This window comes from Anopheles aquasalis, chromosome 2 (assembly GCF_943734665.1).
Source record: "Anopheles aquasalis chromosome 2, idAnoAquaMG_Q_19, whole genome shotgun sequence".
NCBI lineage: Eukaryota > Metazoa > Arthropoda > Insecta > Diptera > Culicidae > Anopheles > Anopheles aquasalis.
Genome location: NC_064877.1, coordinates 17,625,181 through 17,696,773, shown reverse-complemented (window position 1 = coordinate 17,696,773; position 71,593 = coordinate 17,625,181). Strand labels below are relative to the sequence as shown.

The window sequence follows — 71,593 nt, the reverse complement described above, 5'->3', positions numbered from 1 at the left end:
TGGCTGGCAAACGGATTAACGCTTTCGCTTCTGTGGCACAAAACCGGTGTGGTGCCGGTGGCGGTTGGCGTATGCTCCAGCTCCCGCTCCCGTCTCGTGCCGTCCCTGGTTCGGGGGTTGGGGGCCAGCAAGCTAGCAGCCAGCTAGCAGCCGTCGCAGCGACAAACAGTGGCGACAAGAAGCTATACTTCATTATTTATTGAAAACAAAATGAAAACCCCAGTCAAACAGTGGTACCAGGGAGAGAGAGAGAGGAAAGCGAGAGTAGTCCGGAGGAGGTTTCCGGAGTTTTCGAAACTTTGACCCACCAATCTCACTCCCACCATTCCTCTCCTGTGCCAGAAAATCGTTTGCCAAAACACCAATCCCCTCGAGGGGGGGGGGGGGTTGAGTGAAGGGAAGAGGATCCGCAACGATGGCCGGTTGGCCGGTCGGCCATTCCGGCAGTGCGCAAATGCACCGTCGACTGCGGGTGGTTTGCAGCAGCTGAACGATAAGTGCGACAGTTATTATGATGCTTTTCCACCTCCTCCTTCACCCCTTCTGACTCCTTCTGCTGACCCCTTTTGCTTGCTCTCGCTCTCTCTTTCTTTCTCTCTCTCTCTCTCTCTCTCTCTCTCTCTCTCTCTCATGGGATTGTTGGTGATACCAAGCAGAGACACCAGCGAGCTATATGCTCCTGCATATTTGCACCGACGATGCTGCTTCTGTGAACATTAGCGTTTGCACATCCACATCCTCATTCACTGGCCAGCCGGCGGAGTATATATGCTCCGATATTGCTCGCTGGCTGGCCGGCTGACGGTCGAATGATAATAATTTTATTGAGAAATGGTTTCACTCCTCCTCATCCGGCCGGCTGGCGCATTGTATTGGAATGCGCGGGGATTAATTGTTGAAATGCGATGCTCGGAATTATTTTGTTGAATTATTGAAAGCGCCTGCTTGCGAGGACAGGAACGGGCGTAGTGTTCCGGCGCTCACATGTGTCTGGACCGAACACCCGGGCGAGAAGTTGCCTTATTCAATTTCGGAAGAGCATCCAAAGAATTCCTTCGAAAGCATCCGGTGCGTGCGCTGATTGGTTGCAGCGGGTCCAAAAGGGCAATCGTTACATCCAGCTGTCTCCACCGACGGGGAGTTTTCCTGAACTGCTGACGAAGGTCAATGCTAGCTGCTGACCAGATGGCTCCGTCAATCTACGAAGTGAATGCCATCGACCACATCCAGACCGGAGAGAGAGAGAGAGCGCGAGAGGAAGAGTGCAGGCAAGTCCAGCATCTGATCGAACTCGGATGGAAGAAAGTTCATTACCGGGACCTAACGCAACTGCTGGCAACACATAGAGGCAGGGACGTGGCACCAGGTTCAGAGTACAAGCGACACACAACCTGATGAGTCCGGTCTCGGTGGACTCCCTTCCCTCCCCCTGAATTCCCTTCATTTCCGTGCGAGTCCCTTTGTCGGTGTCGGATCGGTGTCGGCGTTGAGTCCTGGTGTGCAGCTCACAGGATGCCTGACACGGGAATGCAACACACCGCACCGGGGGGAGGTGCGCCGTCTTGCAGGCAAATTGAAATAGTTTTACAAACAAGATTAAACCCTAGAGAGCCGTGCGTCGTCGTCATCGTCGTCGTCGGTCTGAATGGCATCGAAACCACCGAGGAATGCCCCTTGCTTCCAGCTCATTCGACGAGGGCCACTTGCTGCTGCTGTTGCTGCTGCAGTTGCCTCTTTACGGCCGCCACGTTTCGATTTGCACTTGTAGCATTCTTGTGGGCAGCTGTGCTTGTGATGCACTGGCATGCTCTGGCACCGAGGCAACAATAGGAGAAGGATTGCCGATGACATCAACGACGACGACGACAACGACGACGATGCACGTCGAAAGGTCTGTAAGTCAACCTTGGAATGAACGAACGACCGAGTATTCCGAGGCTAATGTGCTTCATCATTGGATCGGATTGACAGGCTCGACGGGTTTGTGGTGTTTCTTGTGGATCAAACGACTCCACCACCGCACGATATGCCATTACGTGGCGGGCGACAGGAGGAGGATGAATAGTAATTAGTTCCGATAACAGAGCGGCTGGGTTGCTGACGTTTTGAAGTGCAATTGCACCGTGATCGTGATCATCATCAGCTTGTTGGCTAAACTGCCAAAACCTCGTTGTCGAAAGCACTTCTCTTCAACTTACCATCAAATGCTCTCTGCAATCGACTCCGTCCATCATCGTCGTCGTCGTCATCTTCGTCGTCGTTGTTGTCGATCTTCTCCCTTGGTACAAAGTTGTAATTATTGAAATGGATGCGCTGTTGCTGCTGTTGGTGGTGCTGCAGGGACATCAATGTAATTACACACTCATCAGCAAGTAGGTAGGATGGCGGGACGCCGTTGTATGCCCCTTACACTACGCCTGGCGTAAGCATATATATTTGTGCGCTGCACCATGCTTGCAACGGGCTTCATTTTCTTAATGGTACCACCATGGTTGTATCTCCTCCCGCCCTTGGCAGGAGCTCGCTTCGTTGGGCACTCGCACCAGACCACCAGATCCCAGATCTTTAGTTGCTCGTTCCTTGGGGCAAATTCGCGCTCGCTCGCTCGCTCGCCCGCTTTAGACGTGCTGAGGATCCGCCGAAAACCTGGGCGCGCGTTCGTGGGCGCGTTCGCGAAATTTATTAAAATTTTATTAAAACTTTTGCCACCCCGTCTCCCGGCTGGTACAGCTGGCGTGCGGTGCGGTGCGGTGCGCACGTTTCAAGTGCGCCGGAAGAGTGCGCCAGCACTTCGTCGAGGGATGAGGAAACGAAACGGAAACCGGTCCCGGGTGCTGCTGCTGCTGCTGCATATGATTTTGATTTCTTTTCAGCACTTTTGCCTCGCAGTCGCTGTATTCCATCTCTTTCTATCATTATTTAAACCAGGAAGGAAGGAGTTAGATTGCAACTCTTGTCTGATAGGGCAGAGTGTGATGCGCACTCGTGCGACGTGCGCAACAACAGTTGCTGACATGTGAGCGTTGGTTTTCGGCATTTTTACAAGTTTAATTAAATTTCGACCTGCGTGCGAACGGAGGATCTGGTGTAAGTTCCTCTTGCCGTGTCTCGGATTTATCGAGAAAGTTATGCTCGCACATGTACCTGAGGTTTGGGTTGACATGCTGGAACCGAGGATTGACTTAACCATTTTGTGTGGCACATTTGTGCGCCTTGATATTTCATGCAGGCTTCAACGGAAGTTACATATTATCACCTAATTGGTGGAGCTTTTTGGTGAAGTGACAGTAAGTGGTGAATTGGAGGCACTTGCTCGGTGGTACTGATCTACTTAAGGGGGGACTTCGGTATTTTCGGGCCAAAAAAAGTGCCGTTTTTGACGATTTTTTGTGACGTTACCTTTCATCTTTTTTTTCAAGTAAATGGTATATCTATTTACAACTTTTGAAGAATATTTGATATTGTTTTGAGCAAGATTCATTGAAAAATTAATCCGTGGCATCAAATATTGGTATGTAAGTCATCGTAAAGGTACTTTTTATGGTGCCCATCGTAGCGGCATGACGGCTAATCAGAAATATACAAATCGATATTCGTTAGACAGATTATAAGTTTATCTAGAAAGCCCCGGAGAGATTTTGTTGATATTTCAATTTTTAGATTTTTGGCAGATTTTTGAAGTTGAAGAAGTGATGCTTTTTACGATTCTGCCATAAAAAACGATTTTGAAAGATTTGTTTAAAAAAAAGTATCAACAATTTACATGAAATCTTGACGGGATTACCTGGCAAAAAGTGTACAGATTATGTGTTAAAATTTTCAAATCGATCGGCCCAGTAGTTTTTACGGTACGATGGGCACCGATTTTGAAAACGTTGGTTTTGCATGGAGCCTTGTATGAAACGCGGATTTTAAAAAATCTATATCTTTGTCAGTTTTGCTTCTATTGGCCCAAAAATTTTATATAATACTCTTGAAAGGATCAGCATTCAGGGAAAAATGTTAAAAATATGTGTGACAAAAAAAAATTAAATACCGAAGTCCCCCCTTAATGTAGCTTCACCAAAAATGGAGTAACTGTAGCGACAAAAAAATACCTAAATAAAAATAAGTAGGATAAATTGAGAACAGCAAATATTGACCCTATTGATCAAATGAAATAAAAAATAAATATAACTGAATAAATGGCAGAATAAATAATGTAAAAAACACAAAAAAATAGCAGAACTAGACGGAGACGTTCCTCAAATATTGCTAACAATACCGAGAAGTTAAAAACTGACGAAAGGACAAAATGAGCGACGCCACTGTACGGTGACCAGCTAAATCATTTAACTTCGAGTCACTATTTAATTACGTTCGAGTCCCTGGCCATCGTTCCGCTTCCATTGCAGAGCTTCTATATTCCTTTGAAATAGTGCAAAAACCACGTATTCCGCTAACGAGGCGCGCATGAATGACAAAGCGCCCCCCTGAATGCTGCGGTTTCCGTTCGTCGACACTCCAGCGCGTCCAGTTGTAGTTGGCCTTGGTGGCAATAAAGTACAGAGCGTTACAATGAGCGTTAATCCACACAGAGCCTCAATCAACCATCAAATGTAATGATCGACCTACGTCAGGACATTCACGGCATCACCATTTGCTGTTACGGTCGTTCGAGGGTATTGGCACACTAGCTTGGCATACCGTGACATCTCGAGCGAACCCCATCGAGTGGAGGATTAGGCCAAGTCGACCGAGATAGTGCGGTGAGCGATGACTGCAGCGCGACGCGTTGCCATTGGCACAGGGACCGTCAATCATAGCAGGCAGCAGAACGGGTTTGAGAGCCCGATAAAACTCTGCATCCCTTTGCGAACCCCCCCCCCCCCCCCCCCCCTTGGCAGTGGCCCAGTATTTGATGTTCCCGTTCCCCGTTCACCGATGAACAGAATCAGATAAATACGGAATTTGTTTACGCAACGTTCGCCGTTCGGTGGCATTAAATTATTGCGAAACCCTTTCGGTCCGCGCCAGTTCGATCTAATTTATCGATTGGTCATCGTGTTTGTGGAATGAAATTGCCATTCCTGGCACTACGCAAGGCCGAGGATCGATACTTTCGGTCATTCCGCGCAGTGGCCGATGGGTCGAGATTGGCTCGGCACTACGGAGCTTCCAGGTTCCCGGGACGTAATCCCAGCGAAAACATCGCCCAGCATCGCCCAGAATCGGCTGTAAGTAACTCCAACCAGCCCAACCAGCCAGTCGACAATCAATGCAAATGATCTCCATCAATCTCTCGTGATGCGAATCTTTTCGGATTCGTCCGTGGATTGTCCGACGACCACCCTCCACACCAGCCCAGCAAAACAAGATGGGGTCGTTGGCGAAATTTCCGAATTTTCTCCAAGCTCTTCCGACTCTTCGAATGGACTAATAAATTCCACTGACACGGGCGATCCATAATGTTGGAGGGCGAGGGGACTGAGGCTAACGAAAACTCGCCATCCCTTTGGCCCACTGGCATCGGAATGTGTCTTAGAGGAGACTGTCTGTCCGTGGCGCTGCTGGGTAGCTTCCGGCAAATATTACAACGTTTTCGTGGCCTGTTTCGGCCGAATCGAATCCAAGCCAAACGATTGATGCTCTACGGGACTACGTTGAACGTGACCAATGGCCATTTTGTTGCTTCTCCCGTTTGGCGCTTATCTGTGAATCAGTCGCAGTTATGCAACTCGCCAACGGCCGTCTTTTAACCTCTCTTGTGATGTTCAATTTTACCATTTTCTAACCGACGGGACGCGACGCGAGTGAGTGTGAATTGTCACTCAACACAACATCACTCATAACTCGGTCGTCCTTTCGTAATTATATTGCTCGCACAACTCGTTATCGGTGCTTTTTGGGGCCCTCAAAATTGCATTCCCCGGTAATGTGAGGTTTAGACGTCAATCAGCCGCTCTGTACCTCATTTCCGGCCCCCTTTCCCCCCACAAAAAGGAATTTATGCCGCAAAACTCAATCGCGATCGCGCACCGCGTTAGGCGCAAGCGGAAACGATTGCAATTATCGCGGTAATTTGCACAGCCCTCTCGGGGAAGGAGGTTTTCCCGATTAATCACCGTCGATAATGTGTCGTCGTTGACGTCGTCGTCGTCGTCGTCGTCGATGCGCGATGTGTCGTCTCGTACGCTCATCAATTACTGGAGACCACCGGTACGACGGTGCCCGGAATGTCATCCCTTCTTAGGGCAGACAAACGCACACAACCATACAGAGTAGCGTACCGCAGAGAGAAAGAGAGCGAGGAAGAGGTTGTCACCAGCAATCACGGTATCACGGTTCGAACATGCTGGTCTGGTTCTAGGTTTCAAGCACGACACCGCCTCAGCCTCGTCGCCAGTCGGTACCATTAGGAGGCCACGACGACGTGTTGCTGGCATAAATCCTCCAACCATCGCTCCGGTTTGCTCTCGACGCAACGGAACCGGAAGAGTCGCAGTTCCAGCGCATGTACGTGGACTATCGGGGTCAGCTTGGATGCAGCTTGTTGAATATTTAATCAAACAGATCATTTTTCTCTGTCGTGGGCCTCGGGCAGCAACAATTCCAGCATCACCACCACCAGCACCAACCGAGGCCGGCCGGACGAGTAATTGTAATTCAACACGATGATGATGATGAAAGTGGAAAGTATTCTGTGAAATATGTTTTTTCCCCTTTGGGTCCTGTGGGCCTTGGACCCTTTTTGCGGTCTCCGAGGGTGGTGCTGGTGCTGGTGGTGATCTCGAACAATGGTGCGGAAGACAGCGGTGTGCCGAGATGTAAATTATTATTGCGTTACTTGCTGCTGGCTACAGACCATCCCTCCAAAGAGTGGGGGGTGGGGGGGGGGGGCATATATGTACGAAAAGGGCCCTAATGAGAACGAACACGAAAACATCCCTTCAGGCGGCTCAGGCCGCCCCCAGCAGTGGTAGGGGGATGAAAAGGGACCATTTCGAAAACACATCATCCCCAAAGACTCCACCTCCAAGGTTCGGTTTCTGCGCTTTTCAATCGAACCAAATGGGGGGGGGGTAAGGGATGTGATGTTGATTTTGCAACCCCCTACCCAGGAGGACCAACAACCCTTCATGGTGCGATGCAGTGTGCCTCGTGCTAGGGGATGCGATTAAAAATGAAATGCTCATTGGCTGCGTTACCATCGGTACCAAACCATCACCATCGCTGCGTACCAGAGGCGATGTTATCCCGGTTTTGGTATCTCTCTTAATTAATTTGGGAATACACCGTTACGCGGCGTCATTCGCCGTCATGGTGCGATGGCACCGCGGGCAAAAATCAAAGGATACATTCGCGCACCCTCGAGCTCGCGTGCAAATGGAATTGTTAGTGGTGCCGCCCGAAAGGTGCCGAAATAACAACGGCATAAAATGGCCATCGGATCGTGTGATACTCGTAAAACCGATGATGGTGTTGATGATGATCGTGATAGCGAGAGAGAGAGAGAGAGAGAGAGAGATAGTGAGAGTGAGAGCTTTTCGCTCGCCAGAAGTGTTGTGGTGGAACAAATTTTTATGCTGTTATTATTAATTAACATCCCCCCTTTTAGGGTCTGTTGATTGATGGCCGGCCGGATTTATGGACTGCCGATGCCGGGGCCGATTTATGTTTGGAGGCCATCTGTGTCCTCGAGAGCTCTTCGCTCGCTGGGCGGTCGGTGGTCACTCATTTTCCGCTGAGCGAGCGGATGCTGCGCTCGGTTAGGAAATTGCCGTGAGAATAAGGATTCGAGCAGTTGGGGACTCTGCCTCCCTTGTATTTTCTCCTAATTCTCGTTCTTATGCTCGCTCTCTTGCACATTTTCTCTCTCTCTCTCTCTCTCTCTCGCTCTCTGTCTCTGTTTTCTTTTCAAAAACTGCGCTCGCAGCAGTAGGACATCCAGAGTCCTCACTACAATGTGTCTAGCAACCATCGCTTCCGGCACTGGATTTTCCGGCCCACCATCATCACCACCCCCTTCTGGAGCGCCATCCGCTAGACCAGACCAACAACGGACGCAGACGGCTCACGTTCACGTGGGAACTCAGCATAACCATCCGCACCCAAATCCTACCGTCCCCCATCGCCCCATTGGAGTACATTTTGCTTTTGTTTTTCTTACTGCTATATGTTGTCGATGGTGCGGGCCACCAGCATGGGCCCCCGTGTGGCGTGTTTTGATAACCCGACCCTGGCGTGGGTTCGGCTTTTACCAAAGAATATTGAAAATGAATTCTCAGGTCGTTCGGTGCCGCGTAAGAGACAAGAAGAAGAGGTTCGACTTCTTGGGAGGGCGGCTTACATCGAAAACAAAAACCCGGAGCCGATGTCGATGGTCACAGGAGTGCAGCTAATGCTGCTGAGGGGGGTTGGTGTGTTTGTTTGTGTGCCTCGTCATATTTTCGATAAACAGCAGCAGCATCAGCAGCAGCAGCAGCAGCATAAGCATACGTCCGGTTTTGAGGTTATGGGTTGCCGGATGGGAAAAATAGGTCCAGAAACCAGCCAGCCAGTGAGCACTAGATTACACCGAGGCTATAAGATTGCCCTCTGATGGCTGCATCGTTAAATGCAGCAGCCTTTAACGTTTAATTCTCTTTTTCCGAGCGGACCGACGAAAAGAAAGAGGAGGAGGACAGCTCCGTACAATGTAATCAAACGATGGACAAATGAGTGACAAATTTTTCGATTTTCAAAAACCCAACCCACTCAATCAATTCCAACAGTTGTTCCCTTCACTAGCTACCGATCGAACACACACATGCACGCTCCGCAACTTTTATCGTTCTGACGTTGCTGTGCGCTGTACGGGGTTCGCTGGTGGGGTAAAGTTTTGTGTGGAGTTTGGCGAGGAAAAATATCCTTACACGAACACTCCTGCTCCTAAGTGGCTGTTGGCGAAACGTGCAGTGATTTGCCTCCATTCTTCACCGATCGGAACCTGCCTTCGCTTCCTTTCGCGTGCTCTTCACCAAACCAACCTGCTCCCGTCAATGGGCGACGTCGGAGAGGACGTCGCTGAGAAAAACCACGACGCAAAAGGACGCGCCCAGGTCGGGAATGGAAGAAAAAGCGCCCGGGAGCCCCATGATTACCGTGGTCTTTTCGTATCCTCTTGCTGTTTCTCCTAACAACGGAGATAGTTGAGTTCGAATGGCCGCTCAAAGTGTGGACAAGCGATAATGAAAAAGTCTCGATAAAGTTTGGGTCGGAAAAAACTTTCCCAGACGCAGAGTTTCCACTGTACCACCGGACGCGGTCTTTCGTTCGATGATATTGAACCGATCACCGGAGGAGCGATAGGATGCAGAAGAAAGCCAGGAGGAGGCCTCACACGGAACCAATCGTAATGAAAGCAATCAAATACCCGGTTCTAGGGAACAGTTTGGGCAGGTCATTGAGAGAAGTAGATACATAAAGTGACAGAGAGAAACCGAGGGATGGAAAACGAGAGAGAGAGAGAGAGAGAGAGGTTGTTTTCGTTTCTTTTTGTGTTTTTGTGTGCTTCGTTTTGTTATCAATTTCAGTGTATCGTGTTTCATTAAGCCATCTCGGCTCAAAGTTGAAACCGATACGCTACGCTGGTAATTAAAACTAGTTGCAGTGCAGTGACAATACGGAAACGGAAGTGGAGCCCGGGAATGACCCGGGAGTGGTGGAGTGGTGGGAAATAAATGATTTATTTTTTACCAGGCAATTATTGCTGTCTCTAGCATTGAACACGTGCGGGAATTTCTGCTTCCTGTTTGTGAGTGAGGTGAGGGAATTGGGAGAAGTTGAGTAGTTGCTTCTTAACTTTTTTTCTTTCTGTTCCGTGCAACAAACGACAATCGATAACTGAAGATGTACAACGTTAAAAGCAGATAGAAGCAAGATGGCAATGGATTGGGTTAACTTGATATTTTTTTAAATGAGTCATTGCAGATTTGTCTAAATTCAAAGGATTTTATAAAAGAATCAAAAGTGAAAAAATAAAAGTTAAAGAAAAAGAAAAACGAAAAAGAAACTGAAAAAAGGAACAAAACGGAATTGGCACTCGTGCAGGATCTCCGGCAAACGGTAATTAACACAAATTATGATCATTATTATGCTGGAACCTTTTTTCCCTACTTTCCTCAGAATCGAGTGCAAGAAAGTGCAATCCTTCCCGTGGAAACCCCCCGTGGTGACGTAAAAATGGATCAAAAGTTCGACGGGTACATCGCTTCGTGGTGAACGAAAGTTGTAAGCATGAAGCTTGTCCTTTGGCACAAGAAAGTTGCAGCGATTGAGCAACGGTAGAACAAAAGGACTCGTTCTCGTTCGATACATTCTTTCGAACTTGCCGGAATGGTGGATCAATTTCAATTTCCAAGATTGGATCGTCGGTCTCGCGTTGCACTGCAACTCAGATGCACATCCATCAATTGGCAGCTCGTTCGCAAGGGACTGCGAGTTTCAGTGATCCATCACCTAGTTTTGTGCATTCCAGGGGTGGCCCCCCATTGTATCTGGAATTCGGGTGCAGTGTAGAACGATGATTCATTGGTGGTTTCTGATGTGGCTAAAACATTTGATTCATCTTCACACGATGTTCCAACCTGTTTTTACTTAACTACAGCAATGAAGCATGTTTTTCACCATCCTCAAAAAACAATACTGGAGTGAACTTGGTCCAGGAGATGAAAAATTCATCCTCAGGCGATTCTCAGAGACGCTCATTTTGAGTCGTAGATTAAAAAACCATCCTCGCCAATTATCGCACACTTTCTCAGAACGTACTGCTGCTCCCCGAGTGCACCAGAAAACCGGAGAATCATTACGATTAATAAGACCGATAAGAAGCATACACCAATCTTCGCGTACCGGCCAACAATAAGCGAACTCGCAAATGCAATCACCACCACCGCAATGCCACGTATCTGGTGTCTACAATCAGCTCGAACTGCGGCATTTGGCCATTGGCACAATTATAGATCGATAAGATACGGTACCAGTAAACTAAAGCCGCGCCTTCTCCGCGTAATGTAATTTTACCCATTTCGCCATCAGAGCGAGAACAAAGTGCTAATACCTAGTATCAAGCCAACGATTTGGTGGGGCGATGATTGAGAAGTTTTTAATTTCTGCTCCAATTTGAAAGCAATTTGCGTTGGGTTCTAAACTTTCTCGTTTCGGTCGCAGCGCCACTTTTTCCACAGTGAAAACCTGTGAGCGAATGTCTATGACCTGTGCTCCTGCTCGGTATCCATTGCATGGTTCCACGATGGTCATGTGGATGCTATGCACGGTGTTGCACGGGTACTTTATTATTCATCATATTTGGCGGAACTCCTCCTTCTCCTGGACTACCAGCCATCATACGAGCCATCATGCAGTCTGTAATGGACTTACTTTTCCAACGGGAAAACATGAAGGAGTTGGTCGTCATGAGGTGCCGATTACAAATGCATGATTAGGTGCTTGCATTGTTTCGACCTCCAGCTTGTTTTTTGGTATGTTTTTTTTGTGGGTGCTAGTGAAGGAAATTTGTGAAACCCTTTAGCGGCAATCCATCTTGCATTACCCTGCACTGACCTACTACGATCGCAGGCTGGCTCGCTGTGGTTTTGATACCGCAACTGTCACAGCAGCAACCAGCGGCAACAAGCAATCCTAAAACTCTCTCTCTCTCTCTCTCCCTCCCAATGAGAGCATAAGCGAAAATAAATCCAATAAAATATTCAAAATTGCTCACCACTACCACCAGCACCACCACTAGTACCGCGGAGATCAGGTCGTTGGCGAGGTTGTTGGCAGGAGCGAGGACGAATGGTGGTGTGTCCGGCGCCTGTTCCGTGGCTGGCCGCTTCCGAGTAGATGAATTTATCGTTTCAGGACCCTGCGCACCTCAACCCCACCGTATGTGTGCGAGCACACAAACACATATGCTGTTGCGCCATCGCCATCACCATCCGAGTCTGCGAGCTCTTTGCTCTTTGTCTAGGCCACACGCGCGCGGCAGGGTTGCGGATTCGAGGTCCGGAGCTTTTTGCCGGTGGTTCGCGTACAGATTCGCGTGTTTATTTGCCGACCTGATCTACCTCCGCTTTCCCTCCGCCCCTTGTGGTTTAGTACACTTTGGGCCTTCCCCGGGTCCCTCCCCATCGCTCCACTTTATCTCATTTTCACGCTTCACGTCTGCAACGGTCGAGCGCTCGGTGACATTGCTGCTCCCTCAGGAGAGAATGTGGGGTTGAGGGCCTTTTCCTTTTTCTTTTATTTATTTTCTCCCGGTTTTCTCACCAAAAAGGGTTGAGCGGAGGCATGTGGATCAGTCTCGCCTCCCTCGTTCCCCCCCTCACCGTCTGTTCAAATATTGTGGCGAGCGGAAAGTAACTTTTAATGTACATTTTGCAGCTTTTGTCGTTTGCCATGCCGGGATGCAACGATGCAGGTTGGCCCCGGGACGTTCACCAGCAGAACTCACTCACATGAGAAGGGAGCGTTTGTTTGTGGATAGATGGCAGTGGGGGTGAGGGTGCGGTCTGTATGTTTGGGGTCTTTGTTTTGGTCGCTTTGGTTGAGTGCGACTGCGTCATGTTTAATCATATTCATAACACGAGGCTGCTGTTGCTGCTGCTGCTGCTGCTTCTGGTGCCAGTGTCAGCTCGTGAAAAAAGTGGAAACTGACACACACGCCCACACACAAACATGCACACAGCTGATCGACCACCAAAACCAAACCGTGACAGCCATTTCTGCTGTCCCAAACCTCCCCCCGGGGGCCATCTGGTGGTTGCATTGAGGCGAGGTGACGAGAAATTGACTGAGAGGGCATCAGTGCCCCCCTTTTGGTTCGATTGTATGCGTGCATGGGGGGGGTAGTTGGATGTGACGTAGCTTCATTAAAATCGATCTCGATGCCCGGAAGCAGGTTTGGTGGCTGGGTGGCTGCGTGGCTAGGCAAGATGGATCGATTGGTGATTGGAAACGCGATCGTAATTGAATCACTGAATCAATCTTGATTGCAACTGCATATTGATGTGGTACACCATCCATCCATCCTTTCTTCCTTTCCTGTTTCGCTGTCCCCGGTGTCCGGGTTTTCATGCGATGGCGACGGCCACCGAGAGTGTGAGCGAAAGCGTTGGCTTGTGACCTACCAACTGGCAGCATCAAAAAGGAAACCAGGAGTGAATCACACACATATGCACAGACACGTGCACGGCGAATTACATTAACACTCCATTTTTGCCATTTACTGGATGGAATTTAATAAATTTTAAAAAAAATGAAAATGAAGGACAATGGCGCGCCCGGCGAGTCCGTTAGTCAGTGGACCGCATGATGGATCGCATGAGCGACACCGGGCAAGGAGCACTTATGTGGTTGGTGGAAGAAGGGACAAAGGGTTGTAATTGAATCTCGCATCAACACGCGTAACACCCAACGTGCGATGCATCATTTGACGCGCATTTTCATTCCGGAAACGAGCAACTCAAGCAGCAGCAGCAGCGGTGGTTCATTGTGGTTCCATTTCTGATGCTCAACCTGGTTCCAGTGGTTCCTTTTTTTTGATACGTCCTCGAAATAAACTCGATCTCGTGTCCGGGTCTCCATTGAACCCTTCGGTGGTCATTAGTGGAAAGTAAAAGAAGCCGAGCAAACGGCAACACTTCACCCCACAACGGTGGTGACGAGGTTTACGAATCTTTTATGATCGTTTATCGTTGTACGCTGGCATCGGTTGCTAGGGGCAACATTACACACATACTTGCACACCACAAGGGCGTCCGAAAGTGAGAATTGTTGCAACCGAGGATGACGGTGTCGATGGTGCTCCTTGAATTCCGAGAGTTTGATTGGCTGCCTGGAGGATTGCATAACATTTTTGTGTGGTTTCCGTTCCCACAGCACAGCACAGCACACGAGCACTCACACTAGGACCGGATGTGTTCCCGGGGGAAAAACTAACAGTTCACCTCGGGCGACGGTACGGCATGGGATAAGTTTCCAGGCGCCTCCATCGTCAGAACCGGAGGGGGAAGAGGTGCTGTCTGCCTTCCCGTGCTTCCCGGTTTCCCCCATTGTCGATTCTTATGATAGTTTCGATTTTCTCAGTCCAATAATTTTGAATACCGCTCAAGAAGCACCAGAACAGGATAAAGCCGCAGTCCCTTCGGTTTGCTGCTCGGCGTAAAATGGCGTAAATGGCAAATGAATTTGTTGAATTCCCATGCATTAATTCATATTTATGGAGCAAAAGTTTAATAGGATTTCGCCGTTTGCGCTCCCCGGTTCCGGTCCCGTGGATATCTTGCGAAAACGTTCGGGGTTTGCCCAGCCGGAACGATAATTCCAACTGTGGGCCCGCAATGAATTATGGAGTGTTTTGTTGAAGTGCGCCATTCGGTACAAAGGCGCAACGGTGGCGGTCGGATGCGGTTTTCGGAATCGTTCGCCGGCTCGCCCGTTCGCTGGAATGCGAACTAGTTTTTCGATCGCATACGAACGATGTTTACCCGCGGGAAGGGGTGCAGCCAAATGCATTTACAACCGACTTATGCAAGCGTAAGGGATTCGGCTTATACTCATAACGACCGACAACGGCGGCGGCGGCTGGGCGGTTGCTAGCGAGGGCCTGTTTGTCGCCATCATCTTGGGAGGTTTCGGCTGCCTCAGCCACAGAATCGGTGTAGCAGAATTCATAAAAGCACAATTATTAGCAACTGCTTTGTTGTTGTCGGTTGTATTTTGTCGAATAGTCGGTGAGAAAAGGATAAGCGAAGCGGTTGAGTCTTTTATGGTCGGTTTGTTCGGTATGGTTGTATGGCTTGGCGGGAAGGTATTCCAAATTGAGGGTGACGAGGAATGAACATTTGGGGGAATATGATCGAAATGCGTTGTTTTGTTTGAGCTGAAATAGAAGGAAGCCTTAGGCATGTTAATAACGTTCAACAGATTATTTTTATATTTCATTTAGCTAGCAATGTATATTATGTTAATCCTTATTAAACTCTAATAATTAAAGCATTAATCAATCGGTCCCGTTTCTTGATTTTTTATTATTTTTCTGTCAGCAAATATCTTTGTCGTCAAAAAATATGGTTTGAAGTAGTAAAATTCCTTATGTTAATGGTTAAATATTCACTTAAAATACGAAAATATTTAGCGAATACTTAACATTTTCCAATACATTTTACATATTTTTGCATCGATGAAAAAAAACCCAGGCTGGAAGACTAGTTGGTCGTGCTGCTACAGAATCACTTTTATTTTTAAAATGTGAAGAACACAGATGTCCACCAAGTCCGCTAATGGATAATCCAGCTGCCATATCGTGACAGTAATGTCACAGCAGGCAATCTAACCAACACCGCAAATGCCACGGATCAAGCTCAATTTATACAACAAAATCACTTACACGCTTATCAATTACAACTCTACAAGCAACATGTGGCTCTAATTATGCTTGTTTCCCGCACACACACGCATACACACGCATAAAACACATTAAAAACACTCTCGCGTTGCAGAAGAGAGTTACAGGAGCAGAGCGATAAAAATCAAGCCAGATTTAACGTATAAACCGATCCAGATTAAATTGTCATCATCACCAGCACCACCAGCACCAGCACCAGCAACATCATCATCACGATCTAGCCATCATGGGACCGCACTAAACGTCAGACGAACATCAAATATTGACCCACTCTTTACAGGATCAATAGCGCTCGGTCGTGTTGCACTCGGTGGTAGTATTGCACTAATTGCATTTCCGGTTAAACGCGTGCCGATCGTTTAAAGCCCAGAGTGCGATCCCCCCGGAATATTGATTGGCACACGATGGGACCAATTCCCGAGCAACTGTGAGGGGGGGAGTGCCAATAAAAGCTTAATGTAATTAAATCAACGATCAGTGCGTTTTCATAATGTAATGCGCTGCCATGATGAACTTTGCTGCTGCTCCCAGGGGAGAGAGAGATGAAGAGAGAAGGAAAAATGGCAGACAGAGGGTCATGGCACCACCAGAGATAAACGGTTTATGTTGGCGCACTACCCCCTGTCCTCCCTTGGGAGAGAATTATCGTTTTTTTTTGTGTAACTATCCGCTTTCCAAAATGAATCAATATTTTCTAGATAAACATTCGTCGAGCGTCGATACTGATGAGTCCGGCGGTGCTGGAGTTGAGTCTCCATCATTGAGTTGCGGTGGTTTCGAGTAATAACGAGAAGCAGCAGCTGGTACGCTGTACGTGCGAGGCTTATGCAACAAGAGTGATTTAATTTTTATCAGTTACGCTTTGGTTGCGATGGTTTTAACAGTTTTTAATGCATTTCAATTGCCTACTCTATAGCTCAGATTAACATTTCCCTCGAAGCACTCACTCGAAACGAATCGAGTTTCGATACTTCCTTTCCATCTGTTTCAGTTTCACCCCGCCCATCCATGCCAATGGAGTTACTGTTGCTCGAGATGCAATTGGTTTCTTAGAACGATAGCACAACGACTGTTGGTGAGTTATCGCTGAGTGTAATGCAAACAGATCGCAAATCACTTTACTTGGCTGAAGCTTTTTCCTGAACGATTCAATGAAACAGAAATAAAAACAAAAAGAAACGGACGAAGAACGGAGCCAAATATGAATAAAACATCAATCTCACAATCTTCAAACATGCGCCCCCTTCTTTCGTTCTCCTTTTCCGTGGTCCAGTTGGTGCAACCGGTAGCTAGGTCGCCATTCCACTTTGAGCCCTTCGTAGGCTTCGATCGGTTTTGGCCCCGTGGCCCAGATTTTACTAGCGTTCACTATTTGCATTTCCGATAAGCAGAGGAGAAGCAGATGATGACGTCAAGCGGAAGAGGAACCAGCAGCGCACTCGATGAGCGCTCGATGAGGCCGAGCAAATACTCGACACGGAAAACAAAAATCGAATCGGCCTCATGCCGAATGAAATCAATATCTCGACCAAAAAAGAGGGAGAAAAAAGGGGAAAAACGCGAGGAAAACTTTGTTCTGGCGAAGTGATTCAGAACAGTTTAGCTCGCTAACTCTGCCCAACGTGGGGGGGCGGGGAGCATTTACTCGAGGCCCACGCGTTTTATCGTTGCTAATTATTGACTAATGACTTTTCCCTGTTTTTGGGAAGGGGGTGGCTCGACTCTGGACCGGACCGGCTCGAAACTGATCTGCTGACGGATGCTGGGATTGCGGCACCATCACCACCATCTCCACCACCTTCAATCGATCCACGTGGATCTTCTTAGCGACCATGAATAATGAATTTCGGTCGCCACGAAAGATGCTGCCAAGTTGTGTGAACTCTCAATTCCCGAGCTCCATTTTGGGGGCTTTAGGCATGGTCCCCGGGCGCAGTTCGATAGCCGTGACCCTCTCCGAAGATGGGTTTGATCTGAAACGCCTTGGCGTAGGTCCGTGGGAACGAATTGTGAACGAATGGCGAAAATCGGCCGTAATTCAAGAACGGCACTGGAAAGAGAGGGCGCGCGACACGTTTTCTGGAGCGAACGTCTTTGATGTCGGTGCCATTTGGTCCGAGGAGGATTTATGGGGCCCCGGGTCTCTTGCAGCTTCCCTGGTGCATGGAATCTCTTTCAACACCGTCCTAGAAGGACCTTGCTGGCATCCCCGGGATCTGATTATGTAGGGAGTAATTGGCTGGCCTTGCAGGGAGGTGGTGAGAGGCAATGAGGGCCTTAGCAGGTAAGAGCGGTAGCCCGGCACCGATTTATCATGCTTGGAAACTGCGTAATACCTTTGCATATTGTAATGTTCCCACCGGGAGGAAACGATTTTGTAAAATCATAATTGGAAAAGCAGCTATCGGTGGTTGGAATGTCGTAAAACAATGGCGGATCCTGAAGGAGGACCACATGAGAACCGGTCAGGATATGTTGTGCAACAAGCTGTTCCGGAATTAAATCTTAATACTTCCGATGAGCGTTGATGGAGCTAATGTTCCGTGTCTTGGTCAGATCCCTTATAAGTACTTTTAGTTTGAGCCAACAAAACAATGGTTCACATATCGCTTCAGAAGATCTACATGTTTTCTAATGGTTTAGAATTCATTTTTTATTGCAAACATAATCACTGAAAGATTGTTCAAATGAAAGACATTAAGAAGAGCTCTGGTTCTCCTGCAAAATACTATTCTAATTACTTGAGATGAATTATTGAAGATTCTTGAACAATCTGCGTTTATTTAGCCTCGATAAAGACACAATTAGACAAATATACGAACAATTAATTGAACTCACTACCTTTGTGATTCATTGCAAGCAGATCAGATGTCGATTTGGATCATAATATGTTTTGCTCTTCGTTGCAAAGTTCCACAATCGAATAAATTGGCTACAGTTGCCATTATTTTGTATAAACTTTATTTATTTCTATCCTCTTAACTCGCACAAAACGGGTACTGTATTTCGTAGACTTCCATTCGCATTACTAGAACGTTTATTTGCATTTGAGGAACACCGGGAACGCCATCATTACCGTTTCACGAGATAATGCAGCTCATCTACGGGTACGGGAGTATGATTTGAAATAGTAAATTGAGCAGATCAAGCACATTACTGGCTGAGCGGCGCTAAGTAATGTAGCTGCTACCGATATGCATTCGAAGCTTAGCTCAATGCTCAACGCACCACACCATTCTCTAATCCCGTTCGGCAACGATTGTCCACCGGGATGAAGTGTGAAAAACGTTGAAACGATCCGGACTCGCGTGCACCATCGTCCTGCAGCCAGACACAACCGATCACCATACGAGCTAATCCGCTCGATTTCGATCTCTCATCAAATGCTCATTATCGGCGCTATCGACCGCAGCATTTAATTGGCTCCATCCTTAACCATTTACTACTGGGCAGCACCAGCACCCGACGCCGGGCCAGATAATTACTGTTCTCATAAATTAGCTTACCGTTGAGTGGCCGGCCTCTCCGCCACAGGGCGTCCTCCCTTTCGTAGCATAAACACACACCAGATAGCTTTTTGGCGTGAATTCAAGCCACCCCGAGGCTGGAATACAAATGTTTTCATCATCATCATCATCATCATCATCGCATCGTCATCATCGTATCATCAGCATCATTATCTATGCTCGCGATGAGCCAGTAGCTCGCCGGTCGCAAACTGCATTAGCTACCGAAGATGGCCCTACCATCCGCACCAACCATCCGGCCACTCCCGGGACGGGGATTGTTAATTGAAACAGTTCATTTACAAAACAGACACTCACGGGGGCACGGAGGGTTTTGAATTTCCCATTCAGTGCAGCACCTCGCTTCTCGGTCGATTGGTCCACAAATGGCAATCGCAAAAATGTGGAAAACACTTTCGAAGCCGCTAACCTGTTCCGGCGGTGCTGCGAGGCTGCTGCTAGAGTGTGGTTTCGCACGTGTGAACCACACTCAGTGGTATTCAGGTTTCCAGTCGCCAGGTTTTTTTTGTTTTGCTCGCCTCTGCTCTCTTCTGAACATCCACTACAATTCACTCCTATCCGCCTTCCCTCACTCGCTGTCGACGGATGCGAATGCTAAATTATGTTTCGCTGGCGCGAATGCGCGAGTGCGCGAAGGTGAAACGAATAAATTACTCTCGGCGTAATCTGTGTATCACTGCAGTGGTTCGCAATGGCAGATAGGGGAGGGGAAAAGAGGGGGAGGGGGGTACAGGAATCGTGACCAGTGGTGCCAGCACCGGCACCTGCACCAACCGGTGGGCAATGGGATTTTGTGTTTTGTGTTTAAGAAATGTTTTACATTAAAGTTTCTAGTTCTGTCGCTGCCCATTTTTGCCCGTTGTACAGGTCGTGTTTTCGCCGCCATTCCAGGGCAACTAACGTCGCCACCACGTGATGCCCTCTTGTTGCATTGAACACAGAGTAGGGCCAGCAGACAGGAGGACACGACAGGACTCGAGACCGGACTCCGGCGCGGACAGTGCGGAAGCATAATTTATGGTTTCGCGCTCTCGCCTTCGCCAGGATCGCGGATCGGATCGTTTGCAGGTGCAGTGTGGTGCAGATTCTTCAACTGGCTGGCTTCGATGGCGGTGTAAGTTCGCGCCATTCCTTACACCATTCTGCCATTTTGCTTTCCCCCTTTGAATGCCGCGCATTTCTGCGAATGCACTTCGAATCCCCGCCAACACTTGGTAGAGTGAGGAGCGCGAGCTAGAGAATGTATTACATAGAAGTGGATGAAGCAGAAGCAAGCAGAAAAAGAAAGAAAGAAAATGGATGCAAAAAAAAAACTACCACAAATCCAACGCAGGATTCTTGGACGCCGCGCGCAAATCAGTGAGTGGAAAAGCGGTGTTTCTTGCAAGAAGTTTTCAATGGACAAATGGCTGATTGCTCTGTGGTGTGGCGCCGCGCTGGATCTTCTCTCTGGTTGGAATTTATTTCTTTTTATGCTTTGCTCGTGTCACTCCCCCACCCGGGGAGCGAGGCTTCCACTTGCGTCTCGACATTATGGTCAGCTTTTCAGCGTCGGAGGAGGAAATTTGTATTTTCCTGCATTGCACTGTTGGAGCGCTGCATGAGTGTCTTGCGGTCGATTATAGGGGTCCAGGGCTGCACCAGTTTGAACACGCAGACACTTAATGGAGAGTTTAAGAGATGGTTTTAGTGGATGATGTTTGACTCCTCGGAATGTGCTGCTGTTTGCTGGATGCATGCAGACCTTTTAATTGTTCTTCTGGCGCATTAATGTGGTTCTTAATAATTAGTGCAGCATGCTCCGTAACTCGTAAATGCTCTAAGCGCCACTGACGTTCAAACATTCCGTTAATATCCTGGGATTAGCTGTGCTCAAAGGCTAGTAGAGTACCCTTCGTGTCATCATGGCCTACTGTACTTCATTACCGTCAGCAATTATTCATTCCAGGAAAACATCACTCCGGAATGTTTACTCCCGTCGGTGGATTATTATAGAACGCCATAGTGCATATCCAGCAATGTGGCTATATTCTTTGCATAAAAACCATGCAGAAAATATCGGCTTTTATGATATTTGATTGAATCCTATGCATTGCTGGCATATCCACTGCGTGAACAGCGACGGATTGTTTACATTCCTGAACACAATGCACGATGGCGCAGTAATACTAGGTAGTGCAGTTGATTGAACACCAGAAGCTGTTCTGCTCCCCGGAACCGGTATTTCAATATTAATCGCACTGTGTAAGCGGATCGCTCAGCGTTGTGTGTGTCCTAAAAAGTGCAACCCTTTGTCAGTCGCCCCTCGCCCACTCTATACCAATCCCCTCTGTGGTTGGGTGCATAAAATGGAAGAGCTCATTCGATTCGAACACACTGGACACACTTGATTCGCCCCGAAACGCGACGCGAATGCACCGCACGACCGGGCCAGTGGGCGACAAGCGCTGCTACCGTTGGCTGCAGTTTGCTGCTGTCGGAGAGCATAAAATGGAATAGACCGCCGACCGCCAACAGATGTGTTCTACTTCATTTGCCAGTAAACAGGACGCTTGAGTGGCGCTGTACCGCTTGGCTGCTGTTAAGCAATAGTTTATTTCCGCGGACCTCGAGCACCGGGACAGCCGTTTAGCCTTAGTCGAAGCCGTGTTGCCGTGGATTTGCCGAAGAGATTAACGCCGTCGAGTCTCATTGTTTTCAGCAAAGCTTAAAACCGTTAGTTTGCAGCCAAACCTCTAATGTACTCTGCCTCTCTTTCTCTCTCTCTCTCGTGTTCGCAAGACTAAGCCATTTGCTGATCCAATTATCGTAACACAAACCCCGAGAACCGAGGATGGTTCGAGCGTCGTCCAGATGATTGCATCTGCCTGTACGTGGTACCTTTTGTTGTGCTTCCTAATTGAGTCCATCATGCATAAATGAATAAACCGCGACAATCAAGCATGACTTACGACGATGTTCAGTGGTGATGCTGGTGATTACGACGACGGCACCGGCTGGGGAGTCTCAATTGGAATGCCATCCATTGGTTATCTTTGATGTTTCGTGAACTGCTGTAAACGACCCCGCCACCGGAATCCTGCTATTCCCTTCCTCTTAGCACACATCTTGGACATGGCATCTATCGCGGGGGCAATAAATTCGAGCGAATGTCAGGCAAAATTTGAAGCAAATCGATAAACTCCATCAATCATGTCCTGATGCCGTGGCTGATCGCATCATTCATTCCCTTAACTGACGGGGCGATAAGGAAATACTTACCGCCTTCGGCGTGTCGCCCCCGGGAACCGGTGTGGAAACATCATTCGGTCCATCCGATAAGTATGAACCACCTCATTCTCCGTCCCCCGGCCTCCTTGGTCTTTGACTTTTGTCTCTCTCTTTTGCTCTCTCGCTCGCGACGATCGAATGAAGTGTCGAGCGCGTTGGAAAGATCTTAAAATCATCATCACACGGCACGGGCTTTTTACCCTTCGGACCTTCGGAAACGTGTCTATGGGCATGTAACTGTGTTTATGGGTGTGTAAAGTTTTGTTGTTTTTTGTCCTTTTGAATCCATTCTGAATCCCTTAAGGTATTATTGCATTCGAACAACATCCATCATTTGTGGTCGCAGGGATGCTGGACGAGCATCAGGGAATACCATTTGTCCGATGGATTCGCACTCACGCGACTATTTTTCATCGGTTCGGTGGTTTCCAAACAGCTGGCCTCAGGGAGTTACTTGCTCTTGTGCTCCCCACTGTCCATGGGGCTCTTCATATTAAAGCTTGTTAACAATGAGGTTCGAATTCACGTTCGCTAACGGTATAGAGCAGTGTGTGCATAAATATCGGTGTATGCTGGAAATAATTGGGATGATTACTACAGAAAGAAGGAACAATAGTATCAAAAGGAGGATATTTTCGGGCCACCATTCTAAACGGAAAATTTGTAATCCATTGCTCGATTCGTCGACGAAAGAGGAATAAAAGCTTTATGCTTTGAACACCCACATTTAGAGAGCGCGCGCGCTGTTCTTATGCTTCCCGAGAAAGCTTCCACCGTTATTTTAAACTGTACCGGTAACGCGAAACAGTAGCTCAAGCATGTTTTGTTGTATTTAGAACCAACATTTTACAATAAACAACCGTAGTGGATTCAATCATCCGGTATGCAATTCTCATCTGGGCGGTGCTATGTGATATTTTTGGGAAAGGAAGAACTTGGAGTATTTATTGACGCCATAAACATAAAACGTGAGGCTGCAAGACCTCACACAAGTTGCTACACATGCGCAATATTATCGGCCTGTCCATCGAAGGCTTGTTTGCTTCCTCCAACACCTAGCTACAGGTGAATAGCAGCACGAAAATTCATTTCAGGGATAGATTTTTCCTGATCTTCATTTCCATAAAATTCAGTTCCAATAATTAAAACGCCTCAACGCCTGGCTGTGTGGTTTTGGTATGGGATTTTCTTTATTTTACTATCGAACAAAAAAAAACATAACAGATTTCATGCAAAACCTAAAACATTAAACACAAAGTGAAAACCGGAAAACTACGAACGACACGGCCGACGATGTCGGGCCACTGTCCGTCGTTTCGTATTCTGCAGCTTTTCTTCAAAATTCCAACTTTCTTTACTTTTTTACCGCTCTGCTTCTCGTTCTCCTGCTGCTACTGCTGCACCGTTGCACCATTTAGATTCCACTTTTGCTTCCATTCCATTATCACCAGCTGGTAAAGCTTAGCATATTTACAGTTTCATTTATGTGTTTTGCAAGAGTGAAAGGATGCGACACGCTACCGAAGAGCGGTCAGCAACAGTTGACCACCTTTATTTTGTGAGGGAATTTGGAGTAGCGGAAGGAAGGAATAGGAGAGAGAATAAATAAATAATACATTTCCCTTCGTAGCTCGTCGTGCCACTGCATCAGCTTCTTTTTTTTAAACATTCTACCACCGCCAGCTTCCTGCCAGGTCGTGGCAGGACGAGCGAAGAGAAATGTGATTCGTTTCTTAAACGCTAACAGCTGCTCCATTTCTTGTCACTCTACTTTTACTCTTCTACAGCTCTTCACTTCAACTGCAGCACCATCTCGTGAAACATGCTTGGTTGGATTGTTGTTTGTTTCTCAAATTTATTTACACAACCGATCCGATCATCCGTACGTGCTTCGTATGCAGCTCGGAACTCATCTAAAACCATTGAACCATGCGATCGACGATCGATCACAACACAACCGGATAAAACGAGGGATCCTTCCTCCTCAGCTCATCACTAACGCAGCAACGCAAACACACAGGACACCGGACACAGGACCTGAATCTCAACGTATTTCCATAATATGTACAGTAAAACTCAACAACTTGGGAATCAGACAGAGGGTCCTCTTTGAAACCTATGCACTGGTAGCGGAGAGTGAGGGCATGAAAGATACACCAAACGTGATGGACAAACAGGACAGGAAAGCAGAAGGTGGCAGGGCGGCCTTGTCCACCTGAAATCGGTAATCGGCCCATTCAACCCTCGACACCCGCACTGTCCGGCGCTAATCACTCCTGTGGTCCCGGTTGTTGCTGCTGTTGCTGCGATGACTTCGAGCGATGCAGCGTTTGGCTATCGTTGGCACTGAGCACAAAGATGGGCGAACTGTAGTCGACGTACTTGTCGGCTCCGATGGCAAAGATCTTCTCCCCGCTCGCGTAATGCTTCGTCTTCGCCCCACGGCCCCGCTTCAGCATCACAAACACGACAAAGATCGCAACCAAAAAGGCGGAAGCCGTAGCCAGCACGAACACGATCGTCTGGAACGTGTTCTCCGGAATACCGGACGAAGGTTGCGCCAACGGCACCCCATTCGAGATACGATGCGCAAACCGTGACTGTGTCATGTCCGCAATCAGATGTCCGTGGTAAAGCGCGAACACTCCCTCACGCACCATCTCCTCGATCGCGTACGCATCGTCCACCTTACTCGCTTCAATCAAATCGAACCTCAGCGTCACACTCCCGTCCGAGTTTTCCTGCACACGATAATTATCAAAGATGGAACCAATCAGAGCACTCAGCTCCGCACGGAGTGTCTCGTAAACGTGAATCAACGAGCGCTGATGGACATTGTTGAGCCGCAGTTCGATCTCCACCACCTCGATCGGTGTGAAGAGACAGGAACGGGCACCTCGCTTAAACGTGCTGGACAGCGGTAACTGATTCCCGGCCGCATCAACACACCAGCACGTATCGCCATTACACTGCATCGGCTCGAAAGCTCCATTCGCGTCGCAAGCCACCGGGAATGAAGCGGCCAATTGCAGTGCCTGACACCGAGTGGCCGATGCACTGAGCCGTTCGGCGGCTGATGGTGAATCCTGTGCATCGCTGATGAAATTCCGACTTTCCGCGGTCCTGGCCAGCTCGATGACCTTCTCGGTGACGGACGAAACCGTTCCGATGTATCGTGGCTCCGGAGCGTAGTTGGTGCTGGCCACCGAGACCGGCTGGACCGGCGGTTCCAGCTCCTCATCCACCAGATAGTTGTTTTCGTCCACCAGGAACGTGATCTGACGGATCAGTTCTTCCATCACTGGAACAAGGAGCATCGATTAGTTAAAAGTTGAGTTCTTTCGAGAGTCGCTCCGAGCGCGCCTTCGCCTTACCTGGATCACTGGACGATGGCGTATCGGCAGACGACGAGTCACCGCGACGTCTCGCCTGACGGCTACTACACTTCGGCTCGGAGCCCTTTGTCAGCGAACCCTTCACCGGGGCGCCCTTCTTATCCGCACACCAGCACACCCCAACGGTTGGTGTTTCGACGGTCGTCGATGTCGATCCATTCTGAGGTGCCATCGAACCCAAACACTGCACCGGACTCCAGAAACCCGTCTCCGGATCACAGCGTGGCTGGAACCAGGTGTTTGGTTGTCCGGCACGCTTTGCCGCCATCGCATTCTTCAACCGTAACCGTTCGCACTGCGACAGCACCGGACAGACACCGTTACAGGCGGATTCGCTGTGGAACAGATTCTTCGACTGACAGAAGACCCCTCGGGGCAACATCACCGGGACGCATTTGTTCAAGCGAGGACTAAAGCGCCACCGTGTGATGCTCGTATCCAGTTCGTTCGTCTCTCCGGCCACGATTCCGGTATCGGCGGCCAGGCAACTCTGATCGATCGACTCGAAACAAACATCTCCTGTTAGCGCCGGGGGAAGGGGGAGAAGAATTGAATTCATGAGACCGAACAGACCACGAGTAGCACGGGAATTCTTGCGCTGGTTACTTACTGGTCTTCCCACAGCACACACCACGGTTGCTGATCGGATGCAGCTGACAGATGTGCGTCGAAGGACAGCTATCGGCATCGGCCTGGGGTCCACAAACGATCTCCCGTCCATTCGAACGCAATGGAGTCGCCTCCGGACACACGGACTCCCGGATCGGCACACAGATTGGCATCTTCGGACATGGCACCGAAATACACTCGACCTGTATCAGCTGACACTCTTCACCCCTGGGGCACGATATCTCCCCACACGGATCACGACAATCACACGTTTTGCACCCATTCGCATCGATCTTGTAGCCATACTCACACGAACGGCACTTGAGCAGTGGACACTCGGTCTTCGGGTACAGCTCACAGTCCGGTGTTCCGTTGCTCGTTCGCGTACCACTCTTCTCATTACCGAACTCATCCACACACCAGCACACATTACCCGGACCACACTGGATCGTACGGAAGCTACCATCGATGTCACACTGGGCGATGTACTTTTGCTTCGGTGGAATGCCCAGTTCCGACGCTTGGTGCAGTTGAATCGTCTGCAAATGCTGACAGGCGGTCTTGAGCTGTGGCTCTACGCACTGCGTACCGCAACCATTCGAGCAGCAACGCTTTGATCCATCACAGTGCGCATCCGTACGGCACTCGTACTCGCACGAGTCCGATTCCGAGTTCTCCGCTCCCGGTGGTACGAGGAAAGGGCATTGACCCGGTTTCTTGGGGAAACAGGCCGGTACCGGTGGACAGTATTCACCTTCGCACGAAACCTCCACCGAACGACACTCCTGGCCATCGGGACAGCTGACAGTGTCGCACGGATCACGGCACTCACAGGACGGACACTGGGTATCCGGATCTAGGACGAACCCATAATCACATCCCATCCGGCAGGTAAGATCCAGACAGCCTAGAGACTCCCTGAGTGCCTCACAACTCTTGGTACTGGCGTTAAAGCCACGAGTTTTCGGTATTTCCGTACCGAACCCATCGGCACACCAGCACTCCTCGATCTCGACCTCCACCAACTGTTCCTGGGCCGGTGTGGGGAGTGTTGGCATCACTAGGGGGCGCTTGAGTAACGTTGAAGGCTTGATTTCGACTTTATCCACATTACCGGCCCCGTTCTTCGATTCGAGGCGATTGAAGTCGATGATCTTGGCCGAACGACCCAGTATCAGCTCAGCGCCGGCGGACGTGGATCGTTGCCGGATATACGCCATCAGTGCATCGGTTCCGGTTGGTTCTGATGAGGAATCGACGGGTAGTAGCTTGAGCGTGGCATCAGGACTAGCGGCACGACGTGCGCGAATGGAGCCTTCCGTCGTGGACTGCTGCGATGACTCGGTGGTCAGTGGTGCCGCTGGGTTAGTGATGACAGCATCCTCCAGGAGCTTCCTCATCCGTCGGATACTGTTCTGTTCGATGTATTTCCGTTGTTCCGATGCTTTCACCTTCTTTACGCGAGTAACACACTGCATCGCCTGGTAGCCTCCATCGGGAGTGCAAGCTGGCGGGGGAAGCGCAAGCTCCATACCCTCGACCGTACCTTCCATGCGATCTGAGAAGTCGCGCAGATATTCACACACTGGAGAGAGAGAGAGAGAGAGAGAGATGAGAATAAAGTTAGCTTTTTATCGGATTGAAGATAGAAGTTAGCGTCCCATTGCACTCACTGGTCTGTTGGCGGTCCTCTGTGGCGTCTTCCTCGTCCGTTTCGTTCACCAGCGGGCAGCAGACGCTGCGTGACTCGCCGTGGAGTTTACGGCATTCGTGCGTCTCCACCGGACACACGATCGTGTTCGACATCGACCGCTTGCGGCCGTTCGTTTCGCTTTCCTCCTGTTCGTCATCATCGAAAAAGCTGCGGCTCTGATACTCTCGGCTTTTCGGTCGATCTGACAGAATAGATTAGGATGACGTCACTGATGCACAAAAAAACAAAAAAATCTTCCTGGACTTACCCATATGGCAGAAGAGCAACTCGCCGGTAACATTATCCGCCAGCGGTGTACCGATCTCACAAGGATTCGAGTAAACCAAATCCGGTTTGCAGACTGGCTCCGAGGAGCAAAGTCCCGAGTACCCTTCGCACTTGGGATCCTTCGCTACCTCACAGTGCGACCCACCGGGGCACAGATATCCTTCGCATGGTTCCGAGCACTCGCACGTCGGACAACCGTTGTGATCGTTCTTGAACCCATACTCACAGACCGCCGCGCAGATGTTGTGATCGCAGAGTGTTTGCGCTCCATCGACACTCCGTCCACCGGCCCGCCCACCGATCATGTTCTCCACCCCGTCACAGTTCACCGTGGCGGCCGCTCCCATCGTTCCCTTGATCTTGTTACCACTGCGTGGATCCACACACCAGCACACCAGCCCATTCCGGGAGCATTGGCGCGTTGAGAAGCTTCCTCCGGGACCTTCGCACTGCGGAACGTACCCACGACCTTCACGCTCATTCACCGACAGTAACTCCGACAGCATGCGCGCCTGATGGCAAACCGTCACGTTGTGTGGTTGCTGACAGTTGCGACCGCAACCGTTCGACTGGCAACACTTTTGCATCTGCGGACACTCCAGATCGTGACCGCACGGTGTACCGCAAAGGAACCCGGCGCTGGCTGATGATTCGATTTCGTCCGGTTTCGGACAGCTGCCAGGTTTTTCGAACTGGAGCGAAGCTGGACAGCAGACACCGTAATCGTTGCCACCCTGCACCAGACAGCGGTATAGTGGGGGGCAGCTCGGTTTACCCGGATCGTTGCCACACAGGAATGGCCGCACCGTACCACTGATGGCCAGCGGTTGACCGGCTGGGCAGAGATCGTTCAAGCTGCGCGCCTTGCGACCTTTTTTGGGGAGTATCAGAGAACAGTTAGTAGGAATGTCTGCAAGCAAGGAAGAAAAGCTCTGGAGTCACTGGTACTTACATGTCGGAACTGGTGGACAGGGTTCGGTTTTGCATTGCACTTCCTGCGGTTCACACTGTTGCCCACGGGGACACTGGATGTCTTCGCACGGGTCCCGGCAACGGCAGATCGGACAACCGGAGCTGAGATCCTTGGCGAACCCGGCCGGACAGAACATACGGCAGCTGGACGCTTGGCACTCGTTCTCGACCCTCGTGCAGTTGACGTCATCGGCGTGGCTACGGCGGCTACCCGTGATCTCAACGCCGTACTCGTCCACACACCAGCACTCGGTTCCGTTCAGTTCGTTTGAGCACTGGACCGGTTCGAAGTCACCGAGTGCCGTACACCGCGGTATCCGGACGGTCTGCAGCAGACTATCACCTAATGACTTGGCGCGACGCGCTTCCGCACGCCTCAGATGCTGGCATGCAGTTAACTCTAAGGATTCTGGAACGACAGAGAGAGACGAGAGGCAAAGGAATCGGTAAGTGGTCATTATCAACCGGTGTGGCGTCGTGCAATTCAGTATCTGGGCGAATGGTTTTCGGTGCTTTTAACATAATTTCCATATTAAAAGCTAAATTAGTGTCGTGCCGTCGTGGGTCTGTAATCAACTGCGCGGATGCGTTTCGGGCGGACACCATTCTGTGCTCGGCTCCGTTACAGAACGTTCTCGATGTTCTCGATTGGAAAGGGCTCCGGGCGGGCGAGCGGACCGAAAGTGTAATGCAGAGCATATTAACCTCGGTGCGCTTTGTGCATTAATTATCTTTTAGGGGAGCGATGAAAAATTGCTATCGAGAGGTTGGTTGTTTAGTTATTTTCTGCTTAAAGTTCATTCAAGTCTTTGGATTTCATGTATCGTGTATCGATCATTTATCGATACTTTTGCATTTCCTGCTAAATACCAACGACACGTTCTGGATTTCTAGAGGAGTGTGTCCTTACGAGGTTTGGTTTTGATTTTTAAGAAATATCAAAAAATGTTTTGAATTTTTTTTAAGGAGAAGATTGTGAAACTGAGAGCCTTTTTAAGGTTTTCATTGAACGATTCACATGGATTCAATAATGGCCATGATTAAAGTAGGCTATTGCCGTATGGCTCTACGAAACATTGACGGTTGTTGAAAAATGCAGATCAAAATCTAAATGCCAAAGAAAACTCTACATTCCTGCAAGAACAAGTAGAACGATGTTTGAGTACAAATATGTTTTGTCAGTTGATGTATTGCATCAACTGATGAAATTACAAGAATATCTACCACCATGCGATCTGTTTTTAGGCATTAAACTAATAATATTCCTCTATTAATTTAAATTAATGTCATCCTCAATGTTTGCTCCTGTAACTTTTCGACCAACCAACAACCTACCGAGAGTCCCAGCAGCGTACCGTCACCACCGATGGCGCAAACCGAACCATAAGATGCACCCGATTATTATCATCAGCTAATTGACCGCTCCGTTTCGGACTACTTTTACACCAAAGGAACAGGTTTTGAGCCCCACGAAACTTGCATCTCGTGTACTGACGGCAAACGGTGACGATGATGCACCCAACGTTCCCGGGGGGAGAACAAATTTGTTGCAGCCGACCGACGCGAAAGCTTCGGTTCCTTCGTGTTCTTCCAGTTAGCAATCACCTTGGGATACTTGGGGCCCAGGAGCTTCCCAAGCAACACATACTGAGCGTGTGCGACACACCGCCGATGGTGCCGGTTCGGTGGCAGCCTTGAAAGTTGTCGAGGCATCTGCCCCGATGTGCGACACCTCACCCGACGGTCGTTCGCTACCCAATGTCGCAATGTCGCTGCCGTAGCGTGGATAATTTGCATAAATCTACGATTGACAAAACCTGTGCTTCGGAGAAGGTTGCGAGCTACCCCCGGAGGTGGCCTGGAGGAATGTTGACTTGCAAAGCGTGGCGAATGCGTGGTGCTTGTTTGTCTCGGTTCTAAAGTCGCGACTGCGAAGATCTTTCCTGCTCATCGCGTGGCGGAACTTTTGCTCCGCGAGCGAGCACTGGTTTATGCAGATTCTGACCGAATGTCTCCAAATGTTTTGGGCTGCTCACAACGAGCGTGAACGAGCTAGACTGACTCATTCGGCGACCCGATGAACTCATGCTGCTAATGCAAGGCAAATTAGGGGCTCGGTGGAAGCAGAGGTCCCCGAGCACCAACCAAGACCGTTTAGAGCATTAGGCCACTCGGATGGGAGCGATGGCAGCTGGTACGCTGGTCCAATCCATGCTGTCGTGCGCTCGGTGCTCGGTTATCAAATATTCAGGAGGCAGCCTCCCTCCTTCAAAATAAAGTCATCTTGCGTGTTGGTTCGAGCTGTTTACCAAGTCAGTTCAGCGTTTTACGTAGCAAAATATGGTTTTAGTTCGAGGAAAATGTTTGGAAACCTTGCGAGCGAATGATTCTAGGAGGAAAAATTATCGAAAGTGGCGTGGGATCTAAAATCAATAAAAACCTTCCTCTCGAAGGGAAAAGGATGCTGGAATGCGAAATTAACGAATTCGACCGAAGTCCATTCCATTCCATGCCCCCGGGGGTGTTGACCTTAACGTAAAGGCTAACCTTCACCGAATCCCCGGTTGCTGCGATGCTTTCGTGTGCCTTTAGTCCGTTGATGAATTTGCTGGCAGATCAATTCGACGTAGGATACAGTTCCACACGCAATTCGTCCCAAAAAATAGCTTTAATGCTCTAAAACCCGGCTCCGGAAGACTTCATCGTACTCATTGTTGTGGCTCGCTTCAGGCGGTGAAAGTGTCTTTCCCAGCTCAGATCGGTGGTCAGTCAGATGAGGTACACAGTAGCCACCAAACACCACCGAACAGGCCACCGGTAATAACGTTAGAGAAAGTGCAGCGATTAAGTTATTTTGTCCGTAGATTAACTAAGCGCCAACCGAAGCCCACAACATCTTACCCAACTACTTCACGCTCCGGAACTGATAGCCGTTCCTCCCTCCCACGAAAGTAGTGTCACTCTGGTGGATCTAGTGGAAAACGGTCACCCCATGGCGATGGTTTTGCACCGAACCGAAAGCGGTTATAAGATGCTTGGACAAAGTTTAAGTGCTGCAAAGTGCTTGATGTCAATTTCACGCTCCCACTGTTTGGAAGGTGTTTTGTGGCGAAGTTCCGACGTAACACAGACACTCCGCTGTCGGGCAATAGCAAGAGTGAACGAGTAAAATATAAATAAGAGTTGAAGCTCTTTCATTCACCCATCCCGGAGGCCCTACCGCGGAAAGGCGGAAAAGTCCAACGTTGAAAAGGGCAACGCCATGAAATGACGAGCAAATGTGCGTAAGGTACGGTCTCGAAGCGAAGCGAAGATCCTTAAAAAGGTTAGAGAGCGCGTGGGTACTAGACGAGCAACGTCAGCACTGCTCCATCGCTACAACACAAAGCGTATAATGAGCTTAACGACATACGGGGCGAGGGTTCTCAACGGAACGGAAATTGAAATGAAAACGCACGCAATGCTTGACACAAATGAAAGACTCTCCTTCCAAGACCTGTACCGAACATCAAACGAACTGTAACAGACAGGCTCCAGGAGCCGGACTGCAAGTGCTTCATTGTTGAAGTGTCCTTTTCAACGGTTGAGAACAGAAAGAAAAAGGGAGGGACTAGAACCCGTGACTCTCTCCACAGTGCCCGCGTGGCAGTAAAATTGCACTCAGTTTAAAGGCTCGCGCTCCCGCAGCCAATCATCTTTCTCGTCGCCTCAGTCGCGACAGCTCTACCGTGAACAGGCACCCGACGATGCCCTGGATGGTTATGGAAAATGATAAACATTTTATCGTTCTGGGGTTTTTATGGCGTCACTCGCAAATTGGCCAGCATTGGTGGCAATGGCAACGGCATCTCGGCACCTTCTTGCCTGTCAGCTTGCTTTCACGGAGCGACGTGCCATGGGTGCCAACATCATGAGAGCTCTGTGCTGCAAGACATCGCAGCAACCACCGAAAACTCTTGACACTGGTGCGCCTGCTTTGTTTGAGGTTTTGATCGGCCCAACACGTCTAAACCGTAAACATTAAACTCCCATCTTCTCCCATCCCATCGGTTCCCGGTGGCCACCGACGCCACGGGGTATCCGTCCTTCGAAACATGGCTCTATGACTGCATGGGCGAAGAAAGTTAGAAACCTGCTCATATTGCGACTCCAAACTTTGCCCATTGTGTCGCGTCAGGACAGCACAGCACACGCTTCCACTCACTGGCGGTGCATCGCTGGTGCAGAAGCCAGAACTTTTCGCTTAAACAATACAAGCGCACAAAACCCTCCCAAGGGGGCGCGTGTGTGCGCTCTCTGGCAAAACATGGCCAACGGCAACTCGACGAGAACTCCCGCCGAGGCCCAGAAGCTGGAGCATTAAGGATAAAGTTTTCCCTTACCTTGATGAAATTCAATTACACCTTTAAATCCGGGCATACCGACGGTAGAGGCACTCCACGGTGGCAAGTGGCGCATTGTGGTTTGTTCCCAGTAGTGTAGGCACTCCAGGGAGGTCCTTGCTCCCGGTGAACAGTGCTGCAACTCGATTCTGCCGCAGCTTGATGGCTAAGCGGCAGCATTTCATTCGAGGAACTTGGGTGGCCGGAAAACAAATGGAAAATCAGAAATCCTCGCTCCCTCTCTCACTCTCTGCTCGTTGGCTAAAGTTGAGCGTTCGTCATGCGTTATTCAGAGGATAATGGTGCAGCGGCGTAACTTTGGCGAAAAGTTTTAACAGATGGAGAGCCGAAGGAGGAGACCATGAGAAACCTCCCCTTGATGTGAATGCAATCGCCAACGAAAGATCGGTCCGGTTGCGATGCGATCTCTCTGCAGGTAAGCGTCTCGCGCGCGCGCGAAATGTCCACCATTACGTAACGACAACCACGCCAGCGCCACAACGACAAGAGCGACCAACCGCTTAAGTGGCAGCTCCTTCCATGGTGTACCGAATAGCAGGGAGATGATTTCATAACCGGAGATTCGCAAACACACCGACACACTCATACAAACGGATGGCGCTCCAAAAGGTGCTGGCTGGCTAGCGGGCTGGGTTGGTTCGGTTCGGTGGCGCAGCTAAAACCTGCACACCATCGGAGCAGGTTGACGATGAGGTTGATGTCATCCGTTGTGCGCCGTTGTGCGCCGTTGTGCGCCGTTGCGCGTCCCGTAAACACTCCATACCGGGCCGATTACCGGAGACGGGTGGAGTATGTGGAGAAGCGTTTGATGTCCCGTCGACCGTGACGACCACCGTGACTCTACTCGCTCTCGCTATCAGTGTACTAACAGCGCTGCTCGCCGGGGTACCGAAAATATGCGAACACGCTTCACGTCACGTTATCAAAACCGTACCGATGGGCGGGTGCGGGTGCGTCCTTCATTGTAACCTTCCATGGTGGGCCACCCGTTGTTGATAGCCACATGTATAAAGAGACACAACGAACTTGGACAAGTATTTCAAAATACTTCAAGCGTTTCATGCAACCAAGGACCATGGATCGGGGTTGGGAGTGATTATAACCCTTTGGCGAAGGGTAATTAAACGAAAACCACACCCTGGGCGAGGGCCACAGGGCGTAAAGTCGAGTGTATGTCCAACTATTACGGTGACGACGATGATGATGATGATGATGATGGAATGTCACCGCGGTGAATGGCAGTCGCCACTTCGCAATTCCAATCGACGTCGATGACGATTGACAAAACCGTTGCAACATGTTCGATATGACAGGGGTGGGCAGCTTGATACTCAGAAACACAAACTTCATTAGGGGGTTTGTGGTCACGTCGATATGGACGACAGGAATTTGAAACGAATTCCTGTGAAGTGTGTTCTGCATATTAGGAGAGGAAACATTTGAATGCTGGCGTTTGATTGGGGAATGTTGGAAATCCTTCATTGGCATTTCGCAGAAACTGCTTCAAGTTTAAATCCTATTCATAGAGCAACAGTTATGTTCGAACTGACTGTACTATGCAAATACGTCTAAAATCCATTCAACTTTCTTACGAACCTGGAAGTCTCCAATAAAATGTCCATAGAACTCCGGAACTTCCTCCGGACTTCAACAGAGGACGAAAGCAATCCACGACAATTGCTGGAACTCTCTCGTTGACCTCATTGGCACCTGGATACACGTCGCCATTCTTCGAGCCCATTCAACTGCGTTTTCTGTAGGAAAATCTCAAAACGGAAGTCTGGCTTTTCTTCATTCCTCCCTCCAAGGTGCGTGCATACTTTTGTTCATTCATAACGCCCTCTCCCGACTGCTGCACGGCATGACGGCACGATACATTGTTAGTGTTTGCATGCAAAGGAGCTGCGCCACTCCGGCGTGGTGCATTGTTGGCGAAAAATATGGGAAAATTGGAAAACACCAAGCGGGCGTTAGGGGTCGGCCACTCAAGTGTGGCTACCGTGCAGACCGGCCGGGCAGGGAGTTTTAACAACCATTAACTTAAGGGCCCTGGTCGGGGTGGCTGTTAGTCATTGCACACGGCACCCTGCCGGAAGCGAGGTGTTAATTATGTGCGCTCGTAGCAAAAGTGAACAAGCTGGGGTGGAAAATCGACGACGTAGTGCCTCAAACATCGATCCTTCTCACAGCGACACGCAATTGTTGCCGAACGCTTCACCAGAACGCCAAGGTCAGGTGTGTTCGAGGGTATATCGGTGCGTGCTGTTTACGCCGCTAGCGTGCAGAGTGTTTGATGATGGATTTCGCTCGCCTGTGCCATTAGTTATTCTACCAACGTAGTCACCGCGCCCAATAGAGGGTGGGAGGGTGCAGTTTCCAATCCTAGGTGCCAGACACGCGATGGAGTCTCCGCTCATGCTTTTAAAAATGGAACTCCGATGGTCAACCTACGCTGTGGTCAGCAGCTGCTTCATCAATCTCTGACCTCTTTCGTTGCTACGCGATGAAAATCGAAAGTACTTCAAAGACACCTTATCATCGGAAAAGCTGATTGCATCGTAATTTGCTACCGAGTGATGCAGTCTCACTCGGGCATGAGGCTCACGAGCTCCAAAACCAATCATTAACACTTGTTGGACGAGAGAAAAAAAGACTCATCAGCCTCTTTCATCCATCAGACCGAACATGAAAAGTGAAAAGGGGTTGGACGGATAATTATAAAACGCGTCGATCGCGAGGTGCGAAGATAAAGGATGGCAGCATGAATCAGTGGCCGGTTACGTAAAAAGCTCTGACCCTGCATTACAACACTAGTGTGGAAAAGTTCGGGCTTCAGACAAGCGGACCGTCCAGGCGTCCGTGTTTCATCGTTTTGAAATCATAAATCCAAACAGAGATACACGATCCCGGTTCGGAAGGCTGTTTATGATAGTGAAATAGTGATCGCCAAGTTTTCTGATTGTAAACATCATCATTTGATAGTTTAATAAACAGCAAATGTACCTTTTTAATGGAATAATAAATCACATAACAGAAAAGAGGTTTGATTGTCCTTCGCCGATGTAGATGATATCTCTCATTGTATTGAAGATATTACGGGTTAAAAGATATTCCTCGCAGCATAAATAGATACTTGACCGTTGAATCGATTTTATCAGATTGAGATGGGTATCATGTAGAGCTTGGAAGATGGTAGGGTAGAAAGTGAATGATACTTTCAAACAACAAACAAAGCGTTACTTTCGCATCTCCGACATATTGTGATCCGGATATACCTCTACCTGTGTCGAAATCAAAAGTCAAATATCTTTAAAATTGCCTACGAAACGTACGATAATGTATTTTAATTAAGGCGCGACTCAAGATGCATGCTTCAAACAATGCACAGCGACATCGTTCAACCACAGCCACTGTTGTGTTATTTGTTCGCAAAAAAACGCCCATTAATAGCGGTCAGGAGCTCATTACAAGGAATGAAAGTGGGTTAGACAGAAGCAGCACCGAGTAGGAACTGCGCTGCGGTTGGCATTGTAATAAATCTATCACCACATGAACACCTTTCTCGCTTTTCAGACTCATTAAACCACATTCACCTGCTGTGTGGCTGGGGTAGCAATTGTTTTTTGCCCGCGAACCACAATGTGCGGTGCAATTTAGTTAAACTAACTTCCACTTCTCGACGGGGAGAGAGAGAGCCTTCGCTTCGACGCTTCGAGAGACCAACCACCGGCCACCGGGTGGCGCCTCGTTTTTACCAAACCAACCAAACGCGCTCCGACCGACTTGCCAGCGTCCGAAACTGAAACCGCGTCCCGTCCCGCTCCATATCACCGGTTGATTAGCGAAATGGCACATCGGGTCGGGTGCTGGTCTCCACGACCCCGTAACGAAGGTTTTCTCTTTTATGGTCCGCTTCCCAGTGGTTTCCCTGACCTGACCTTAATGGCACGGTGGCCACTGACGGTGGCTAGGGCCGCTGTTGACGTTGCTTTGTGCGATGCCACCTGCCGTCAATTGCCGGCGATGCCGATGCCGGTGATGATGATGATTGCGGATGTAGTAAAGCCAGATCGGTCGCCGCCGGATTGTTAAGCACTTTAAGTGACCACTAAGCGGGACTGTGAGCTGATTGGACCCCCGATTGTCGTCATTGTGGTGACGGCGAGTGGTGATGCGGCCTTTCCGAACCATTTCACACCTCGGTGACTGCGTTGAAGACAAGCGACGAACTCGACTCGACAGATGGCCGAGTTCACACTTCCGTAAACCATGCAGCACTTGGGAAGCGAGGAAGAAACGGGGACTGCGGAATGGGACTGCGGAACTGCGGACAGACGCAGGAATTCAACGATCCGTGGTAGACCGAGTTGTGACCGAGTTTCGCTCGCAACATATAGATTTTCAAACGTTTTCTTCCCCCTGAAGCGATCTGATAAATAGTCGGTCAAGCGAGCCCCCCCGGCCGGTGAACATGCGGTGCGTCTCGTGTTCTGCCCCTTAGCCGGCCATTCTTCTACTAGCGGCATGGTTCACCGTCATGACGATCGCAGGAGGCCACGATTTATGGGCAGACATGGTGGCGCGCACCAGCAGGGTACCACGATTAGCATACAATCGATCGAGGTCACGGGCTGCTCTCGCCGACTCGTGCATGCACGTACGGTGCACACAAATACCCGCCCGAAGGGGAGAAAGTGGTTGCAGCTGGAGTTCCGAAAACGAAAGGCCCTGACGGATGCGCCGACGAACACTTCGGGCGGATTGCGGATTACTTATTTCGTGAATTGCACACCAACTGGGCCACCAAACTGCACCAAACGGAACCAAAGCGATGCAAGCGATGCGAACATTCCAGATGCCTCCAGATACATGCCATGGGTATACGGTGCACGTCATCGCTATTGCCAGAGTGACACAGACACGCCGACAAACACTCATACGTGATCGCCAAGTTTCCAACTTTCTCCAAACCAGTCCACCAGGCACGAAGAAGAGTAGAAGAGAGAGAGAGAGGGTGGTCAAGGGTGGCGGAGGTTCACTTTCACCCTCGACGATCGTGAAATCGAAACGCTCCGCTTCATCACCACACCACCGTACCGGCAGCAGCAGCTGGTTGCGAACCGGACCTTTTCCGTCCCGTTGTTGCGACCGGTCGGCACCGGAGAAGTCGATACCGTACCGTCTGCTCGGAGGGTTCATCGTGTGACTCACGGACTTCCGGATTTCCGGCCATGGAAGATTGCGTAGCGTTGCATTGCGACAGCACCGTGGCGATGGCGGACTCTGTTGGACTCTCTTGTCGCTTTGATGAACGCCGCATCTTCGTCTTTCGAACCAACGAGTGTCGAGTCTTCTGCAGCTGACCTTCTGTGCATCGTTTGGTACTAGTTGCCGGTTGATTGAACATCACATCGTACCGCTTTCCAGTGCACCGGCCAGTAACGAGACTCCGGCTTGCGTGTGCGCATTCGATTGGAAGCATGCCAAGGTGTGGCCACGGTTGACTGGCCACAGCACACCGAGCGTCGTCTCTGTGTCTCTGCCTCTGCATGACCGATTTACGGCTGCAAGCTGCCGCCAACCAACCAATAACCATCAATTGGCGATGGATTGGATTGTGCAAAGAGACGGGGCGTGCAAGCGGTTGCTTATCAGAGCTGTTTACATTTGCCAAGCGATCCCATTACAAAGTACTTGCCAAAGAAACTTCGCTCGGCGTCCCTCGGGAGTCCCTTCCCCATTCCACCGACGATCCCAAATTGTCATTTGACCAAAACAAACTCATCTTTTCTCTCTCCTTCCATCCACAAGTCCGAGGATAAAAAAAACTGTCTCCAACAGTGGGTTGGTAGTGTCCTAGTGGAGGGTCCAAAAAAGTTGGTCACAACTTGAGCCATTAGCGACGTGAAATCGCGTCCCGAAAATCAAATTTCCATCCACAGCGCCAGTACCGGCACGGGAGAATTGAAGGTCTGGGTTTGGTGTGGAGGGATGCAAGAAGGGGGATGGTGGGCAAATTGGTTTTGCGAATTTGCAACGCTCATTACGAAGAACTTTTTTCCTTGTTTTTTTTCTCTTTTTTTTGGTGAAGCCCAGGATGGAGGAAGATGCCAACTCCAAGGGTGCGAATCGAGAACAGCAATTCTCCAGGGCGGGGGTCTCGGGGGCCCTCCGTTAACCGCATTAACCAAGGCGCACCGAGGACGACCGGAGCTGGCGGGCTCGTGTTCCGGTATGCTTTTACCGCTTTTATCACGAAAACCAAACGGTGCGTATCGTCAATTAACATTTTAGCAGGCAGCACAAAACAAGCCGCCATTCGCAAAACCGCCATTTCCTCCCCCGAAAAATAAGGGTGGGGTGGGGGAGGGGGGAATGGGGGATGAAGGGTGGCTAACAGTCGCTGCCTTGGCCAACCTTTTTTTTTCTTCTCTCTTTTTCTTTTTTGTTTCTCCTTTTTCTCTGTTTCTTCTTCTTCTTCCACACACACTTCCGTTTCATATTTTACCAACTTTGCTTCACGGGAGGCGGGAGCCCGTTCCTTATCGCCGCCAGTGTGCTGTTTGCCTTGACAGAAATCCCGTGGCCGTAAGCGTGCGCAAAAGAAGTTACCTCGGCGAATGAGGCGCATTGTTCACGCAGGGCCAATCTCGATAGCAAAACATTGAAAAACCGACAACAACCACAACAACAACAATCCACACCACAAGGTCTGAACTCCAATTCAATTGGATTCCACAATTGGTGTGGCGCCGACCGAACGCACAGCTACACAGAGTTGGGGCAGTGCGCACTACAGCGGAGTACTCAAGCGAGGAAGTGATAGCGTCCGCTGCTGTGATGCTGAACGTATTGTGTTTTATTCGCTGCGTTGGTTGGACTCCGGGCGCCTGACCAGAGCTGGCCGGGATGGAGCAGCAGAAGATGATTCGATTTTCCACGAAATTTTCCGGAACAACCTTCCGCGTACCTTTTCTTTTTTGGGGGATTTGTTTCCATTCCACGGACCTGGTGTTGCCTGCCTAGCAACAGCATGGCAAGCCACGGTGAAGCCATGATTTCTCTCGAGAGTTCTTGGTGTCAGGATGGCAATTTAAAAACAATTTCCTGCTTATCAACTTTTGCTTTCGCTCGCTCGCTACACTGTCCATCTTTACAAAGATTTTGTCGACACAAGAGAACAACAAGAATCAGAAAAGTAGAGGGTGGATGATACTAGGGGCTTGAAGCACTTGAAAGTTGCTTCAAAGTGTTCTTACCGAAAATCAAGTTTGATTGATGAAGTGGAGTGTACTTACCACTACTACTAATACTGCCACTACTGCTACTGCTGCTATCGTCTATCGGTGTACTAACGCTAGCGCTGAACTGCAGACACAGCAGCCCGGCCACGAGGAGCAGCGGCGCTCCGTGGCGGCGGAAACACGGCTTGTCCAGTAGTCGATCGATCTGCTTCATCGTGTACTCATCGAGCTCTCTGTGAAATCGTGAAAAGACACAAAACAACATTAGGAAATGCGGTCCCGAGAAACGCGGTGTTGCACCAGCAGAAGCCGACTTGAACGTCGAAGAAGAAGCGCAAATTCAGGACAAACGCGATCCAAGCGCGGTCACTCGGTAATGCCTCACGCGATGTCGATTACAAGCCGCACACGGCCGTTACGATGTGAAATGCAAACTGTAGCCAGGGCGTACTCATTAGTGAGCGAGTGGCCGACCGACCGGCCACCGGCGTGGATGCCCATGCACACGTAAGCCAACCATCACCAATCCATCTCATCGTCGTCGTCGTCGTCGTCGTCGTCGCGGTGATTATCCAAGTATGCCAATGCAACCGAGCATACGAGGGCATCCCCTGCATCACGGCTGCTACGGTTACGGTTCAAACACATTACGACGACGACGAAGGGGACGGCAACTGTGAAGTCCTCAGTCCACCGCCAGCACGCCAACCATTGTGTTAATAATTAATCGCTCAGCACATTCACGCACGCACGACCGACCGACCGAGGCAGCACGTGAGTGTGTCTCGTAATCGGATTTCGAGGGAAAAACCACCGGACCCGGAGTGCTCGTGCGAGCGCAACGCAAGAGGGGCGGTTCCGCGGTGGCGGTCGAAGCTTTCCATCGGTATCCCTTCGGTGACGTATGTGTCTACGGGGGAAATCACCCAACTCCCGTACCCTCGAGCTGCGAGCCATCGAAGGGCATGGCAACGATGAGTAATGTGTCTGTGGCTGTGTCTGTGAGGTCACGTTTCGAATTTTGATTTCAATTCCACCTCCCTCGCGCTTCCCCCTTCTTCCAATGGTCACCAGTTGAAAGAGCAGCGCATGCTTCGCTTATCCAGATTGTTTGACAGTCGCATCAAGTCGGCTGACGTGTCACGTGTCAAAGTGTCATCGGTTTGTGTTTTAAAGCACCAGCAGGCGTTGACATCGTGGAGGAGGAGAAGGGGCACGCAGTTCACCATCGACATCATCACCCCCAACCAGCAGCTTCCGAAAGTGATTTGTCAACAAGAAATGGTTGAGCAACATTGAGTGATCATACCAGACTAGACCAGCATCAACTGAATGTCCTGGATGTCGATGCCGATCAATGGGTGGAGAGGGAGAAAAAGAGAGATGTGAGAACGTGATGCGAACAAACACTGGAACAATCGATGCTCATTTTTCATTGCTCGAGCAGCATTGATTGCTTTTGATAAGGAAGGAGAAGGTCACCAGAAGCCGCCATTGGAGTGACATCGGTTTGGATGGAAGCACTGGCTGGCTAGCTAGCTCCTCACTGATTGTCGTCAATTTTATGGCCCCGAACCAGAAGTTGTTCGTCGCCTGAGACCGATGCCGGTAGAACGCAACCACAAACCGTCTACAAGATGTGCAAACGGCGTCCGGCGGAGTGCCGGAAACAACCGTTGATTGCGGTTGCGGTTACCGAGGATACCGGGCAGCCTCCGAGGCTCAGGCAGCCCAAGAGAGTCGGCGGAGGACGACCGGAGAAAGAAGAAAATTATAAACGTTATTAAAACTTTGTGCCGGCCTTGCGGCACAAAGTGCAACAGACAGAGAGAAAGCGAAATAGAAAGAGAGAGAGCGCGACTGGTTCGCCTCGTCATCCAGGAAGTTGGGCATCCTCTGGGCCGGTCCATCAGATCAGACCCGGTCCGGGAAGGAGCGCAAGAAAGGATACGAACTGGATGGTTTTTATTGGAGTTCTCTACGATGTGCAAACCGTCGTCGACGTCGTGGTCGTCGTCGTCGTGGCCGTTGCCGGTAGTTTGTTAGTTTCTTTTGCGCACTACCGAAGGAGACGATACTTCAATTTAGCTGTCAGGCAATCGGAGTTATGGTTGGTGTAGGTGGCCAACCTAACCTGGGACCTGGAACCCCTTGAGCAACCCCGGACGGACGTCAATCTTGTGCGGTTAATTAGGTGGCCGGAAGTTTGCAGCACTGTGGGCGGGCCGTGGCTCGAGCCTCCGTCCAATCGGTGACTAACGTGAAGTGAAATTGTAGAAGACAGATCCCTGGCCATCTGCCAGGATGCTTCATTCGGTTCACCGAAGGATGAGCACTTCCGCCGGGTACTCCCGCTCAGCTACTCCCTGTCCTGATCGTTCCATCCGCTCTGTCCGTCAGGATAAATTATTCGCCCGAGAGCGAAATCTGGAGAACAATGCTATTATGAATCCCCTTTGTTTTGGGGAAGCCATCGCTTCCACGGTTAACGTGCTTTGAAGCCGATAATGCCACTTCTGCTGATGGGTTGGCTGGTGGAATACGATTTGCTGGAATCGTCATTCGAACAATGGCGAGATCATTATTCATATCAGTGGTTCATCTGGAACGTCGAAGGAATGCAGAAACTATGGTAAGTGCTTCAAGTATTCCGCATTTGCTCGAAATGATGAAGACAAAAGTTTCATCCAGTGCAACGACCAGAACGGACGAAGAATCGTAGAACAGGATGAGTAATGTTGTTTCAAGTTTTAGTTCATCTTCCTACTACTTGGTAATCACTTGGTAAATTCCTAGATGCAATCACTCCCCAAGTGAAGAATCAACTTTGAAGCTGTGCTTGAACAACTAATGGAAGAAGAAAAATTAGATCCAAACATTAGCTTAACTGCTGTCCCTCCGACAACACGAGTTTGCCGGGCGGTTCTCGGAAATTTCCATCAGCAGCACAGTGCGTTACAGTTGAAGACGCAATTCGAGAAAAAAAAATTTCCTGACGAACGAAAAAGAAAGTTCTCCAGAATGCTCTAAATTCGCGAATATCCTGCAGGGAATGGCTACGAGGTGGCACAATGGTCGTAAGTTATGATTAGAGACCGTAAAGACGCCATTGTCACATTGTCTTCGAACTTACTCCGCCCGGAGTTCGAGGCTGTTCATTTCTCGTCTATTGACAACACATGACAATCAACCATTCACGACGTTCCGTGTGTTCCGGGCGGCGCACAGAACGCACTGTTGCTCGACAAAGCCGTGTGGGGTCGTTGTGTGAAGAGTGGAAAAAGATGAGTCCCGCGAGAAATCGCAGCACATCCATCATTCCGGAAGAGAGCGGCGGTCATGCCAAAAGCTATTTGAGTTCCCAGGAGAAATCTCTGTACTGCGCATCCCGCACCGTACCCTGGTTGCGAATATTTCGTCTACGAATCAACATATATGCTCCCACACTGATGCAAGTTCCATACATTCCATGGCGTCGTCGAGTCCTCTTCCATTTCTTCTCCCCCTCTGCGGCCCACGCGCAATGTCAAGCGTGTAAGCTTCCAACTTCTTCATCGACAGCAGCTTCGAGGTGGCGCTGGGATGGCGCTGACGTTTGTTCGCACGCTTCCTGCCCGGCCCGGCCCGGAACCCGGAATGTCTTCCTTTATGTACCACCCGCCAACGGCAAACAATCAGCTAGAGTGGCGAACGCAGGGCAAGCAAGCATTTTCACTAAAAACATCTCGCGCAACTCATGACCTCGCTTACATTGAAGTCCATGCGAACGGAAACGGAAAAGGCATTTCTTCATTTGAACCTTCGCGCGTGAGCAAGTACGGATACGGCCAACGGGGTCCGGGAACAATTTATCCACTTCCTTAGCATAATGTTCTTGGCCCCAGAACAGAAGGCCACAAAGCGAGCGAAGGATGCGCCAAGCTGCTGCTGCTGCTGCTGGTGCTTCTGCCCCAGAGAAACCTTTCGGCGAGATACGTTGAAGTTTTGGAATATCCGGGAGTCCAGGACGTGAATGTCGCGGTCGTGGAAAGTGGAAATCAACGATCCAGCGAGCGTGGCTCGGAAGGAAAACATGCCCACCCCGCCCGGGGAGTGTAAATGGAGAAGGAAACGTGGAGGAAATTAAAATTTAATTTCAATCTTACAGCACACCACGGCTGCAGATGGTAGATGGCCACCGACGTGGCCACCGTGTGCTGCAGTGTGTCCTGTATGGATTGTCCTCTGGAGAAGGACCACCGAGCGTGGCATAGACGTGACCGAGTGAGTGCAGTTTAGGTAAATAGCGACCGGGCTTCCTTATCCGCTATTTGCCTTTCGTTATGCACCGTACCGTAGGTGATGGTGGTGTTCTGGTGTTTGTGTTTCACAGGACATCATCCCCTGGCGAGTGTCGTCTGCGCAAACAGAGCGAAGAGCCCTGCAGAAGGAGGAGTAACTTTCTTGCGCGTATCTCCTGTTTGCAGCGAAAGGTGAACGGAAGGTAACGAGCGTGAAACACCTTGGCGCATTAGGTGAATACAATTATGCTTTACAGCAGCGAGCAGCAGCAGCAGCAGCAGCAGCAGCAGCAGCAGCAGCAGCAGCAGCAGCTCACCGTAATGGCCGTAGAAAGTTTGCCCTGCTCTGGTGTTTCGTGTGCCAAAGATTAACTCAACCTAACGCCCTGGGCGGACTGGGGCGGACGATGCTGTTACGATGCAAAATGTATGAGGGCTTCATTAGAGAATTCATTAGAGAGATCGTCTTATGGTGTGTCTGCGGGAGTCCTTCTTCAACACACGCCGTCGTGTTTGCCGTGGTTCGAGGTGAACTGTCTTAGGTTTGAGATAAACATCGTGTAAACTCAACTGAACTGAATAAACAGATATCTTACAGTCGCCATGGATTGTTTATCTGGAAGACGACGAATACAGTATCTTGGATTTCTTGGAAAAGCCTTGTTTGGCGATTCACAGACAGGCTTATTCGAATAAGAAACAACCTTTCCGGACAGGTCAGGGTTATGTTAAGGAATAATTGATCTGCCAACCGAGTTTTATCGTAATTCCAAGGACATCTCCATCGAGTTTGAGTACCGCAAATGTCCCCAAAAGCAAATGGTCTTTAGAAAAAGTCCTCCGGTTGTGTCTGTTGTTTCTTCAGACAACCCTTGGCCGATTCCGAAAGCTGCTTCTCGCTTTGTTCCAACAACCGACGACGCTTGACAACGCACTTGTCATACTTGTCGACCCGCTCCGTCAACTGACCCGACACCTTGCGCATCTGCTGGGTAAGCCGGTCCTGGGCCGCCGTTACACCCTTCGCCAGATTCGCCATTGCACCACCGACACACGTGAGAAAACTACGCCCCAGCCCAGCATCCCGGTCCAGACAGTCGTCAATCTTCCGGAACGGTCCATCCATCATCCGCTGCGCTTGATCAACCGACTGGCGCTGTTTGGCCAGATCCTCCGCGAACCGATCATTACACTGTTCCATGTTCTGGCGCAACTCTTCCTCGTACTGCCCAATCCGAGCTTGCAGTAGCTTCATGCAGGTGTTTTCATCCGGCAGACAAACGTCCCGGTACTCGACGAACTCATTCTCGAACTCTTCCCGAACCTTCGCATTAACCTCGTCCATCTTTTGCTTCACACGCTGTACCGCTTGGTGACGTTGCTGTTCAAACTTGGCCACCGCACTGCGCCCATAGCCTTGCACCTTCTCCTTGATGCCCGTGAGCATTTTCTTGACATTCTCACCGATACGGAAGATGTTGGGACTGAGGAAACCACTCGACAGTTGGGTGAACATTTCGGACAGATTCGGTGGCTCCTGGAGTACCCCAGCACCCGGAGCGCCCGGTGGTTCCAGTTCCTTTTCCAGCTTTTCATCCATCACGACCGGATCGGTGGGAAGTACGTCCTCGACGCAACTGGTCGGTTGCTTGGTTTGCACCTCCTCCGAACCCGAGTCACTTTCGTTCTTCCCCTGTGGGGCTGTGGCGTTTTCATTTTCAAATTGCTACAACGAGATGAGGTCTATGAGGTGCCCCTCCAATACCACGTGACACCGGCCATCTTACCTCAAAGATGTCAACGTGTTCGGTGCTGCAGACGACGGATAGTGTTGCGATCAATCCGAGAAGCACCAAAAACACCGGCACCGGTTGCCACGAGTGTCCGTGGACCATTTTCAACTCAACTTCGATTTCGTTCGGCGCTGTTGCTGCTGCTGCTGAAGTGTACTTGAACCTGTCTTCCGGGAAGCCTGGGGCCCAGGAGTGTCCGTGCCAATCAGTGGTTCGATGGGAAATCGATTGTCAGCAGAGCTCAACCTGGAAGCTACAATGTCACGTCGCCAACGGCTGTGCCAATAGTTTGCTTTCCTATCTCTCTGGCGATGTTTACCATCACATATCGCTCGCACATGCTGTTGACATTTCAATCGCAATATACACTTCTTTCTGTTGCCTGGCGCTTCTCCGGAAACGGTCAACCAGGGTGACAGCCGGTGCAGCAAGTGCCTTGGGCAACGAACTACCGACCGGATCCGATGAGCTCGAACAGGTTGACATGGTCCACTCGTGGTGGTCCGGAAACAATTTTGAGATGTCACCACAAAATTAAACGATACCGGTCAATCAGTGGGGTCCAAAGAACTAGGGGTTCGGGGCCTGAATTCACGGGGCCGGGCTGACTGGCTGACTGATGATGGTGATAGCGTTGAACACCGTAACGTTACGCGTCTTGAATATATTTCAAATCATCTCTCTCCGCAGGGATCGATGCCTTGTTACGTTGTTCTCCCTTTTTTCTCTCTTTCTCTCTCTGTCTCTCTCTCTTCCCGGGGGCAATAAAGTAGCGTTTTCCGTATCGTCGATGTCGACGAGATTGACAAACTCCATCAATTGGTTGCGAATGATGCGTTTGCTCGCGAGAGAAAACAAATGTCAGCTCATGGTCCTCGTCGCCGTCGCCGTCGCCGTCGCCGTCGCCGTCGCCATCGTTGTCCTCCCTCTGGGGCCACCCCAAAAGGTTCACCGGGCACAAAAATCCAATCACAACCAATCGAACTCGAACAATTCAATTTCCGGGATCGAGTGCCGGGCCGGTGGTCCCATGGTTTCGATTCCACCGTGTTTCGTCCAGTCCATCATCAACGCTACCGAATGGTATGTTTGTGGCACGAACAGAGCAAAAAGGTACCTGTTTTGGAAGCTGCTGCTGCTGTTGCTGTTGTGAGTCCTTTTCGCTCGCGGTGGTGCAAAGTAATTTATGCAGAAAATTTATGATTTATGAGCAGTTCTCTTGGGACACCCGTGGCACACGGAAGTACCGAACTTCCGCACCGAACTTTGCACACATAGCGGCATCCTGAGGGTGCTAACAGGGAAGAGGAGGTCCGCGAGTCAAAGTTCAAATTAGGAATGTTTCAATCTACGAACAACCGTCGAGCCGAGGAGAGAGCTAGTTGCGCCTCCTGTCTCTCGTGAAAGGCTGTCGATTTATCACCGGGTTCGACATCACGGTGTTCCGATGGGCCCGGTGGCCACCAGCCAGCCAGCCAGTCAGCCAGCCACCCATAACAACTTCATAATCTTATGCAACTGAACGCTCACCACAAAGCCCGTTTGCTGCGGTTCTGCTTGTTAAGTGCACAATATCCATCCGTCTATGCGGCCCCCCTGCGGTGGTGTGTTTACGTAGGAGCCGTTAGACACCAAGCGACACCAGCTCCTACCGGTACCGGGTGATGGGATTCTGGAAAGCTTAAATCAACACAGCGTTTGCTCCAACGCTCCCCGTTTGGTTCCACCACAAAGTTTCGACGCTGAACCGCAACATTTAAAATTCATGCGCCCCGCGAAGGATTTAATTATCATTCCGCACACCGCGCCATCGCCGTCGCCTCGTGATTCCTCTGCAATATTGTTACTGTTACTGTTTCGGTGGAGAAGCGTGGTCTGTGTGACTTTTACTGCCGAAAGCTGCTGCCATTTTGTGCGCCTGGGGTAGGAAACACGAAACAGACACACGCAGCGCAAACACATTATCTCGCTCGCTTGTTTATTCATGCTTATCACCATCGTCTTCGAACGAAATGAAGACGATGGAGCCTGATGGAGGCTCTCTTCATCCTACAGCAACTCGCCACCCGTCGCATATGCTTTCCTTCTCCCGAAAAGTGACGTAAATATCGAGACCAGATCAGGGGCTGCCATCTTTAAGCGGGTCCCGGGCTGACACACGCATACGCACGCCCACAAAATTAGTTGTCTAAACACGTATCCTACACATCACCCACAAGCTACGATGCGACGCACTTCCAGGAACTTCCGTCTTCAAGTTTTACGTGACAGATGACAACGGCGTTGCTCCGTCGTTCTTTTCTGGATCAGCTTCTGCTTCTGCTACTGCTGCTGCTGCTCGTCAACCGCACCACAAAATCCGCGGTAGGACGTGAAGAAGGTCCGAAAAATCGTTCCAATTAGTACCTCTGGAGGCCTTCTCAAGGAAAGCCCCCCCCCCCCCCCCTGACGGTTTCATCGAATGTACGTGCTTAAGACCGTACCGCGAAGATGTGGTCTCCGATGTTGTCGCGCACTCTCGCGCAGACAATTTATTACCGGCCGACAACGATCGGAGTCTGTCAAGACACAACACAACTACTGGGCAGTTCCCGTGTTCTTGGTAAGCCGACGCTCCGCCGGGTGAGAAGCCATTAATTCTTGCCGCTCTCCGTATCCCTTTCTTCCATTCGGTCCCGTCCGTTGAACCTCACTCAGTGGGCCCTTCTTCTGCTTCCGAGGCCGATGCCGATGCGCCGTGACAGAGATAGAACGGAACCAGATTAAACCCTTTTTTCTCTGTTCATTCTTGGGCTTCACACGGAATCGGTTCGGCCTCCATTCATTGGCATTCATGGGCGTGCTGAGGCTACCACCAGGGGAGAGCATACAAAACGAGCGAACGCCAAAGTTGAAGAAGAGAAACCGTACCAAGAACATGCGGATGTCGGAACGAAGGAAATCGAAAGTAGACGGAATCAGCCGCCGTTGGATGAGCTGGGAGATCGGTTCCCAGATCTAGGTTGCTGGGTAAATGCATTGCTGGTCGTGCGCACGGGACCGTATCCCGCGAAGTGAAACCGAGTACAACCAAACGAGCGAAGCAGACCGAGAAGAGAGCGCCAAGAGCTATAATGCTAGGCTTCGATGGTTGCTTCTTGTAAGGAGCCATTCTTGAGCAGCAGTTCCGGCCACTGGATGCAGTAAGTGAATTCGTGTGTACCGATTTCCAACTGCAATTGGCAATAACTTCTTTTAAATGGTTCGATAAGAGACAGGCAACATAGGTTTTGTCCTTTGTTTGATCGTATTTTCCCTGTACCGGAATCTGCATTGATTGGTGATATTCCATCGAAAGCATCAATTGAAATGAGAGGGATTCAATTTAATTACCCATCGCGATTCCAACTAATTCGAGTTTTTATTGCCCCTGCGGTTAAGTTATTATCATGGCAATTCGTGTACTAATTAACATTGCGGAATGAGCGTCATTCCGAGAATTGTGTCACGTAGCGTGACTTGACTGGCGGTGAAATGGCTTCATCGCCGGTGTAACCTGATACCGCGTACCGCCATTTTTGCAATGGAATCCGAAATGAGAATATGAACAAATGGATCGTTGGCAAATTTTCAATCAAACGTGCGCCTCCATCGAGAATGCAAATAGTATGTATTCTCGACATGGATTAAGGGTGTCACAGCGCCACCCGGAATGGTTGAAATTGATGGTGACATTCGGGCTGGAAGCGACAAAACAAACCATAGCACAGTGCGCCTTTAATGACTGTCGATTATTGTCGGTCGTCGCCGATGAAATTCAAGCTTCAATCTGGCGTGCCGGCGTGTCTTCTTCATTTCATCTCAAAATCTCATCCACGACGGGATCCATGGCAGCTGGCAAATGGTGGCGCGAAATGGCGCGAAGGTAAGCACCAGCGGCGGTTTCACCATCGTCGACAGACCTGGCAGCGCTGGGAGGGCTTTCGCGTGCGTGCGGTGAGGGATTAACAAGAAAATTAGCTCGCTCCGTGGTTGTGCTTGTGTGTGAAAGTGAAACAAGATACAGTGCGATGCATGCCGCACGTATGCTGGCACCACTCGCTCGCATATTGCTCTTGAAACAACGCCAGGAACATGTCATGCCATGGCCGTGGCTGTGGCCACGATGGCGGTGTGTCTGTGGTTTCATAAAGCGAAAGCGAAGCGCGATAAGATCGCTGGCGAAATTGGTTGGGAAAACGCCAACCCCTTTCACCCCTTTCATTCTTCTCTTTGTAGGACACAAACAAACACACGCATTAACCTCAATTATCGATATTATGAGGGAGGATCGGGGAGAAAGAAGTCATCAGCGCGTTCGGCGCACGTGTGTGCGCTTCTTGCAAGACAAACACAAATTACGGGCCACAGAATGTCGCAGACGGTCGTAAGCGTTTAAGCGGTCCGTATGTCGACCGTGGGCCAATAAAAGCTAACTCTTTGTCACCTCGTAAACTCGGTTCGTACCGATTTTTTTTAGCTTGTGAGCTTCATGTCTATTCTGTTGAGTCAAATCAATCCAAAACATGCATTCACGGATAGTTGGAACATTTTTCTATCGGATGTATGCCGTGCTGTCGCATGCCAAGAATTGTTTATCTTGTTTCTACCCATTGAACCGAACACAATGGAATCAAAAAATCCTGTAAACTTTTCCAGCTATCCTGAGACCTATGCTTGCGACCCGGAAGAGCCCTAGAAAGTGTCTGGTGCACTCGGAAATTCCTTCCTCTGCTCCCTTCGAGTGCCTTTGAGGGGGGGGAGGGGGGGTTCCAGTGCAATGTTTGGTTAAACGATTCATAGATCCAACATTCTGCAACCTGTAGCTGCTTCCACAGCTTCATCAACTCTTGCTATTCATGATGCTCTCGAGGAACTCTCGAGTGCATATTCCATAAATACATTCACCAATGCCTTCCAGTGCAGACATCGGAAGCAATGGTGCTGTGATGCTGAAGGACTGGCTTGGTCCGGAAATCGGAATGTACTCGTCGAGTTCTTGAGAAAACCGACAAGCAATTCGAGCTAAGTTGCATCATGTAACCTCCATGCACAGACCGGAGATTACTTTTACCATTCTTGCTTCTTGTATGTCAGCTCTTATATGTTCCTCTAAATCATTCTGTCGATGCTGAGCTAAGTGAACTTGCACCGTTGAATTAAGCGAAAAACCAGCTCACATGTCAATCCTCCTGGCTGGCAGCCAATGCTGTGGCAACGAGCAGGAGGCCAACGGACGTAATTAAGTTTCATCCACTTAGTGTGTTCCCACGCTTCGTCTGGATCTGCGTTTGATGTGCATTAGCCATCCTGCCAGGGAGCGTGGTAACACCGTCACCAAGTATCACCTAAATACCGTGGAGACGAAGCAACATTACACCTTGGCGCCATGAGATGAGGTGCGTTGTTGATAAATCATTTCACAGCAACCGGCGGATAACTCTTCCAGACAGCCATCGGCCAGGATCCAGCTACAGGTCACGGATGATGCTTTGTCCGTGCAAGTGTTGCTCCGGGTCCGGGAGGTCAACTGTGCGATTAAGGTGAAAAGTGAGTGAACGTCGCATGTAAAGTGGATACAAAGAGTGTGAAAGACAGACAGACAGAGAGAGAGAGAGAGAGAGAGAGAGAGAGAGAGAGAGAGAGAGAGAAAAGAAAAGGATTTCCTGGCGTATCCTTCCACAGCGTATCTCAGACCAACTGAAGGTACAAGATATCCGCTCTGCCACGTCGTTGACTCCATCATGACGTGTATGCGTGTATGTGTATTGGGTAAGCCAAGTCCTACACATCACAAGCGACAGCACAGCAACCCCAATGTCACACACGCCGTTCAGACCGTTGCCTGGTAGCGGCCGCTCTAAATTATAGCCCTCCAACACTTTCGTAAGGTAAACATAGGGTTTTATCTAATTTTCCCATATTTACATGCAGACGAGCTGATTTACCGTGGGCCTCCCTCCGGATGCGGTGCTATATGCTTGAAAGCAATTGACCTTCCCCCATGACCTCCAAGGACGTCCTGGGAACTGAACTGAACTGAATGTTTGATGAACAGAACCATAAGCGCATTGGATTGGAGGAAATTCATTTCCATTTACTCCACAAAAGCCGCTATACTAACCGGCATTTTCTGTGTTCAATTTAATGGAATGGCTTTCAGAAACTCTTGGAAAGGATCGCTTGTCTGTGTAGGGGTTTATCCTCACGTCCATCACTGTAGCCAGTGTGGATGCGTTCTGCTCAAGGGACAATATGCAATCCGACACTCTGTCAACTCGACTGTCGTATTCATCTTGCTTTGCATTAAATTCTGGAGTGGACCACACCACACCCTCCGTGCTTTTCCGGGGTCTTCAGCTCTAAGGAGCAGCCAGCCACTACTTGAGCTGACTGGTTTACGATTTTCTTTCATCTCGCACCACCATCGTCCGGCTGCTGGGTCGAGTGCTTTTCTACCCACTCGGATGCGTCCCTTTTGAAAAGCGATGCTTCTGCTCCGGAGTGTTCTTCGAGTGATAAATGAAAGAGAAATGAAATCTAGGAGTATATCCGGTTGAAGGGGCGCCAAGGGTAACAGGTAAAGCCGTAACAGTGTCGTAAACGCACACAATCCGGTTTATCCCTTTTGCCGTTCTGCAAAATTGTCAATTTGTTTTTCCTTTATGAGATGGAAGTGTTCCGGCAATTTGAAGCGATTTATTTCTGAATTTAGTCGATGTAAGGAGCTTTCGATTTAGAGGAGAAATCTTCAAATTGCTCTCCTACAACGCTAGTGGTTCAATCTATTTTCGAAATCGTTCCAAGAATTCACATGTGAACCTGCTTACCTAATGGTGCTGGAATAAGGAACGTTCGCTCGTTTGCATCAAGAACGACGACACGTGGCAGAGCTTTCCACTTAAACTCTTGGAGACGATTCAAATGCATCCAACGAATCGAAATCGGTCCCCGGGAATCCATCTTCAAACGCAAACCAGCTTTCCGGGTAAAGCTTCTCCGTACGAATTAAGAGTCGGAATGCTTCTAAAACCAATTATGACCGGAAAATTGAGTAAAACCAACGACGTCGACGACGCCGACGATGACGAGCACGGTCCTTGCGACACAAGATCCTTGTTAAGTGCTCGGCAGACCGTCGCCAACGTTACCGGCGTGGTAGCAGGCGATGCTTAGGTGCTTGCCACGATGCTTTCTCGGTTTCCCAGCCATGGCCGAGCACCAATGCCGCCCGTCAATGAGCCCGGCTCTGATTTATGTCTTTACGACCCCTGGTGCGGCCTCTAATTTGATTCTGCCATTATCGCCACTTTATGCGATTGCCCCGACCAGAACCGTCGGGCAGAAGCTGAAGCTGGAGCAAACCAAAACGCGAGGCGTGCACATACGCGAGCCGCACACGAAAAATGGCCGCCATGGGGACTGTGGTGATAAATTACGAAATAAAAATCAAAAAGCATGAATTATGGAAGTTTTCAAATCATTTCCATCATCATTTGCCGGCGAATCGACTCTCGTCCCTACCGGCCACGAGTTTGCCAGCCAGCGCACCATCGGTAACATCGTCGTGTTCATGAATTTTCATAAACTTTTCGGTGAAAACACACAACCATCCATCCTTTTGCTTCTGTTTGCACAGGAAAAGGTTACAGAGGGGACAGAGGGGGAACGAAATCCGTGACCGCAGCTATCGGATGATAAATAAACATTACCAAACAGTACACGCGTGAAGGCCATCGACGACTTGCAGCGACCGGGAATATCGACGACGGAGGGGTTTTGTAATACAAAACACATTTTTCGTTCGAAAAATAAATCATGACGCAATACACATGCAATGGCGTACCGTTGTTGTCTGTGTGCCTCGGGGAACGATATAAAGTTGCACGTGGAGAGAAAGCGCCGACCGCGCGTTATCCTTCTCCTCTGTGTCCTGTGCGAGCATCCTCATCGTACATGCAAATTGAGTAAATTTACATTTTTACTGTGTCTGTGTGCGGTACCAGTGTTGCAGAAAATGCATTACTGTGTTTCTGTGCGCACGGACCCGATTTCGGATGCAATCCCCGCGCGCGCGTCCGCGGTCAGCGTACAAGAAACAATGCAACCACGCCAATGGCCTTTACAAGCTTGCGGCAACGCAATATACGCGATGCGGTTAAATGCCGCTACTACGATATGGTTGGTACCAACAAGAAGCACTTGGTGCACTCGTTTTCGTGTGGTCCTACTCCACGGAAAACTCATTCCGTTTGGCAGCGAATTTCCTCGAACAAAAAGGCTCACAACAAATGTGTTGTGGCGATTTTCGTTTTTTTTGTCGCCATAATTGCTATTTGTTTCGAGGGAAAACTCTACAAAAGATTGCGTCCAACAAAGCTGTAGCAATCGGTTGGTAGTATCGCTAACAGGCACGTAGACTACAGATAAATTACTGGCTGATAACGTTTTGTATTATGAAAATCCCAGCGCTTCTCATAAACTTTGATATCGAGCCGATAGCCTTTTTTCTCGGACTGAATAGGATCATCATTGGATAACGAAGTCGACTAAAACCGTGAAAGCTTTCATCAACAGCTCCACGTAGCCCGACATGGCATTCTGGTCCAGAACGATTCACTCTCCAGCTTGAGGGAACTGTCCTTTCGGAGGAGAGGAATCGTTTGGAACCACAAATTCCAGCACGTACCGTGTACCGTACCATGATTACATCGATGATTATCCTGCGAGAATGCTGTCAACCTCTCCGTCATAGTGACCGTGGCACTATCATCACCTCCGGGAGAAAACATAACCTCACAAATGTGAACGACGACTTCGCTGCGAACACTATAGCCAGATCCACCCAGATCGTATGAGGGAAGGGAGCTTATCTGCTGTCTGCCATCCTGTGCGTAGAATAACGTTTTTGTAAAGTTATTCCGGTTCACAATCGATTACCGGAGTCACCGGAGCTTCGGGGATCTTGCCTTCGTGGAACAAATAGGAACACCCCAAGAGGGAGAGAGAGAGAGAGAGAGAGAGAGAAAGAGAGAGAGAGAGAAAAGGCGAGAGTGAGAGCTACCCGATCTCCCTGTGGTGGTAAATGGTGGCAATGGGTTGGACCATGAATAATTCATAGCGAGGCCCAGGACACTCCCTAAAGGACTTCATCGTGTCTTCGAGTAAACCCCTTCCTCCTGGTCGGTCGATGCCACTTGGGATCTGATTATCAACTCCGGGGGCGGCCGGCGATGGTTCTGCAGATCTGCAGCATCGAAAGCGATGACCGACCAGTGTTCCGTGACCAGCGAGCACCCTTGAGGGGGGAGACGCTATATCCCCGTCTTTAAGCTTGCAAATGATGAAACTTTGCTCGCAGGCTTACGGATCCCGGTCGCTGGCCGTGCTCGTTATCACCAGACGGTGACGTTCGTCGTTCCGTTTTGTTGAAAGGAAAAAGCAAAAGGGATCCTAAGGTCGTACATAGTAGTTTGCACTCTTGTTTGTAAGAAATCAAACTACGCAACACCCAAGATCCACTGGCCACAGGACGCCGGCAGGAATCGCCTGAATACAGTTCATTAGGTTGGAAGGCGGAGGCTTTTCACATAAATTGCATGTCGTCTGCTCGTTACTGGCGGGAGGGTGGGAGGACAGTTTGAATGTATGTCGTCACCTATTCATGGCGCCTACCGAATGACACCAAACCCCAATGTCAGAGCTCTATTTAATTACGGCTTTCACTAACACGCATCAACTCGCTCTCCGAGATGAACTGTCGTCGTCGTCGTCCCTATGGTCGTCGACGTCCAATCTTTCCTTTCTTAATTAATTCTCATCCAAACAGGCAATTCCGACCGCTCCGGGTTGACATCCATTCGGTCCGCAGTGATAGGATTCAAGGCGGACGGAGCTGGTGGTGGTTTAGGCGATCTAAATTGCAGATTTTTTGTCCCCTCTCGATACTCGGGAGCCAGGAGTCAGTGGGTGGCTCCCGATCGGTTACATTGTCGGTCGGTCTGGTGCTCTGTGTCACCCCATTGGTGTCCCCACACCAACACTACCGTCATTCGCTTCCATTGAAACTGCTTTTATGAAACATAAAACTTTATCAATCCCTTCCCCATTCTTCGTCTCTTCTCGGTGTTCTCTGTTACTGCTGCTGCTGCTTGTTTCAACATGGACAGCAGATCGGGAGGGCTGTCGCCTGTCCACCGCATACATTCAGCTCCATGGGAATTATTATTTGTGCTTGGTGCCCCTCAACGGACTATAACCATTGTGTGCTGAATGTCGAGTTCAGGAATTTGTCCGCACCAAACCAACCACTGGCCACAAACCACCTGTGTAGCTAGTGGTGCCAGGATAAAATCAATATTTGAGTCAACCGCTGCTGTTGCTGGTGCTGCTCCTGTTGTAACGAATCTAAACACGTCACGTCCGCAGATTAAAGGACATCATAATGATCTGCACGTTAAAGTGCTTGCGATAAAGTGCTGTCCGATGCAGAGTGGACAGGTCTCGTGGACCCAGTATGTACAGACCTCTGCAGTAGACAGCTTACAATGCAACAAACCGTACCATATTGAGCCAACGTGGTGTGCTGCAGCTTCCTGTCCTGCAACAGGAAACCTCATTCTCTGCACCGGACATGTGTTTCCGCTCTGCGAAGCTCCGGTGCATGCAATGAACTTTACGTTCGGAATGCAGGAATGAGATCGTTCGAAGCGTTCGGAAAAAAGGGCACCGATACAAGTTGGAGTTGTCTAGGGTGTGCCATCAGATACGTGCCTTCTCGTGCACTCTTTCCATTTCGTTTCGCCTACTGGTCGTCATCGTTGCCTCTGCTCCACATCGCTATCGGAAGAGGAACAATAAAAATATTTTCCCAGACTGGGAATGGTAAGGGTGGAACCGGATGAACCGGAGCACGAGAAGCCGGCCCAGGAGCACTTCGCTGATGAACTCATTATTGGGAAACTTTTGCCGCATCCTTGGCATACTCTAAGCCATCGCAATTTGGGAGCCATGTAATCGATCTAGCTTAGCGGTACTGCTACCCTTTGGAGACTCCCGGCCGGTAGAATTCAACGAATACAATCTTAAAATGTACTGCTTCTCGCTCACCCTTTTATTGTGGACCAAAATAACTCAACATTCCACTTGAAATCCGCGTCCAATCGCGTGGTTTGTTGGATCCAAAATGGACTTGTTTCTCCGGTTTTGCGGCTAAGTGCACTCCGACAGACCTCTCAGAAGTGGTGTCTCTGCTCAGCTTTAAACAAGAACGTGGATCGTGGACCGACACCGTATACAGCCATCGTGCTAGCGGTTAGAATCGCTTCATCACTCGTCACATGGCCGGACGGCGCTGCTATATGGGAGCCACAGGAGTACGTGCGCCGCATCCCAGAGGCGGTCCACCACGGTTCACCATTACGTCCGGATGATGGGGGATCAGCGATTCTTCCAGCCGATCCAGAACGGACGTAAAAAGACGCTACCGACGATGTAAGATGCAATTTTGAGCATCATCAATTCAAGAAGGAAACCACGATTCATGGTCCGCACCTCGTATATGGTCCGATATGAGCCAGCAGTTTCTTGTCTTGTCGGCAACGTCGCCGACGACGGCGATGACGACAAACACGTTCCGTACGATTGCACCCCGGGCTAGGTAACGTGGCCCTGCCGTGGACCCTGGCCTGGCCTGGCGGTGCAGATAAGCCCTCGAAGCATCGAACAGTCTCTCCATTTGCTCTCCCCACGATTCACATTCTATCATCCTCATAAAAATCCGGCCCGCTCTTTTGTGACACATGATTTCCGGATTCTCCTCCATTTGTGTGTTCCCTGCTCTCCCCCTTTTCTCTACTTGACTCCATCTTTTCGTCTCCTTTCGTGCTCCATAAACTCCATCATCTGCCGGGCGGATTCTTTTCGGAGCCATTCTACCAACGCTCGTGTTAGTGTGGTGCGTGGCGTCAACCAAAGGGCCTTCCCGCTCCAATGGTCCTGTCACAAACGGAAAGCTCCAGTTACACGAAACGTTATTGCGTTACGTGCCTCGTGGGGTCGAAACGAAAAGCATTCGAGCCCTTCGGGAAGCGTTGAGGGGGATATAACACTATAGGGGTGTGTATATGTGAATGTATTGTGCATTCAACGACATACGAGAAAATTGATAACCCAGCCAAGCCACCGTTTGGTTGGTGTCCTGGGGCTGCTGGAGTGTCTGCGGTGCGCTGCGTACAATTTTGTGTTTTTCCTGAAGAAACGAGAGGGCCAGACGGGGGCTTCCCTCTGTTAAGAATCTATTTAACGAGCCATAGACGAGTGTGAGTGCGAGTCCGGATTTCATTCTGCTTCAGGTCGGTCTTGGTCGATTGTTTGGCCGCTTTTGGACTTCACGAGTGGATCAGGGAATTGCGGTGAAGCTGCGAACGCGTTGAGTGATTTCAATAATTACAAATCATCCTGCAGTGAAAGCGTTGTCGGCTTCTCTCTTCTTTCACTTCCAGTGCCAGGTCAACGTTTCGCATATTTTCCCTCCCAGAAGAAAAAGCCTTTTTTCCTTTTTGGGAGATATTCCTCCAGAATCTGATTTGCGCCTCTGGTCAACATCCGAAACAGTGCCTTTGGTGCGCCATTCTAGCGCAACATAATTCTTCCTCGCTCGCATTCTAATCGAATAGAATTACAATGAGCCCGTCCGAGGGTACGACTCGCAGTCCTTGGCTCGTTATTTATGCTTCATTAGACCTTGGCAGGCGTGTGGCGCCCAAATGGCGCGCTCCAAAAGCACCTTCTTCTGCTGTATCGCAACGCTTCGAAGCGGAAAGCGAAAAAGGTCCTCTGTACCCCACACCCGAAACAAGACGACGACGACGACGACGGCAGCCAGGACCTTCCTCATCAATATGCGTAGACTCCTAATTGGCACGCGGGGCCGCCTTACACAAAAGCGTAGCGGACGGCCAACCGGAGCGATACGAGCTGTAAAGGACCTTCAGCAATCGTTACGAGCTGCTCGGGATGGAGCAGCAGTAGTTCCCTTTTTCGGCCTTTTGTGTCCGAACCGTGGTGTGCCGTGGAGTGGGGGTAACTTTTCCGGTGACACTCGGCTCGCTCGGTATGTGTCACCCTGTGGTGCGCGCGTTCGACCGCGGGTGGTCCAAGCAGGCCACTTTTAATTTCGTGAATTTCATAAATTTAAACGCCAGATACAGGCCAACGATGGGCCACGGTATATTGGCACGGCAAAAGTCTTGGCCAAAGTTTTCCCGAAGCCAATGCCCCGTGCCGCTGTCGCTGTTGGTTTCCTTTTCCTCCTTCTCTCTCCCTCTTTCGTTCCGCTCAGTTCTGGGTTCTTTTATTTTTCGCTTTAATCAGAAAATAGGTCCCTATTGACCTTATGGCCCTTTCCGCTTGGCCTTCTTCTGGCCATAAAGTGCCGTTTCAAAAAGGAGCCCAAGACCAGGATGGCCAAAAGTTGTTCGGGGCGCACGCCGTGACACCACCAAGAACGGAACGGAAGTAACAAGCAACAAAAGCCATTCCACTCTTTTTTTCAGGAACCCCTCTCTAAATGGCTGCGGCAGTCATCGATGGACCACTTGAAGGACAGCAAGCCTTGGCCGTGGCTCGTGTTCCTGCGCTACTCTCTCTCTCTAGTGGCTCCCTGGAGTGAGTCGTCGGCTGGAATGCCCGGGCTGCTTGAAATTGCTGCAGGTTTTACGTCGAGGCGCATCGCACCGGAACAAAGCCAGAGCGTGAAGTTCTAGTGGAACCGAGGAACGGTGCCTTGTACCCTTGTCTGTGTGCGGCCATCAAATTGGTCCCAGGATGGTTACTGAGACGATAGCAGCATCCGACTCTCCGATAACACGCATCTGCGTCCCCACACCCTGGCAGAGGACTCCTATTTCTTCTGCTCCAAGAATCCCCCCGCCCCTTTCTCGATGGAATGTGATAAGCACGCCAAGTGCGTCCGGACGCACGATCCGACGAGCCTCTCTAGCTCTTTCTCTCGTTTGCGTTCCGGATTTGTTTGCCTTTTTCCACCGAGACGCTTCTCGAGGACGCTTCTCGAGCTCGACTTCTTCATGACCTCTGCCAAGCTCAAACTGATTCTTGACGGAGCGCGGTCTCGCTGCGTGTGCCTGTGTGTCTGGTGAGCATGGCATCAAAGTGGAAAATGCGGCACCGCACGACGCGCCTATCGCTGGCTGTGCACATCTTGGGAGATGTTTTTCGGGAGATTGTTGTCGGCCTGGCGTGCCTGGCGCGTGTTCCCTTTGCGCGCCATTGTTTTTCGTGCCCAAAAGGTGAAGCTGAAGCTTTCCTTTCTCACTTCCAGTTCGCTCAGTGCAGGAAGGCAGATTGATTCTTATGATTCCGGGTGCTGCTTTTCGCATGAAATGCTCGCTGGCATCTTGGTTCTTGGCTCCGTTCCTTGCGCTGGCTTCTGTTCGCTGGCACAAAACAAAATCTTCTCAGTTTCTTTACAAATAATAACATCCCTGCCCAGAAAACAACCGAGAGCAAGGGTGTGTGATGATGGTGGTTTGTACCGGGCAATCAAGTGAATCTTTCCCTCGCTCTCGGTTCTACCCTTGCCCCGGGGGCATCCTCCGATAATCGAATTTTCGGTACACAGAAAGGCAAAACCTCAATCCGATTTTTTTCAGATCGACCGTTACAATCACTTTCGCAGCCGGTGAACCGGAGCGACCTGAAGGATACACCAAAGGGAAGACCCTTACATTTGGGACCAAGAAGACTAACGAATTGTTCCACGTGGAAATGTTATCAGGCGGATCGTCATGCTCGTGATGCCTGCCAGCATCACATCATCTTCGTTGTCATCGACATCGCCATCGTGCGTCGAATTTCGTTTCGCAAAACAATAAATGTCAGCCGCATACCGAGCAGCTGACATAAATCGGTACAACGTTACCAGCGAGAAGTAATCGCCCAACCAAGCAAAGGGCAGGTCGGCAGCTGGATAATTGAAATTGATTTTGCCAAATATTTATGCTACATGACAACAGGGATCTGGTATCGACAGCATCGAATCGAGAAGTACAATTCGATGTTCATTTTGTATTAAATTGATTAGGATTTGCTCAATCGATAATCAATCTCATGCGCAACGAGACGGAATAATGATGTGCGTGCGTGGAAAAATGGAAATAGATAGAGAAAGAACGGAAAATTCCCTTTGATGGCGTTCGTTGAATAATTGAAATGTGAACAGGAACTCCTCGCTGGCGTGGCGCAAACCAAGTACCACACCACAAACAATGCACTCCCTGGTGATCAATTCCTCCTGGGGCCCCTTGCGGCTCGAAGCTCAAATAGAAAGTAACCTCGTTTGGTCGCGATAAACGATAACCAGGTCGTGACGTTCAGGTGCGTCCGCTGAGCTAAGTACCTTTCCGACTTACCTTTCGAGCACCTCCGATGACCTCAGCCGACGGGATTTTACTTCAGTGACGGGCTTGTCGGGCTTGTATTTGATTGGACGAATCGCCTGCTAGTTGGCGTCTGTATCCGATGCTACTACTTCTTTTAGGGAACGAAGTTCCGGCTCTCACTTCACTTCACTTTGGAGTGTACAGCTTCCGCGTGGTTCCGTTTCTGCGACACCGCACTTCCTCTAATTTTTCAGCCGGGGCCACCAACTGGCCACCGATCACATCAACAGGAACAGACACACGAGTACTAGGTGTAACCGGGAGCTTGACCAAACACTTCACTTCACTTCCTACTGCTTCTCGCACTTCTCGCGTGCGCCAATTCACAACTTTCTTTATCTTCCGCACGACTCTTCACGCTTCTGCATCATCACCAACAGGAACAGAGAGAAAGGGAGAGAGCGAGAGAGAGAGAGGAAAAGATCAGAAAAAAATAATCGGAGAAACTCTCTCCTCAAGCAGGCACAACGATAGCATCCCTTAGTGGCGTGAGTTCCGCGTGTCCCAGTTTGGATCCTCCGCCGAAAAATCCTGTTCGCACTCCCTTTCATCTCCCTGTCCTTTCCCCTCGCTTGGTTCCCCCTTTTGAAGCATCTTACTTCCGGTTTGCAGAGGCCTAACAGTCCAAAGTCCCCATTCGAAGTCTCCACCGCTATATATTCATAATCAATTCATCGATTTTTACTGATCGTTACTGACGTTTCCGATGACGATGGCTGCCAATCGGCTGCGTCATGATACGCCACCACCATCGGAGGTGCATCAAACGTTCTTTAACAAAAGAAAAATGAAACCAGATACCGTTCAGATCCGAACATCCCCTTTCTCTTTCTTCTAGCATCAGCATCAACATCAGCATCAGCATGGGCAGCATAAGAGCTAAGACGGTGCCCCCGGTCGGGCTTTTCGTCGTCGTTTTCGGTTTCATTTTGTGCCGCAAACGAAACGACGGCGCCAGCCGTCATCATTTTGTGGCTGCCTTCCCGCGCCCCCCCTTCCGTTCGGTTTCGGTTTTCGGCCACCGCACCGCTTTCTTCCTACGACCTTCCTCTGCGCTCGGCTGTAAAGATGATGCTGCTGGGGCTCTGGTTTTGCGCATTTATGGCGCTCCTTCCCACCGCAGCCCAGCTTCCTCCCTGGATTGGTTTTTGTTTTTAAATTTGGATTTTCCTTTTACATTTTCCGCGCACTCTGATCAATATTCAATGTGCCTGAAGGTGGGGAACGGTGGATCCTAACGAACAAATCGGGGTGATGGTGAAGAGAAGAGCGTGATGCTGATGCCTGATAATGATGACGGACGGACGGACGGCTGATGACGTCTTGGCATGGCATGGCAGTACGGTGGTGGTGGTGGTGCTGCTGCTGCTGCTGCTGTTCGTGTCCTGGCGCACCTACCTCGAACGAGGCCAACCAACGCTTGGCCGCAACCATTCACTTTTCCTCTCGGTGGCCGCACCCTTTAGGAAGGGGCAGCTCACTCGCTCGCTCGCTCGCTCGCCGTGTAATAATGATGATTGCTTTGCTGATTAAGCAAAAAAAATAGCAGCCATCAGCCAGCATCACCATCAGCATGATCAGCACCCGGCAATTTCTCGCGCATCTCTTCGCGAAGGAGAGTGAAGAAAATTATAAAGTGTGAGGCAAATCGATCGAAAACCGTAAACCGCCGTGTTGGTTGGTTGTTGGTGTAAGATGGAGAAAAGAGAAGGAAAAAATGGGGAGAAAAGTGGACGTCGTCATCGCATCACGGGATCAAATCAAGCGTAAAAGAAAGTGAAAGAGGTGGATAATAAAGTGGCTAGCGCATCTGGTAGCCCGCTGTGGCTTGGAAAAGTGCATCCTAGCACTTCATTTTTCTCTCTCTCTCTCACTCCCTCTCTCTGTGGATGCTGCCTGTGGCGCATGGAACATTAGCAATTGACTAATTGAACCTTCCTTTGGTGTTGTTTTTGGATCGTAACGTTCAAACAATTTCAAATGGAGTTTCGCTTTTTTTTGGCAGCGAGTAACAATCGTTCCAGAGTCATTAACACATCAAGCACGATGCAACACTCTTTACAGTGACGTGAACATGCACTCACTGAAAAGCACGCCAGTGAACTGCCCTCGGGACCACAAAAACCACGAACTGACCACTGGAGCAACGGCATCGACAAAGAGGACGCCCAGACCAGAGGCTCTGCTCTCTTCGAACAAAATGCCAACAGGCTCGGTATGCAACTTGCTGGCATGCTACAACCATGCAGTTTGCAAGCTTTCAGGAGCATCAGACAGCATGTGGTGATGCTAGCCGGTGGTTAGGCCGGTTAGACAACCAACTCCACCCAAGAGCATCACGTAGCGCATAACCGGACGTTGCCGGAAACTGCAATCAAAGTGCAGCTTGCCATTACCACTACATTCTCAGTCCCGGCTCATGGGTGTGGTGCATCCTTCTTTGGGGCTCCGAAAATCCTTTTTTTCGACGGCGAAAAACTCTGCAACAACCTAACCGAAACCACTTGATGAAGCCATACACTCCACCAGTCTTGTCATAAAGCGGCCACTCCAAAGACCGCCACCGAAAGCACGTGTCCATAGTCCGTCAGTTAACGAGTCACGAATGTACAGTCCATTCAGAAACATGGACCACGGAAGGGAGTGATGGGAAGGTTTTCACCAAACGGACGCACGCAAGCACGCACGCGGATCTCTCACAGAAACAGACCGACAGACAGTTTGCGCCCACGGTGAAGCAACGGGATCGACATCGCCCAGAGGGACGAGGTGCAGGGCAGTCCGGATGGGATGGTATCGGCCAATGCCCGAGGTTTCCCCCTCCTTCCTTTGCGGCCATGTGACGTTCCGACGTTGTTTGATTTCCCCTGCACCGCCTCGGTGCTCCCCCGGTGGTGGTGCTTTCGCAACTTTCTCTCTTGTTGGAAACCTGTTTGGCACCTCCTCCCTTGGGCCACTCGCTGCTCTTCTCCTTTTTCTCTTTCTTTTCCGTCTTTTCTTGGCAGTGCCGATCGCAACCGTGCTTCTTCGCGTCGATCTGCTGCTGTTACTGCTGCTGCTGGCGCCATGCGTCGCCGCCGCGAACGTTCCGATTGCGGATTGCGCATGCAGTAGCAGCAGGACAGACGGACAGTCACACTACTGTAACCACACACATACACGTTCACACAGCGATTTTTTTTATCTCGATTCGTTCCTTGCTCTCGACTAACTGAATCCTGTTTCAATCGCCGAGAGACACAACGCACTCGAAGGTCAAACCGATTTAAAGGCTTCAGGGCTTTCGTTCCTTTCGCCAACACTGACCACAATCCAACTCGCAATTTGCGGTTCACAAACAACATGCAACAACCATTTAAAATGCACTACAAAACACGCCGTTAACAGTTACCAAGCAGAGCAGAGACCGGCACAGTACGCGTCCGACACGAAACGCGGTTTCGAAGCGAATGGCGCTCGAGGAGAGAAGCTTCGGATTCAAACCGCCCCCCGATCGGGCAGCATTCGGCCGGTGGCACGAAGATGCACGAGTCCGCGGTGCTGTGCTCCCCACCAAGGCGGCCGTTTTGCTGGGACCGGATCTACTGGGTTGTCGGGCTGCACCACGTTGACGCCGTCAGACCCAAACCAAAACAAAACGGAACCAGGATCCAGCAGCAGCACGAAGTTCCGGCTCAAGGAAATCGGAATCAATCGGATGGTGGGGGGCAGGGCCGGAAGGGACATTCCTTTTTTCATCCTGCAACGCATGAAATGCGAAACGATTACATTCGGCCGGCATCGGTGGTTCGGCGCTGGCGTTAGCTGTCTCTGCATCATTACTTCCGGTACGGTCCTCCGGCGGTCTTCCATCAGTCGACAGTCTGTAGGCTACGGTCCGATTCCGGTTTCTCACACTGAGCTGAGGGATCCTTTTGTGCTAAATTTGATTTTTCCTTTTGTTTCCTCTGTGTTAGCGTTTGGCGTGCGTGTGGCCAGGGCAAGAGGGCCAGGGGATTGGCCAATGGTTTGTAAGAAAATCGAAAAACGGGCATCGCGTGTACCTCGAGGGTACCGGTAGGCCCTCGGACCGGATGCTGGTGCTGCTTCTCTGGAAATAAATGCTCCGCCATTTTTCCTTCCAGCACACACCGGTCCTGGGCTGGGTCGAAGGGTCGAAGGCCTTGTTCGAAGTGAAATCGTTCGTGACTGTGCATACCTACCGTCGGTATTAGCGGGCGAGCCGAGGTCGAGGACTGTCACCGGAAGATGGTGCGGCTCCATGCTCCGGTCCGGGAATTTGAGGGACGCTGGGATTGTGGATTCGGATGATGGTCTGAAAGGGCAACGCAAATGGGACGCCAAGTCTCCAAAGGTAATCCTCCCCGGGAGCACGAGACAGGTTAAAAAGGCAGATTGCAGGACTTAGAGCTATGATGAATTTGGAGCGGACGACCGTCTGGTGAATGTGGAAAATTGGAAATTTATTTGATTGCCCTTGAGATGAGTCCTCAGCTTGCAGGATGCTGGGAGGCAGTAAAGGCGATTCAGAATTGGGACCAAAAAACCAACGCTCCCTTTGTGGTCCCTTGGGTCAGCATCGGGGAGATGCAGCCCCAGAATGTCCTCTGAACTGTTGTCGTTTCTTCGAGTTAAAACCACTTCAGTTTCTCCAATCTGCAAAGCTCTTAGCCTTGTTAAGGGAACAAGCACTACATAACGACAGCGTCTACTCAGCTCAGACACTACGAGCTGTGCACGAGTAAACAGCGGGTTCAACAACGTTAATAAGATCATTTTCCAATCTCAGGCTCAGCTGCAAACAGCCAAAATCCACTTCTCAAGCCTCTCCTTGGGCGGGGCCCACAGGCTTAGAGCGTTTCATTCGATTATGGGGTTTAGCGGAAACTTTTCTCTAACAAGCCGTACGCCTCGATTCAGTCGTTTCGCGGCTTTCTGTCGAGTTCTTGGCCCATGGGCACCAGTTGTGCTCGGATTCGAGACACCGCAGCACGGAAGGTTTCACCGAAAATCTCAATCCTCCTTGAGGGCGACCGGTGATGGTGAGGGCCGGGTTGCATATACGGCTGTCACCGGCAGCATTGTCTCAACGTGTGACGAGCTGATCCATTCGACTGCTAATGGAAGCATGTTGGGTGCTTAGGGTTTGTGAGGAGTAAATCAGAAAGAAGGGAACTCCTTCAACTAACTTACATTCTCCAATGTCACAGTGCTAGTCTCGTCTCTTCGAAGTGCTACGACAGATTGCACAGGGACAGAAGAGGACGAGAAACAAGTTTGGAACTGCTCGTAAGTGATCGTCAATACTTTGGAGTTGCAGCGCAGTTTTGTTGCTAAACGGATATAATCTCAGTAACTCCGGGGAACGAGATGAGTATATCCTGTTGAAGAAAGCAGAAAGCCGTTATTTATTTGTTTATTCTTGTAAAGTGTCTGTTCAACTAGCTGGATGTAGCGAGAGGATCACTGTAATCTGCTGTGTTTAGTTTCGATCAAAGGAAAAGAACATAATGACAGATGTGCTTAATATATTGAATGAATTTTAGTAATATTTTATTTAATGGGTCTAGTGTTAAATCGGGCTTAAAATGTATTTTCTAGGCTTTTTTACGTTACGTTATTTTTTCTCATACATACCGTATTGCAGTATCATGTTTCTAAAATATCGGGCGTAGTTTGATGAGAATATAAAACATATATTCAATCAATCAATCAATCAAACATGTAGCCATGGCCCTTTTTTACCGCGGCAAAACGTAACTTTTTACAGTGTCCTTCGTAGCTTCGTGCTCGTGCATCTGTGTTTTCAAAATCGATATTATTTCGTTATATTATTATTTTTCCGAGTTTTCGAGACCCGAGACTATTAGTTTTTTAAATTTATTTTTTTTTGTCAATTTAAAAAATCGCAAAATGATGGTTTGATGATGGAGCTTTAAAGATGCGAGAAGCACTGAGCAATTTGTGGCCATTTAATATAATAATAATTCAAGCGATACAATTCCTGAATTTTTTATTATACCTACAACTCGGTGCAAACTACTGAAATCGAGTGTACTATTCATTAAAAATTGCTTGCTTTTCCATCACCACAACTGCACCCCATGTTTACGCACCAAAGCGCAGTACAATTGCTTCTACAGTTTTGTTGATTCTACCTTAATTAACTGTAGCTTTTGCTTAGCAACCAGCACCGTGGTTTGTATTTGCTGTGCTCCATCACTTAAGTCCAGCTTACAACGTGTTACCAGGTCAACTCTGCTGCTGCTGCTGCTGCTCCGGAACCGTTGATTCATTTTCCCCATTTTCTTTCTGTTTCTTTTTTTGTGAAAAAATCCCATTACGTCTCCACTCTGTGTGTGCGGCGGTGTGGATTTCAGATGTTTTATTTTTTCTGTTGCGCAAAATTCTTATCCACCTTTATACCGGTCTGCATCTGACATCGCAATGTCGGCGTAACGGGGTCTCTTTTTTTCGCGGAAAACTGCTGCACGCTAATCGCTGAAATCCGTCATGTTTGGCCATGTGGCTCGGACCGGAGGAGGAGGCGGGTGGGTGAGTAAATGTGGACGAAACCGTAGCCTCAATCTGGTGCTGGCTCACCTTCGCCCCACTGCAGCGTTGTGGGTTGTGCCGGACATCGAAAAATATGAATAATAAATTCAATGATATTTTTTTTTGCCGTTGTCGTTGTGCCGCTTGTGCTGCTGGTGCCGGTGCCCGGTTTCGGTCACTAGCCATCGCCGGCGGCATCCAACAGTGCGCGTTGATGCGTGTGAATTCGCATTCGAATTTATGCTCTACCGGAAGCGACCAGCAAGCCAGCCAGTCAGCCAGCCAGCCAGTGCCAGCGTCGGGCATTTTAAGTTGGTCAACCGAAAGCCGATCCCGCTTGTCTTCACACGCCCAAAACGGCTCCAACCGCGTCATCGCGCCACCGCCATGCAACGTAACGACGGCCACCGTAACGGACAGGGAAGCACGGATTTTGCCTCGTTACTGCAGCATTTCCTGCACTGTACGGAGGCGACGCTATGAAGAATTGTTTTGTTTTTTTTTTTTGCTTCTGTACCTTTGTGCTTCTCAGCAACTCTTCGGTGTTTCCCGGGTCCGTATTTATTCGCCCTGCACCAGCTTGACCTCGGTGATGACGCGACATATGTGCAGCAGGCCAGGTCAGGCCAGGCCTCTTGAGACACGTGACACGCGGACCACGTTAACCTACGATTTCGAAGGACGCAAGAATCGCGTCACGTCGCGGTGGATCCGGTCTGGGAAAATACGAACCTTCTCCAGTTCCGGTTCCAGTTCCGGAGCGACAGTTCGCTTAAGCTCTGGAGCTTTGAGCCAAGGTTTGAAGTTTCCGAAATCCAATTGACGGGCGCGAAGTGTTCGTTGAGTCAAATCGTGACATTGGACGGTCTCCGTGGAATGACTAAAATCGTTTGAGAGGCTTTAATTAAAATACTATTTCCTTCAACGTTTTTCTATGAAAGTACGTCGCTAGCAGAACACTCAACACAAACTCAAAAAGCCCATTAAACTGTGCTCCATATTCAGATGGAATGAAAGTCTACCGGTGACCCTTTCCACTGAAACGGTCCCGGCCCCAGGTCTGGTGGCGAATCATCCGTGAAAGCAGCTTCTAGAAAGTCACGCGACGGCTTAATGAGTTCTTTCCCGGTAAGACCTACTTCCGAAAGAGTAACGAACCAGGCACGAAACGAAGCACCAGCTGAGGCGAAGATTTAAGGTCCGACCGCATAATCCCTTTGCCAGAGCCGGAAGGCAGTACAGCGGTACGGCGCGCCCGGTTGGCCACTCCGGTGCTTATCGGTCTGTAAGTCATCGGATCGCGGTGTAAAAAAGAAATGAGGCCAGGCCACTGGTTCACCCCACAATATGCGATATGGCAATAAAATGAAGCAGGACAGAAGACCGGCACGAAGATGTTCCATGTTGTGTCCGCCGTGGCCCATCCAAAATGGCACTAGGAAACAATAAATTCTTCATTCATCCCCAGCAACCGGACCAACAGTGTTCCGTCCCGTTCCGAGCTCTTCTTCTTCTTCAACGCAGTAACTGCATTCGCTCCGGCTGCTCCGGAATAATACGGAAGAGGGTCGTTAGTGGCGCGCCGAGAGAACTCTATGTCTCAACTATGTTTGCCTTGTCCGTCGAAAAAGCGTGTTAGTGGTTTCGAGGAAACTTCTTTTCTGTTTCGATGTTGCTGGAGAGCCAGTCGGTTCCATGGATTCCCATGGAAGAAGTGCCGCGGTGAGGTATCCAAACCTTTTTCTCCTCCCGCTGGCATTTGGCACACGGCCCTTGGCAGACCTGACAGCATTGACATAACGTAGAGATTCTCGCGGAAGAAGAAGCGGAAGAAGGAGGTGACCTGCGGTCCAGCGGTGCACCACCACCGGACCACCGGTCAATCATGGACCTCCGGGCGACTTAACGGTTTCATTTTGAGACGATTTTATTACAGACCCCGGCACCGGTCACCGGTCGCCGGTGTTGGCCTGGAAACGGTAGCCCGAATATTTGTGCTCCAAGCGAGATGATTCCATTCCAATGCCACACTATCGTCCGGTTCCCCCGGGCGGAACCGGAACTTTCCGCCATTTATGAGACAATATTATCTGCTTCACACGGAAGCCACGAGGCTCCATGCTGCCATCTTCGCATAACACGCTCGATGCTCTCCGGCGTTACCCATGACAACCGCCACGGTGGATGGCAGCGGCTGGAATCGGAAAGATGCGACGCCGAGTACATCTTAATTTCATTCCCGGAACCACTCCACTGGTGGCGCCACTCAGGTCTCCTGCTCAATTGCTCTCCTGTCAGCTAGTGGCGGTTGTGGTTCGTGGGATTCCGAATTTTCTCCGAGAAGCCGAACCGACCACCGACCGCAGCTGCTGGCCTACTTTGATGGTACACTGGCTCGGCTGCTACTAGTTCGTCGAGTGTGCCCCGGAAGATGCTGGATACTTGGGTATTGGGAAGATATTTGAGGCCAGAAGTTAATTTGATAACGAGAAGATGCCTTCTTCTACCTTTTTTCCAGCAGTGGATCAAACAGAGTATCATCCCAGACCGGAGGCTCGATTCGCTTGAAGGCGCTTTTAAAGATGAAACCAATACAATTTAATCACACCACAGTGAGGGTAGAGATGACTATCGGACTGACAACATCAGGGAAAT

The 71,593-nt window shown here is 49.8% G+C and overlaps 2 protein-coding genes across 5 annotated transcripts; both read right to left on the bottom strand.

The window, feature by feature from the left end:
- Positions 1 to 23,418: 23,418 nt before the first annotated feature.
- On the bottom strand, positions 23,419 to 65,821 carry LOC126569475 (uncharacterized). Of its 4 annotated transcripts, none has more exons than XM_050226575.1 (9): positions 65,775 to 65,821; positions 62,354 to 62,745; positions 40,886 to 41,064; positions 29,165 to 29,593; positions 28,193 to 29,083; positions 27,905 to 28,126; positions 26,233 to 27,816; positions 25,602 to 26,141; positions 23,419 to 25,528 (listed from the first exon to the last, which is right to left on the bottom strand). In XM_050226575.1, the coding sequence occupies exons 3-9, from the start codon at positions 41,043 to 41,045 to the stop codon at positions 24,498 to 24,500; spliced, it is 4,857 nt and encodes a 1,618-aa protein (XP_050082532.1). In that variant the 5' UTR covers positions 41,046 to 41,064; positions 62,354 to 62,745; positions 65,775 to 65,821; the 3' UTR covers positions 23,419 to 24,497. The 4 variants fall into 4 exon arrangements, with proteins under 4 accessions (XP_050082532.1, XP_050082533.1, XP_050082531.1 ...); XM_050226576.1 differs by having other exon boundaries at positions 65,736 to 65,820; XM_050226574.1 differs by lacking the exon at positions 65,775 to 65,821 and adding an exon at positions 65,690 to 65,769.
- Positions 45,710 to 47,111, bottom strand: LOC126569476 (uncharacterized). The gene is made up of 2 exons (XM_050226579.1): positions 46,899 to 47,111; positions 45,710 to 46,837 (listed from the first exon to the last, which is right to left on the bottom strand). Exons 1-2 carry the CDS (start codon positions 47,004 to 47,006, stop codon positions 45,938 to 45,940), a joined length of 1,008 nt encoding a protein of 335 aa, XP_050082536.1. The 5' UTR covers positions 47,007 to 47,111; the 3' UTR covers positions 45,710 to 45,937.
- Positions 65,822 to 71,593: the final 5,772 nt, after the last annotated feature.

What these genes read in the sequence shown, in the direction of transcription:
- LOC126569475 (XM_050226575.1), bottom strand. Translation starts at nt 41,045, where the DNA reads ATGAAGCAGATCGATCGACTACTGGACAAGCCGTGTTTCCGCCGCCAC. An exon ending in TGGCAGTATTAGTAGTAGTG is followed by an intron (nt 29,594 to 40,885) that starts GTAAGTACACTC and finishes CTGTCGTTCCAG; the next exon opens with AATCCTTAGAGTTAACTGCA. An exon ending in GTTGCTCTTCTGCCATATGG is followed by an intron (nt 28,127 to 28,192) that starts GTAAGTCCAGGA and finishes CTATTCTGTCAG; the next exon opens with ATCGACCGAAAAGCCGAGAG.
- LOC126569476 (XM_050226579.1), bottom strand. Translation starts at nt 47,006, where the DNA reads ATGGTCCACGGACACTCGTGGCAACCGGTGCCGGTGTTTTTGGTGCTT. An exon ending in AACACGTTGACATCTTTGAG is followed by an intron (nt 46,838 to 46,898) that starts GTAAGATGGCCG and finishes ATCTCGTTGTAG; the next exon opens with CAATTTGAAAATGAAAACGC.